Genomic DNA, 72,089 nt, shown 5'->3' on the forward strand with positions numbered 1-72,089 from the left:
TGATAACGGGGGTCAAAGCCTCGCTCGAACATAAGATGGACTCCATGGCTATTGATATCATGCTGATCCGTGCGGAGAAGCTAAATGAGAAGGTGAAGCAGGTGGAGCTCACTACTTCCAGCCTTGTGGAGGATGTCTCCCAGCTGCAGACGGAGGTAAAAGAATTGTGAGACTCCCGGGCGGAAATCTGCCTTAAACTAGATGACTATGAAGGCCGTCTCTGCTGCAACAACTTACACATCTTAGGAGTGCCCCTCTCAAATACGAGAACGCCATCATCTCTTTTTTCCCGGACTTCACACAACGAGTTCAGAAGCAAAGGAAAACCTTTTTGTCCGTGAAGCGAAATCTACGTGAGAGGGGCAAAAAGTACTCAATGCTGTTCCCCACCAATCTCAGGGTTGAGGCGGAGGGCCGAGCATGGTTCTTTGAGTAGCCGAAGGCGGTGCTTGAGTGGCTTGAGTACCGGAGCTCTCGGGCCCAAACAGATGGAGGAGAAGGCGGTGGAGCAGACTCTCAGCCTTCCTGAACAAGCGGCTAGTGGGGTGTACGGGGGGCTCCTGGAGGGTGGTGGGTGGGAGATGGGGGTGCGGGGGAGGAACATGTCACTGATATGATTGATGGTTGCCGTGGATTATATTCCTATACGAGTGGACATAATTCCTGTCTTGTTTTGGTATTGGATAGGGCCCTGACCGGGGCTCAAGGACTTTTACCCCCTAAGTAACTTTTTATTGTTCTTTCTTTTGAAAGTTCAGGGGTCGAAAGGCACTCTGCAGGTTTCAATGGGCAGGTCTAGGCTTAATGGGCAGGGCAGCGGGGTGGGGGGATTTGGGAGGGACGTCTTGTCTCATTTGTTGGGTTGTTTGTTAATTTAGTCAGCACATCGTATCTGAGTGTAACGCAGTTTACAGAGGATTGTCGAAGGTTTTACCAGGATGATGGGGGGTAGAGAAATCAAGCTTTTGAGTTGGAACGTGAATGGGTTGGGGGACAAGATTAAGCGAGGTGTTGTCCTTTAATATCTTAAGAGGCACTTGCCAGAAGTGGCGTTACTCCAGGAGACGCATTTAGTGGGGAACTCATGCAAAGCCCTGCATAGGATGGGGTATGAGCTAATGGCGCATTCAGGTTTCACTTCGGGCTCCAGAGGCGTGGGCATCATGATTCGTAGAACTTTCCCCTTGGCAATTACTTCCGTATGGGAGGATGACAGGGTAGATATGGAGGAATCACGGGCAAGTGGGAAGGACAGGACATCACCCTCCTGTCAATCTATGTTCCGCCAGGGCTCCAGGGCGCCACATTTGCAGATCTGGGGAGGCTCTTGCTCACACTCCCGGAGGGATTACTGATATGGGGGGCAACTTAAACGCGGTCGTCTCTGGAATGCTTGATAGGCATCCTCCTCAGGACATGGGGGGATCTATGCGGTGGTTGCCTGATTTTATGGAAGCACTAGGCCTGGTCGATGGTTGGAGACTACTTCATCCCAATCAACAGAAACACACTTTTCACTCAGGGGCACACAATAGCCTTTCCAGACTTGATTACTGTTTGGTTCCTGCTTCACAAGCTTTCTATCTAACTGCTGTCACACACTTGGCTAGGGGGATTTCGGATCACTCGCCGCTGTGGGTCCACATGACAATCACTCGGGCACAGCTGGTGAGGTTGCCCCCATTAATCCTTGGTATTTGCGCAACCCCATAATACGTAAGGACCTCATTAAAGCCGTAGATGATTATTTCCCCCTTAATGTAGGGTCGGTATCCTCCTTGTTGTCCCTTTGAGAGGCCTTCAAAATAGTTATTAGGGGTCAGGCCCTTTCGCTTATAGCGGGCTCAAAGAAAGAAAGGAACATGGAGTTGGTGGGTCTTGAGACTGAGATTGGTTTGCTTGAAGGGGAGTTGGAAGTGGGAGTCACACAGGCCACACTACATCTTTTGAGGCTTAAACAGCATGACTATAAGGCATTGGCAACCGACAGGGCTAAGACGCTAGGCAGGGAACAGCAGGGGAGGCTTTACGACCTGGGTGATAAAGCGGGGAAACTAAACGCCTGGTTGGACAGAAAGAACTGGGCTAGTCACATGGTCCCTGAGCGGATCATGGAGGAGGGAATGTCGCTTACAGACCCACAGGATATAGTTGACAGGTTTGCGGTCCATTTTCAGACTGTTTATACAGCTGTCTCGGCCCACTCAGAGAATGATTCGCATCTGCTGCTTCGGGATATTCAGCTCCCGTGTCTCTCCTCGGAGGATCAGGACTTCATGGATAGTGCCCTGTCCTCTGATGAGATTACGCAAGCTATTTGTTCCCTAAATTCCGGAAAGGCGCAGGGTCCAAACGGACTTCCAATTGAACTCTACAAGCTTAAGCCAGATAAACTAACTCCCTATCTGAAAGATATGTATGTGGAGTCGCGGGATAAGGGAATTTTGCCTAGGGACCAAAGGGTGGCATAGGTGGTGGTCACCCATAAGGAGGGTAAAGTCAAAACAAGTTGTGCCTCACATAGGCCTATCTCCTTACTTAATGCCGAACCGAAGATTTTGGCTAAGCTTTTGTCTAACAGGCTGGTAAAAGTGGTGACTGGCCTAATTCACCCGGATCAGTCGGGCTTCATGCCTCACAGAAACACAGCTCTTAATTTGCGCAGGCTACATGGGGTGCTGGCTAGAGCCCATACTCTGAGTGAGCCAGCCGTGATTGCATCACTCGATGCAACCAATGTCTTCGATATTATCGAATGGCCTTACCTATGGGCGGTTTTGACTAAATTTGGGTTTGGCCCCGAGTTCATCAGTTGGGTGCGGCTGCTGTACACTAAACCGATGGCACAAATAGTTGTGAACAACAGGGTTTCGGCACCATTTCTATTGGGTCGGAGCACCTGGCAGGGCTGCCCCCTGTCCCCCCTCCTCTTTGCTCTTGCCTTGGAGCCGCTCGCGGCCTAGATGCGTTGGGAACCATCTATTCGGGGGGTGCAATGGTCCTCGGAGTAGAAGGATCGTATATCCTTATATGCGGATGATATTCTGCTTTACCTGACCTCGCCTTGGAAGTCCCTGATTGTCGTCTTTGATGTCTAGGCCTCTTTTGGCAAAAACTCGGGGCTCTCCAGTAGTTGGGAGAAGTCCCTACTGTCCCTACTGTTCCTACTGAAAGGTAGTCCTCCGATTCCTCCCCGTAACTGTCCTATAATTATTAATGTGGAGGGATTTAAATATTTGGGCATCTATATTTCCATGGACCCCGTGGTGCGGTGTGCCCAAAATCTTCTTCCCCCTTTGCAGAGGCTGCGGAGGGATATTGCTAACTGGAGGAAACTTCCACTCTCTCTGCTGGATCAGGCGGCCCTTTTCAAAATGATGGCCCTGCCTCGCTTCCTATATGCCCTTCAGAATACCTTATATGTTGTGCCGGCAAGTTACTTTCGAGAAGTTGAGGGGCTGCAGCGTAGCTTATTATGGGAGGGTAGACCACGAATTGCGTTGACTAGACTGAATATTCCCTGGTACGATGGCAGCATAGTCCTCCCTGACATCAAATGGTATTATTGGGCCTCCCAACTGGCAGCAATCAACCACTGTACGTACGGTCCGGTGGACGATCCGGCCTACGCTATGGATAAATGGCTTCTTCCTGGTGGGGGATTTAGCAGGGCTTTGTACTCTAGAAAGGCGAAACCTGGTCTGTCGGGGCCAACCAATCATGCTGTTCGGATCTGGGCGGATGCTAATGGTTCCTTGGGCTGGAAGGGTAGACTGACTCTGGCCACCCCACTTTTTGACTCGGAGAGTCTGGGTAGCCTCTGGAGGACAAAGGGGTTCGATAAATGGGATTTAATTGGGATTTCCATCATTGGAGATGTCTTAGGGAAGGGTAAGACCAAATCGTTCGTAGACATGCAGAAGGAATATAGACTGACAAACTCTGAGTATTTTCGCTATGCACAAGTCCGGCACTCGCTCCAGGCTGCACTCCCTAGGGACGTGGAGCCCCCTGAGGCCTCACCTCTCTAGGACAGAATCCTTGATGGTCACCTCCCCGAAAAAATATTATCCTTAATTTATAAAAAATTCATTAACCAGAGAGCTGACCCCCTCGAAGTGCTGAGATCTAAATGGATACAAGATTGTTTAGAATTAGATGATGAGGATTGGCAGATGGCAGTGTCCTCCCCGAGAGTGGTTGCTATTCCGGCTCGGCTGAGACTGGTTGAGTTAAAGGTATTGCATACGGTCTATATCACGGGACCCCGGCTGGTACATATGGGTTTGTCAGATTCTGATCAGTGCAAACGTCATTGTGGCCTGACTGGCTCCTTTCTTCATAATATTTGGAAATGTACACATGTCTCCGAATACTGGCGCAAAATTCATGATATTTTGTATAAGGTGTTGGGGATCTCTTTGACTCCGGAAGCAAGGAGGTGTCTCCTGAATATATGGTAGCCCACTGACCTAAACTCAGCGCAGACACAGTGGGCCACTTTGGGGTTCATGATCGCGAAAAGAAACACTGTCCAATTATGAGGAGCTGCGCAGCCCCCCACCGTAGAAGTCTGGGAGAACAATTTGGACTGGTGTATGTTTCGATAGAAAACTGTTTATCTAGCGAGGGGACGCCCTCGGAAATGGTCATTGGTATGGGGTCCTTGGAATCATTACAGAGAAGAGATTTGTGTGCCACCTAGAACTGTTGATATTGATGTGCCCTCCTCCCCATAATGTCCCTAAACATGTGTTCACGTAATCTTCTTTTGCCCCCTGATGCTCTATTGATATTATTGTATCACCTCTGTACCGTGATTTTTGCTGACTGTTTTGGTTTATTAAAAAGAATTATGAAAAAAAAGAAAATGTACTTGAACTCTTCATTCTATCCTTCTTTTTTTTATCACCTAGAAGTGCTGCCACAAAAAATCATTTGATTTACAAGACTGCCAAATTGCAATGTATTGTTTGCATCAAAGAGGAGATACTATTGTTTACATAACACCTTGCTTGGATTGTAACAGGTAACTATTGCACCAATGAATGATATATTATTGAGTGATTGTGAGTGATGAATCATGTGGTGGCAGACAGTGTAGGAAGGGCGTTCAACTAATTTGTAAACTTGAATTAGCTGATTTGCTATATTTGGGGCCTGAGGGGTGATACTTTTTCCTGATAATGATTGACCCTTTCACATTTAACGAGATTTAGTTGCAGGGTCCAATCCTTTTTTCTGGTTCTTCAGACTCCAGACCAGTCACTTTAGTTAACAGACACGAACTTATAAAAAAACTGCCATTCTGTTTCTCTACTTGTTCTTTAACAGCAGTGCACTACACGTCTATCTTGCTCGGGTCCCGACTGTGATGGAGTTACTCAGAGTCAAGAGAAGAAGGAAGTTATCAACTTCAAAAGGAAACCATGACTCAGAGGCCTAGTACTCAGCTATGTGGAATGGAGAGCGGTGCGTTGATTTGGAAAATTATACTGAGTGTGTGTGCTGCACTGGTAATTAAAGTGAAACTCTGAGTTCTCTTGTTTTTTACTCTGCTTCTGAGTCTTCTTCGTACACTCCTCATGAAGCTTACCTTCCTTCTATCTTTCCCCTTGACTTTACAAAACAGTTTCTGTTTTACAATATACAGGCCTTCTCATCTCCTGCATCAATTAAAGGCAAAAGCTGAGCTCAACACTCTTGCTTACCTACATGACGGTTCAAGAGAGGCACCCAAGAGTGATGGCCATTCCAGAAGAGAATGCAGATACACCAGCCAATTTGGTAACACAGGATGATTTCTCTTTTAAAACAATCATATTTTTAGAACTGGGTGGGTTCACTCATCCATAACTTGATTTTCTCAACCCTAGAAGAGAAAACATTTAGATATCTGATAACTTGGGTCTCTGAGGCTGTAGGACTGTTTGCAATGCACTTAACTGCACAGTGTAATACTGATTACTTTGTTTCCTTTCACAACAGATTGATGATGATGATGAAGTGCTGCTCATTGCGCAGATGAATATTGTCCTTGTGTAGTGTTTGGCTTTGTCACACCTTTCCCCAAATCCCCTTTCCCATCCATTCAGCAAACCCATAACCCTCTTACCCTAGGCTTTGTGATGTATTGAGGTTTGAATTAATTTATACCATAAATGGATCACACACTTGGTGGGGCGGATGTGGAAAAAGTGACAGCAACTCACTGCAGGATCTTCTATTACCTAGCAATAGCCCACAGCAGCAACTTAAGGAAACGCTTTCATGAGGAAAATCCCTAACCGCGATAAACTTTAAGGTCACGGCAACATTGTTTCTCTGTTCGGCGCTTGAAGGAGAGGAGGAGGCGGGGGGTCGTTTCTCCGGCCGGAGCACGTTAGGGCGGCGTCTCAGCTGTTCGCTGCCTAAAACTATCAGCTAGCACTCGACTGGAAGGGAGGACGAGAAGGTGCTTGGCTGCCGGTCGGCATACTGAGGGGGGTGTGAGGCTGCTGGAAGGACCACAGTGTGATCGGCATGACTCTCCACTGGGAGAAAGGACGGAGACACTGCCGGTAAGCACAAGGACTGCCTGCTTGCCTGCTTTGCGGGGGAACATGTCATCTGGATAAAACGCTGTGACTGGAATAATATATGGACTGTCAAAAGGAGAAATTAGAAATACGCTGGCATTTGTTTAAATTTAGGAATTATACAAAGCGCGGAGAACTATGTGACATTGGGAGATATCGGGAGACAAATTATATCTTTCTTTTGGGTGCCGCTCGAGGTTTAAAGGCTTATCTTGGGATTTGCTGCTTTTGTGGCATGCCAACCAAACCCGGAAATCTGATAACTTTGGGCACTTCGTGAAATCCGCTGCAGGACTGCGAGGACCAGGTTGCACAGCGCCATAGACACCGGCCGCACCTGGGTCCTCTTCCCGCCCCGCCCCCCCAGCATCTCCTATTTAGTCTGATAAATACACGCGCACGCGAGATGCGCACGGGCGGGCGACAGGCCTAGGGCAGGTCCGTTGTAGCCCGTCTGAGCCCGGTGGAGACAGGACCGGGCCACCCCTCTTCGCTCTTCGGTCCTTGCTAGAACTTTGCAGCCTGCTACCTGCTACCTGCAAGTTCTCCGTGGAGGGAACGAGTACTACTTTTCCCAAAGTGCATTGTGTAACATGGCTGCACGGGAGCCCAATAGCAAAGGGCAAAACAAGAAACTTACAGGAACACTGGATGATTTCATAACGAGAACCAATCTAGCGATTGACCAGGGCATTTAGCAATTGGAACGAAGGGTGTCGCAGGACTTACTGATGGCAAAAAGATCCTCGCTGGGGCCCTTTGCGAATGCACGAACACCAGAGGTTCCTAGGGATATAAATGTGGATAACGCACGCATGGACAATGTTCTAACCACTGCCCAAATTCACTCACCCAGACAGGATTTGGCTCAAACTCCCCCTCCCACCCAAATAACACAACGCGATATTTCTGTGCGACTGGACACATCTAATCTGGGAAACACTCCGGAGAGACCGAACACATGTCAGTTCCACAGTAAGCGCACGGGTGCAATCCCTAAGAAAAAGCAGCCCATCGAAAGAAAGACCGGAGCAAAATCTGCTAAAAACCGCAGAAAACAGGTAATCCCATCAAGCCCAGAGGATGCGGAGACGCAAAGTCCAGCTCCTGCACCCGATTTATCTTTGCCGTTGGGAAATCACGGCGGTAACAATGTGCTAGGCTTGGGCTCTTCCAGTATCGATCTATCGGCATGGGAGGCCAGCCTATGCAAGACAATGACTGCACGTCTGAGTGCCTTATTACGTCCATTGGAAGAGAGACTTGCTAATATTGAAATCCAACTATTTAAGTTTGAACAAGTAACTGTTGCTACTTTAAATAGTCTGGTCAACAATGCATTAGTCCGGGGCAACCAGCATATGCCAACTGAAGTGGAAGGGGCTGCGAGGCACGAAAATTCCCCAATCTCTGTGTCACAACAAACTGCTGTCCAATCTATAGATCCCATGGGGGGAGTAAAAGCTTTGCCAAATAAACCGGGTTGAGGGTCCAGGGCTGAACAGCAGACAGTGCCCATTAGTGCAGGTGGAGCACAGTCTGATACTACTTCCCAAAATGTGCGGGGTAATGTGGATGCAGGCATAAGTAGGAGAACTCGAACAGAACCCAGAGTGGACTACCACCGGAAGTCAGTCCCTATCTAATCGTTCTTACAGGGGTCCCAGAAATTAGCACGTCGAATGTTGAATCATTTTCAACCTTAAAAAACAAAGTTATCTGTTGGCTTAATGCGCATAGACCCCTTCCTCCATACATGAGCACTGAAATATCTATGGTCAGAAGGGTGGGATGGGTGGGGCGCACTCCCAAAACTACAACCGGTGATTGTGTACTGGACAATTTTAGGAATCCACACATCACAGACTACATATGCAACTGGAACCTAGCTAACGTTGACACAAAGATAGTGGTCAGACCCCTCTCCCATTTTGACCCCAGTAATCAATTGAGAAACCCAGACGAGGGCTGGTCCCTCATCCCCCACCACCGAGCGGCGAGTGGTGGGAGGAGCTGGGATGGCCACCAACTATCTGCCCATAATCAGATCCCATGCTATAATAGGTTCAGTGGCTTGGACCAGGTCGACTGACTCATCAGGGTCGACCAGGTCACACAGGATGATGCCCAGTCGCTCTCAGTGGATGTTGAAGTTGGCCGAATTATGGTGGAGAGAGACAAGGCATACGAGCTGCCTGGAGCACATAACCCCCCAATAGAGAACTCTAGGAATGGTATTATGTATGATTTGGATAGGGCAGTTCAAGTCCACTCATCTGTTTCACCCCTACCCACTACCAGGGTTAAAAATTTAACGGGGAGAGCCGATACCACGTCGCATTACATACTGTCCAGCAGAGAGAAAACAAACTCTATGTCAGTTCTATCATGGAATGTCGCAGGTCTACCAAATAAGTTGGCCTGCCCAGAGTGGGGTACCTTTGTGGACAGTAGTGATATTTGTGTATTCCAAGAAACCTGGGCCAGGGAGGACCAACACAGAGTCGGGTTTGCAGCATATAATATTGCTGCATGATGGGGAGGCAAGGGTCGTCCATCAGGGGGCCTCACAATCTGGGTCGGTCTAAACTTGGGGTGCTCGGGCAAGTCTATCCCGACGTACTCTGATGATATCCAGTGTGTTCTCCTGTCCTGGCCCAACCACTACAAACTTGCTATTGTAAATGTTTACTCACGGCCGACAAGTGTGGCAAATGAGTCCAAAACCATAGAAGATCTATCTACTTTTCTTGGCTCTCTTAGCAGGGATATCCATTGCTTGGTCGCGGGGGACCTGAACTGCCACTATGAGCCACTCAATGGCTTAAACGAGGGAGTACTGACAGGTGAGGACGAATACTGGGGAGTCCCGTTTTGCCAGTCCTCACACCCAAAGTCATGGTCCCCTCTGGCCATTCAGATCACGACCCTAACCCTGAATAATTCCATCAGGGCCTGCAATGGTCGCATGCCTTCTGACATTCCGTCCAAGTGTACATTCAATAAAAGGGGACAGGAATCAAGATTGGACTATATCTTGGTGGAGGTATGGCTATGGCCAAAGGTCATTGATTTTGAGGTACTGTCTAGGGTGGACAGTGACCACAATGCACTGAGTATGAGGATAGAGTGCCCATGGGCCAGGGCAAATGAAAAGGAAACTGACCTGGAAGCAGTAGATGGGTTGGTTATAACTAACAATAGGCGCAGAGTCAAGTGGGATGAGATGCACTGCCGAAATTATACAGTGCTGCTATACCCATTCTTGAGGAAGTAGGCTCCTTAATTTCGCAGCCCTTGGTACCAGATTTTAATGATAATATGCAGCGCGTCCAACAGGATCTAGTTGCCTGCCTAGCAGAATTTCTCAACCCGCCGGGCCACAAAAGGAGGCGGAGGGTGCCTGTATCTACATGGTACAACGCCTCATGCAGGAAGGCAAAAACAGAGCTTATTGGGGCCCTTAAAGATGGAAAAGATGGGAGAGACAAAACTAATATCCGAACCCTAAGATCTCAATATAAAGATATAATGCATCATGCCAAGAAGGAGTGGGATATCGAAAAATGGTCTAATCTTTCCTCCTCACTAGATTCCAGAGACGCACGCAGATTATGGGCAATAGTTAACTCAGGGTCAGGAGAGCCTAGATCGGCAATCAAACCCAATATTGAGGCGGGGGTCTGGGAGCTTCATTTTAAGACCTTATACGCAGTAGTCGCAGGTGTAGAACATTCCCTGGTAAATACATCTAGACCAGGGGAAGGTGCCGAGCTAGACTTCTCGGTTGAAGAAGTTTATACTGCCATAAGTAAGTTGGCCATGGGCAAGGCCCCTGGCCTTGATAGGCTTCCCGGTGATCTATATGGAGATCGACGGTTGATTTGGGCCCCCTACCTTTGTGCCCTTTTCAACGTGATTGTGGGGGGCATGGAGATACCGGGTACTTGGTTGGGAACAGAGATTGTTCCAATCTTCAAGAAGGGTTCCCCTCTGCTCCCAACCAATTACAGGCCCATCAGCCTCGTAGATGTCCCTCAAAAAATGTTTTCCCGACTAATCCTGGATCGCTTACAAGAATGGATTAACTAGCACGACATCCTCAGCCCCTACCAGGCGGGATTTAGAAAAAAAACATCTACCGTGGATCAGATTTTCCGTCTCCTAATGTTATTTTGGAAGACGGCAACGTTGGGGGGTAGTAGCCTCTATATGGTCTTCGTGGACCTCCGGTCCGCGTTTGACCTAGTACCTAGGGGCAAATTGTGGGCGGTGCTCCAGGACATGGGAGTCCCAAATACAATTTTGGCCGTCCTGATGAGGCTACACACACAAAATTATGCTCAGGTTAGATGTGGTAGGGAAGGGGTGCTGTCGTCCCGGTTTCCGGTCGCCAGGGGGGTCAGGGAGGGGTGCGTCCTGGCACCAACCCTATTTTGTCTGTATGCGAACGGTGTTGTAGCGCACCTGGATGCGGTTCCCAACAATGACGCACCGAGATTGGCAGGCAGGAGGGTTTGCCGATTACACCCTCCTGCTTTCCAAGTCCCCTATGGGGATTCAGCGAGTTCTGGATGGCTTTATCGACTTCTGTCGTTGCCGGGGACTGGAAATCAATGCTGATAAGACCAAATATATGATTTTCAGTCCCCCGGCACACACTCGCCCAACACCGCTTCTTGGTGGTGTCAGACTGGAGAGGGTACAGACGTTTCAATACCTGGGGGTGACGATCAATGAAAATCTTTCTTGGGGTCTCCAACAGGTGAAAGCCCAACTCAGACTCTCCCAGTTAGCGGGTGGTATCCTTAAAATGACAAATACATCCACTTTTAAACCAGTGAGCCCCACTTTGGAGATCTACAAAGTTAAGGCAAGGGCATCTGCACTCCATGGTGGGGAACTCTGGGGGCACTCCTGCAACTCTGATATCGGTAAAGTGGACAACAAGTTTATGAGGCAGTTACTTGCACTCCCTCTAAGCACTCCTCTCCTTCCATTGAGATTGGACTTAGGACTGATTTTTATCCAGGATGAGCAAGCTCTGAAACCTTTAAGGTTTTGGCGCAGGCTATGGATAACACCGGAACTGTCCAATTATAGACATGAATTGAAGGATGTGCTGAGCCATGCTAGCTCAGCTAAAATCCCCTGGCTTGTATTCGTGAAAAACGAACTAGGAAAAATGGGACTACTGGACCTCTGGTACGACCCAGAACAGGCATGCAGGGGGGTTTCCGGCAAAATGCTTGCGAAATCTTTTTTGGACTATAAACAGAATATATGGTTGCAAGATTCTAAAGCTGGCTCCCTGACAGTAACTTTTCTAACAGTCAAACATTATTTTGCTTTTGAGGAGTTTTTGAATGTTATCTACCCAGTAGGAGAAAGGAAGCTATACATTCAATGGAGGCATGGATCACTACCGTTAGGGGTATTTGTAGGCAAGTGGTCGTCTTCCATGAGCAAATCCTGCCCTGGGTGTGGTGCGTCCAAGGAGGATGAAATGCATATGCTCTTCTTCTGCCCTGCCTATAGAAAAGCTAGAAAGTACTGGCTTGTACCCCTATGCAAGAACCTGGGTTTTGATAAATGCTCCATTGCATTGAGAGTTCTCAAGACAGATACATCACCACATATAGTTTTTTCACTTTCAAAATTCTTTTTAGCAATGTGGTCCAAAAGATCCTCTTTTATTACAGTGGCGGCCAAGGGTGATTGTATACAGTGACTGTGTACATTTCATGACAATTCATTTTTATCTAATTAATTTTATGCTTTTTATGTATACTGTTTTTACTGTAATCTTTTATGACTGAAAAATGTCGAAATAAAGATTTAGTGAATGAATGAATGAATGAATAGCCCACACTGCCCCCCTTTACCCACCCATGCATAAAAGTGATACATATTTTAGAAATAGAACATAATTCACCATCAACATCATTCAGGCTTTGTGTTGAGTAAGCACTTAACCTTGTCCACTCTAGAATTTGAGTCTGCATTTTCATGACTAGCTCTCCATTGCTCAGATTCACTATTGCTATTTTTTGTTATATTATCTCCATCAAATAATCCTTGTTTTGTCATGTAGTAGTCTGGTCTCAATTATTTTCAAAGCTATGATATAATATATAACCCACCAACTAATTGTTTTCATTTCAATTTCATTTCCTGTGATGGATTATCCTTCTGAATACTCCTATAATTGGAGCTCACCTGGAGGGGAGTGGGACCTTGCTTGCGAATTTGTCATGCCGTTCCTGTTATTGCTTCATCTATATTCAGATAAGAGAACTATGGAGTTAAGGTAACTATTTAAGTTAGTAAGTAGACAACTAACTTCTACTGCAGATAAGTAATCGTTTACCTAGGTCATTGTAGGCAATATATGTCACGGCAGCATTCCCCCCAATGGTCAAGATAGTTACAGAGGGCAGTAAGGCACGGGTATATAACTAACTATAACTAACTGGTATACACTTTTATAAACAGTTTTAAAAAACAGGCTGCACAAAAAACAGCAATGCAAATTAAAAATAAACCGCAAATAAACGACTTTAGGCATAAAGAGTGGTAAAATAATATTACCCTATAATGATTTATTAAAAACACCCTCGCCCTCATAATAGGCCCATTTCAGTACAGAGTATCCCATACGCCAAACTTGAAATCGAATCAGGCACTTGGTCCCACTTTACTGAATGGGCGCACCCACTGCCACAAATGATTTCCAACAAATTCATTTGAAGGGCAGTAAGGAAAGGATCTTCACTGATCATCAATTTGTCATGTGCCTAACTCTTATTCAATCACTGTAGTTGTAGAAAAGGAAAAATCTGAACAGGCGTAAAATAAATCTGTTATGGTAAACCATGAAATATATTTTGAAATCACTTCAGTTGGCTATTAAAATGTGGCACATGCCGAGAATAGAGTTTTCAATTTTTTGGAAGGCGGGTACTGAAGAACGTAGGAAAGAATAAAGGAGTGAAGTACAAAGAAGTGATTGAGTGGGTGAAGGGGAACACACCTTGTTTGTTTGGTTTTGCAATGCATTAAAACTTTTAAATGCTGCATTAACTGAAACAGACAAACATTGCACAGCCAACACTGCAGTCACAAATTGAACCATACTGCACTTTGGTCATGAGTGGCAAAATGCCATGGGCAGGGAGCGGGGTGTTGAATGATGATGGGTGGGAAACATATCTGCCTCGCTTAACAAATGCAGTGAGTCACGTGATTAAAATGAAAACTATAGTACCTCTCACTTTGAACCATAGCTTTCATAACCATAAAAAGTAGACAAAAGTAGGTGAGCAGCATGCCCTCCCTTGTTTATTCATTCAAGCAATTATTAATTTATCCTTTCATTCTTCTATATTCACCCATAGTCACCATGATTTAAGCTTTTCTTTTGTTCATCCAGTGCAGAAAAGCCAACCAAAAATGTTTCATAGTGAAAGGGCAGAGCTATAGCCTGATGATAATGACTGAGTCATTGAAACTCAATGAAGGGGTAGAATAATAATGGTCAATGAAAGGCATACGGTATTAGTTGGCAAATGCAATTGGAAATCATACTTTCCAGCCATGCAGCACAGTCATGGAAACTGCTGGCATGCTGTATGAACAAATTGTACAACACTGGGGCGGGGGGGGGGTGGTCCATGACTATGGCCACTCTCTCAATAACTGTCAGAGCATGAGCAAGAAAAAGAAAGCCTTCTCAACAAACATACATGGTGAATATTATTTATACTACTAGCGTACTTTGGGCTGCAATCTTCACAGTAGACAGTAGAGTACCAAAAATATGTTCTCTGTCTTCCAGTACCACATGATAAATAGAGGAGAGGGAAAGACTGCCCACAAAAAGAGGAGAAAACTACAGACTAAAACAGACTGGAATAAGTCAGCTGCAAAATAAATAATAGGACTTACTGGGATTTAGCAGAGCCCTCAGCAGTTGTGCTGGTGGTCAGGACCTCCTCCCCAGCTCTTCCCGGGCCCGCTGCTGCACTGTGCCTCTTCTTGCTCTTAGGTACTGATGTAAGAAATAAAGAAGATTAAAAATAAACATAACAGGCAAACGCAGTAACATGGTACTTATCTAAATCAGATTGCCTATAGTACTAGTATGGACTATGGTTAAATTGGCCATTCTAATCCTAAAATCCCTAGTCCAGATTTCCCTAAAAACTACATTTGATTCTATTCTCATACAACTCAGTCTCCCTTTTTTACAATGCATTGGTGCATACTAGTATTGCACGTCACTGTGAAATTGCTTGGGACTGCACACACTACAGAAAGAAAGTCACAGAGAACAATAACTCACTGATATCACTAAAACACTGTGGTGACAAGAGGACAGAGGAGTCTGCAATGTCTTATTAAATAATCAGGCACAGCAAGCACAGACAAGTGTGATTAGGTAGAGCCAAGCATCTGTCTAGCTCAAACTGGATCACGTAAACTAAGCGTAACTTACCTCTGAGTGGGAGCAGCATGCTATTCAGAATTTATTTTTAGCTTTTAGCCTTGTAGAACACAAACACAACAAATAATTAATACTCACTGGGGCCTGCAAGCTAAATACCTAGCAGGTTGTGTAGGTCCTGCTCCCAGTCCAGAATATCTGTCCAGCGGTGCATCAGCTGGTAGGCGGTGCACTGAACTTGGAAGGTGCTCCGCACACACCTATGCACCTTCCCCCAATGCAGACGATGCACCAGCAGATGGTACCCACTACCATGCCATTCACCTGCTGCCAGCATGGAGGGGAAGTTGTGCTGCGTGATAAAAGCTAGTGCTGCCTCACAAAAGATTGCCTGGGACTCCATCCCTTGGAAGCACCGCCGTCAGCAGGGAAGACGGCTACTCCTGCTTGAAGTTTGGGGGGCCTGGCGCCACCACTCCCCTGTTCGCCCTGCTCTGACATGGTGCTGGGTAAGGGGAAAAAAGAAAAACAGAGAAAGGAAGAAAATGAAATACAAATAATAGGTAAGGAAAGAAAAGTTTTAAAAAGTACAAAAACAAAAAAAACACAAAAAATGAAAAAAGTAAACTACACATACACAAACACACACACTAGTACAAAAAATAAAAATGAGGGGAAGACTAATTAGGAAAGCAGAGGATTAAAGAAATTGAGAAGGGATTCAAAGCAGGCCCAACACCATGAACAAAACTGAGAAAACAAGATGGCTACATCCAAGTGAACCGCATGGGGTTGTTCATGCGCAGTTTCCAACATAAGAACTTACTCCACACTGCGTATGACATAAAAACAAAATGCAAACAGGCGTTTTGGGATACTCCGCCTGCATGCGGAACTCTGCATAGCACGGCAGAGTTTTTCAACCACTTCATGAGGTTCCGCGTAGCGCAACTCTGTAAACTTCACCTAGGCCTACTCACATCCTAATTACAACCCTCCTTTTGCTAATGAGGGGTATCTAACTGGTTCTACCACAAATATCAACCTTACCTCTAAGAGTTCAACCTCATCACAGATTACTAAGTTAAACTTATCTCCTGAACAGACCCCATGCTGATAATTTCTTACAAACCACCTACGCCTATACCTCCCCTGCACTCCCTGTTGAGCTTCTTGCTTCTTTGACTCTCCTAACTAAACAAATTGACTTCTTATCACAAGTAGGGGGGTGTGACATTTGCATAATTTGTTTTCATGTAATTATTGGAAATTATGGCACAATTATGTAAAATTACACAACACTTAAATTTGTCATTTCGCCCTACGTTTTAGCATGAAATGCACCATCACATCAAATTTTTGCATGAGGATGTATTTAAGCAAAAACACCAGAAACAACAGCTGCTTGTGTTTGTTGGTCATGTGCATTCACCAAATATTTTTTGTGCGAACTGCAAGTTTACAGTACGGTTTTAGTGCAAAAGGCATGTAACTCTAAAAAGTGTCATAATGGCATAATGTTGGAAATTTCGCCTTAACAAACATATTGTGAAATTATCGAAATTATCAAATTACGCTGGCATAATTTAAATTTTGCTTAGACCTAATCACAAGCAGTGTCTCAACTCTCATCCTTCTTATCTACACTCGACTATTGTTTCCCCTATAATTCCCAACCTAGGGGTCTATTACGATGGCGGGCGGACTTCCTCAATGGCAAAAGGGGCTGCCTGCCATAGGTGCGGAGGTCCCACCATTCAAATTAGGGTGCACCCGCCACACTGGCAGGCGCATCCTGCATTTCTTACATTGCGGCGGGCGGTGCTGTAAGCAGCACCCGCCGCAATGTAAAAAATGCATGTAGTGCATTTGCATGCTCAACGTGACAGGCACAGTGCAGTGCCTGCCACCTAGAGCATGCAAATGCAGGGGGGTACCATAGGTACCCCCAAGTGCACCCCTAACCCCCCAACATCCGGGGGGCCCCCTACGGGCCCCTAACAGCAAAAACTGGCTACTCTCCGGCGGCATCCTGATTTGGTTGGTGGTGTCTTACAGACACCTCCATCATATTGTGACAGTTTTCCGCCCGGTCGACATGTGGACCGTCGGAAAAGCGGCGGACGGTCTCCTATCCGCCACAGACCACCCAGCCATTCTAATGTGGCGGGGGGTCAGTCATGGATGGATGGCAGGCAGATCACCCCGCCGGGCCGGCGGTGAGAACCACTGGGCCGGCAGTGGGTAACGCCGGCCCAGCAGGGGCGATACGTCTGCCATCCTCATCGGCCCCCTAGTGTTCACTCCCCAAGGAACACCTCCTGGGGTATCAATCTACCTTGACGCAACCACAAACCCAGACTTAAGAGGATAATTCTCACAATGGATGATGATGAGCTTAGTAAACTGATCAGAAGCTATGGGAACTTTAACAAAACCAAGAAGCTCACAAATAACCAACCTTAAATCACCTCCTCCACATCAACCATTCAGAATGACAAACCTCCCCGATCATGCCTTCCAAACAGGAATAAGGGTCTCACCAATCTAAGTTAGGTACCACCAAATGCCTAATCTGTCCTGTCTCTGAGACCATTCACTCAACTCTGCAATGCATGCTACATAATTGCTAATTTATAGTGAAACACAACTTGGAGCTTTCAGACACAATTTTGAGCATCAGCCATGATATCCTTGTCCTCACAGAAACCCAGCTTAATAACACCTCAAACAATGTCCTAGATGCTCTTATCCCTCCACACTATTCAATTCTCTGCTATGACCATGAATTCAGACAAGACAGTAGTGTAGCAGTGACTTATGAGTACCCTTAGCTGCAAATTTCTTCCAATAGGGAACCACTCACTATTGCTTGAACTGTATTTTAATGTAATTATATTCTTGATGTAATGTTGTATGTGCTTGTATGCATCTTATTATACTTCCGAATAAAGCTATTTATTGGTTGATTGGTTGATTGAGAACCTCTTATCTTTCCACGCCCATTGCTTGAAACCGGTGCCCACAAGATCTCTAGTCTTACAATAAAGTTAATATAACATCCTCCTGGTGAAAACAATGCATACGTTTGGTAATGCATTAAATTTATATTGTCACAACTGATATGCTCAGAAGCTCTAATCTTCCTTGGAGACTTCCATCTTCACTGGCGTTACGTTGACAACAAATCTGTCAATATTCTCTTCTTTATCTACAAGACAACAACCTCCTCCAGAATTGTCAGAAACCAACTAAATACAAAGGCTCTACTCTTGATGTCATTATCTCTAAGGGCATACTTCTGACGTGCCTGTGAATTGGTCTTACCACCTTTAAACTCCTTTCAAGGCATGTTTTGACCACCCAAAAAGTTTGGGGCAATTAAAGAGAGAGAAAACATAGTTCTGTGACACCAAAACCATCAACTGCAATACCCTATCTACCAATGTCTGGAATATCCAACCCATCCCTGATCAGGAGATTGGCATTAACACAAAAATACACAAATACATGGGCAATCAAATTATTGACAATTCTGTACTGAAATACAAGACTAAACAATGTAAGCCTTCTCTCCGCTGGTTCTGAAAGGATACTTTTATTGAAAGAAGTAAGCGAAAACATCTTGAAAAAATCTGGTAAGAAGCACCATCATCCTCAAATCTTACTAATCTCATGGCTGCCAGTAGAAACTACAAATTGAACCCCTTCAAAACTACAAATAGCCAAAATAAAGCGGTATTTGATACAGCTAAAAATTGCCCAAAGCTACTTTTTGATATCCTCAAACCATTGAAATACCTATCCTTTTCGAGTACAGACTCTACACTAGCATGACAGTAGAATCCACATGTGAAGAATGTGTGTTCTCCTTTGCAGAGAAAGTAAAGTATATTGAGCAATCACTTCTGCCATACCCCACTATACCAGATGAATTCATGCTGAGCCCCAAAGCCCAGTGGATCTGGTGGCATTTTTGCATCTTTTTTGAGTCAGAGTTACTTCAAATTATCACTAAGTTCAGACGTTCTAATCATCTCTACAATGCTTTGCTTAACTCAATGAACAAGAAAACAGCTATGATTCTGCTACCTTACTGGAAAGCCTTGTGAATGGCTCACTGGAGCAAGGTTTTTTTCTCCAACAGTCTGAAAATCTAAAAAAAAACAATGGTGACACCGATGAGCGGAACATCCTTTACCCAGTTTTTATATTTTTCTTATTGAGAAGGTATTAGACTTCTGTGTAGCATCACAGCTATTGCTTCACATCCAGTCTACTAACCTCCTTGATATTTTCCAGTTTGGTTTCAGGCAGGGTTGTAGCACAGAAACAGCCTATCTGCAAATTGTGGATGACTTTCTCTGCCTTCTCGACTCAAATAACCCCTGTCTACTTGTGCTTTTGACCCCTTCAGCTGCTTTTGATACAGTCACCCACTTTGCTCTGACCAGCATCCTGAAGGAAGGTTTGGGTATCAATGGGGCAGTCATACAGTGGTTTGATTATTGTCTAACCTTTCACAAATAGAGAAAAATGGGTGCTCTGATTCGGGTTAAACCAATTTAAACAAGGGGTTCCACAGGGCAGTATACTCTACCCAACCTTGTTTAATCTGCATCTTAAACCTATTGGTGAAATGTTGAGGAAATCTGTACGTCTCCTTCATCAATATGCAGATGACCCCCACATCGACCTGAAGATTTATTCCCCTGAAGACATCCATCTTATCGATTCCACCCTTGGCAAGGTCATAACATGGATGCCTATCCACCACTTAAATGTAATAGAACAGAAACTGAATTTCTTTTCATCTCTCTGAAAAATTCTAACTTCCCTATCCAAATGTCTCTGTAAACTTTCTCTCCCCTGAACTGCAATTTAGCCATTGTATAGAATGTCACATTGTTGGGCTTCATCCTTCACAACCGTCTAAGCTTCCAGGCTCCAGAATATCAGCCATTGCCAATAGAGCACTCCACCAGTTAAGACTTCCCTGGAACCTCAGGTGGTTAATTCCAGTGCAGGACCTCAAATCTGTAGTCAAGCACTGGTTCTTTCCAGACTAGATAATGGTAATTCCTTTTTCTCTGGTCTCCTTAAAGTGCACCTGTCTTGTTTGAGATCAGTGCCTCTCCTATTTTCTGCTCCCGGCAATGACTACTCATCAAAGCAAGAGCCCAATTTAAAACTGTATTTGTTTGATACAAGAGATGGAGGTTATCAAGAAATAGATATCCCTAGGGCAGCGCATCTGGTAATGCTGGGCTTTAAGAGTGGTGTAGATTGCCCTAGAATGCAATTGTTGTTTTTCATGTAGGGATTTATCCTCACAAAAAGGGATGTGGATGAAATGTGGGACAGAAACAAGGTCCAACAAAGGCCATGTGACAATAGGGTATGCACCTGTGTATGGAGGCAGAAAGGGTGGTATAGGAGGGCAGGAATGCCCAAAGAAATTAATCAAGCTCTGGGTGAAATGGAGAACCTATTATGGACTCCATGAAGAGCTATATGATTTGTCAAGCAGTGATGTCTCTGTTTGGGCCCCTCAAGGGTGGACAATGAAGAAAACAGTTCTGGGAGGGAGATACAGAAGCGTCACTCTGCCATCTAGGAAGAAAAGTCAATCATTATGGGGATGGTTGAAGTGTCTTGCACGGGTGAAACTGATTCCTTATTTGACCATACTGTGTGCTGTGTTTGTGACGTTATAAAAATAGAAACAGTTTGAAAAAAACTGCATTCATTGCTTATAAAGTCCTTCCTGAACCCACTTTCTGCTACATGATTGGAAAATAAAAAGTCTCCACAGCTCAACTAGGATCAAGAAATGCTGGGTCCTTTCTTCCCGAACCTCTGACTTATTTGGCAAGAATGTTGCAAGGCTGAGCTAAAACAGAAACAGGGCTCATGCCCCCCCCCAAAAAAGTGGGCTACATTAATGAATTAGAAAGCTAAAAATGTTGCACGTGTTTACAAATTGGGGCACTTTTAAACGTCTAGAGGCATGCTGCAAAAGTATTTTGAAAGAGATGGAAGAATGTGTGGATTTGACCTTGCTGCAGGCAAATCTTTAATATTGGAGACATGAACAGTAAAAACAAACGGACCGCTAGACGATAAAAAGGACCATTAAGAGCCAAAAAGTGGTCCACACACTGACCTGCAGACCAGCCCATTGGGCACTGCCTGATTGTCCTGTAGGTAAGTCCGATCGGTTCCCTGGTAACTGATCAACAGACAGCTGTCAAAATATCTAGAAGATAATAACCTATTAGACCCAACCCAAACAGTGTTCAGAGCTACAAACAGCACCGAAGCTACACTGCTGGCTGTCACGGACAGCATTGGAAATTCCCTGGACCAGGACAAAGCTGTGGCCCTGATCCTATTGGACCTGTCGGCAGCGTTCGACACGGTCTCCCACCACCTCCTATTAGAAAACCTACAAGAAAAAGGGATAAGTGGGAAAGCCCTTAAATGGCTCAGCTCATTTTTACATAACAGAACACAAACAGTACAACTAGGAGCCTTCTTATCCAATCCCAAACAACTGAAATGTGGGGTCCCGCAGGGAGCATCCCAGCCCCGCGCTGTTCAATGCCTATGTGTATCACCTTTGGCACGAATTGGAACAAAATGGGGTCTTGGTGTATGCTCCTATGCGGATGACACGCAACTCACAATTACGTTAGGGAAGGGGCATGAAGACAGCAAAATGAGACTTAACAATTGCATTACTGAAATGGCCACATGGATGGCAGATCTCTGCCTCAAATTAAACGCGGACAAAACCAAGATTCTTCTCTTCGGCGAAGCAAAACACATATTGGACAATTCCTGGTGGCCCTCTACGCTGGGAGACGCCCCTGCACCCAAGCACTTGGCCAAAAACCTTGGCATTACAACTGACGAGTAAGAAACACAAAGGGGTGCTATTGGTCTATATTGGCTAGAAAGTGTCTGTTTTCTATTGGAAGAGTGTATGTATGAACTATAAGTGTGGAAAAGGGGGAAGACACAATCTAGTTTAAAAATCCACTTTTGTTCCTTCACAAACAAATAATGAGAAACATCACTAACATGCTGGGGAATGAAAGGTTTTTCGAGTACTACCCACTTCAAATCTTCAACATTGTGCTTCATGGTGAGGAAATGATTTGTCAAGCGTGTTGCCTGTCGATTTCGCCTAATAGTGCTTTTGTGTTCCAGTATCCTGAGCTTTACTTTTCTCGTGGTCAATTCTATATAGCGAAGGGGACAAGGACACGATATCATGTAAATCACCTTTTTGCTATTACAATTAGTGTGATGTTTCAGAATCCAAGGGCGTGCTGTACCAATGTCCACCGTTAAAGTCTTCTCAGTTTGAGGACACACAGAGCAACCCACACAAGGATAATGGCCCTGAACTGATGTTAGATTCCACAAAGTGGTGATAGAATCCTGTGGGAAGGAGCGAGGCCTGGTATGTACCAGACCATCACGCAGATTTTGGCTCCTCTTGAAGGCAAACAAAGGGCAGGGGATAGTCACTCCAGCAGTGTTCATAATCCGCCAATTTTTGCGGATTATTTTCTGTACTTGTGTGGAAGCTGTACTAAAAGTAGTTACAAAAGTCAGATTCTTCAAAGGAGGTTTCGCAACTGGTGGGGCAAGTAAGGCCTCGCCATGGTTGTTAGAGGCCCTCTTTCTTGCCTTGCGTATAAGAGCATTCGGATAGTTCCGTTTTCTCAGCTTAGTGCTCAGGTCCCTAGATAGATCTTCATAGTCACACATTTCAGAACAATTTCTACGCACCCTAAGAAACTGCCTAAAGGGCAAATTCTCTCGCAAAGAGCGTGGATGGTGGCAATGAAATTTAAGCAAGGAGTTCCTTGACATAGGTTTGCGGTACAGTCTGCTGGCCAGGAGGCCATCTTTCGGAAAGATGAGTAAATCCAAGAAAGGAAGCTCTGTCTCGCTGTACTCAAGGGTGAATTTGAGAAATTGGTTCTGGGCATTGAGCCAGGTCTGGAATACGAGTATAGATGTAATATCCCCACGCCACACTACCAGGACGTTGTCTATATATCTTTTCCACAATATCGTTTGTGTAAAAAACGGATTGTTGCGGTCAAGTACACACTGTGTCTCAAAGTGATGGACGTAAAGATTCGCCAGACTGAGGGCGAAGACGCTCCCCATTGAGGTACCCGATGTTTGAAGGTATAGTGAGTCCTCGAATTGAAAAAAGTTTTCGGTCATGGCTATCCTGGCTAGCTCCATAATAAAGCTAACAGGGGTAATACTTTCAAGATTTTGGGTTTCCAGTAGATCTCTAACTGTCAGCAGAGTCTCCTCCTGAGGGATACACGTATAGAGCGATTCAACATCGAAACTGACCATTATGTCAGTATCGGTGTTGAAATCAACTTCAGGCACCATGCTAGTCAATTTTAAATCACCACTTTCTATTTAGCACACACTTTCTTTGAGCACTGCAACTTTTTCATCTCCCACGGCTCATGATACACTGCTGTCTGGCTTTCTATCACTGGTGGATCCAATACTAGAGTTCCCTCACACTCTCCCATGGTGAGGTACCTAGTGGATACCAGTTTGTATTCTAAAATCCCAGATGATGATGCTCCGCCAATGGGTGGGCTGATGGGTTTACTTTTCCTATTTCTTGTTCTTCCCCTTTTTCCACACTTATAGTTCATACATACACTCTTCAAATAGAAAACAGACACTTTCTAGCCAATATAGACCGATAGCACCCCTTTGTGTTTATTACTAGTTCAGTTCAGTTCAGTTAGTTTTCATTTCGACAATTAAAAATCATCATAAAAATACATCATATCAATACATTTTGGCAATACACCTAAAATATCATTAAACTCCATTTCTGAACTTTACAATAGTATTTTAAAATACAGTTAGATAATATTAGATAAAATTAACCCCCAGCAGCGGAACACGTGAATCAGAGATAGAGGTGGGCATTAGTTTACATTCACAGTTGGATCAGTTTCTTGTGTTTCTCAGTCTAACCACTACTTTTAGAAAACTTGAAATGGCACACAAGGTGTACATATCACTTGCTTTCTGTAGGAATAGGAGGGCAGCTTTCGCATGACGTAATTTCTGTTTCCTCAGGATGCTAACCAAGAATCGGCGCCTAGGCAATTGATAAAATGGACATAAAAGTACAAAGTGAAGGGTGTCCTGCGGAGACCTATTGTCGCAGCCGCAGGCACCCTTCTGCTCAATCGTTAAGGTAAAACCAGAAGGATAAGCTAAAATGTTGGGTAAAAGATTGAGCCTAAAACGAAACATTAAAAATCACGCATGTTGGTTATGCATCAAGAACAAGTAGGGTTCCATGCCTACCCCATTGGCTACTAGATCATATGCCACTACTGTCGTTTTGGCCTTTGCCGCTTTAGCTCTGGATCTTTCAGACTTTTCTAGAAGCAAATTCTTAATAGTAAATTTACAATTAGTCGTAATTTGCGACACGTCAAAGAACAAGTGAGACTGGTCAATGTCTATCAGAGTGTTTTTAACGTATCTTAGCCAAGGGATTTGCATCGCATTGTCCCTTTGCAGACAGTCTTTGACAATTTCCCTTGTTAATTCAGCCTCAGGGTTAGTCCATATTCTGATCCAGGCTGTGATTGGCTTAAAGTTAACTTGATCCGAAATGTATTGGATCCCCAATTCTGTATGGGCGATATCAGTGGCAGTGGAGGGGGGGGCTTTAAGAATTCTCCGAAGAAACTTATCTTCTTCGATTTGTAGTTTTTTCGCATCCCTGAATCCCCACACCTCTGCACCATATAGTGCCTTTGGCATTGTAACTGATCTGTACAGGGACATTATTTGTTCAGGGCACCACCGACCCAGTCTGTGCGCAAAACTTAGGATGGCTCCATTTGATGACACCAATTTGGAACAATGTTCCTCCAATAGGGGTTTAAAATGCATGTCGCCATCCAACAAGAGGCCCAGATAAGGAAAGGTATTCACTATTTCCAGCTTGTGTGTCCCTATTTTAAACATAGGCTTCTTGGTTGGTTTCTTGCCAGCCATCATCACAAATGATTTTTTTAGATTTACCGACAAATCCAGGTCGGCCATAAACTTCACAAACCCATTCACCAGATGTTGTAGGCTGTTCGGTGTTCGGGCTAGGAGGACCGCGTCGTCAGCATATAACAGTACTGGGATCTGGCGCGGTCCTACTCTCGGGCAGTCCAAGGCAAGGGAAGTAAGATTACTTTCTAAGTCATTGATATATAATGAGAAAAGAAAAGGTGCAAGGATGCATCCTTGCCTTACGCCCTTTGAGCAGGGGAATGGTTCAGTTCGCCCCCCTCAGAGCTGTAACGCACCCTAACCGAGGTGTTCCAATGGAGCTCCTTTAGGATTTTTATGAGCTCCTCCTCGATTCCCATGTTATACATCATAGCCCATAGTTTATTTCTGTTGACATTGTCAAAGGCAGCCGCCAAATCCATAAATCCTATGTATATAGTGCCGCTGCTAGCTTTCGTATATTTAGCCGTTAAGAGATAGAGATTCAAACACTGATCACTAGTGGATCTGCCCATTCTGAAGCCATACTGTGTCTCCACTATGGTTACTAGTTAGATTAGGGGTAGGGTGCATATAGGTCTTTAATCTCTTTTTCCCCTCAGACCCTCTATTCACTGTTGTTTTTTGTAATTACAACTGACAACACACTATCCATGCAGGCCCACATTCGAACACTGTGTGGAAAAAGCTTTGCCACTCTGAAACTTTTGGGAAGGCTCTTCCCATGGATCCCCCTGGAAAGCAAGAAGTCAGTCACACAGGCCCTGCTGGTCAGGAGGCTGGACTACGGCAATGCCCTCTTTGTAGGGAAGCCAGACTACCTATTCAAGCAACAGCAGGTAGTGCAGAATGCTGCAGTTAAGCTAGTATGCAATAAAGGCAAATACAGCTCTGCCAAAGAATGCCTAAAACAACTTCACTGACTGCCCATGCGCCAAAGAGCCTGCTTCAAATTAATCAGTCATGCCCATAGGACACTCAACGGCAGGGACGATGCGGGCTATTACCACGTGTACCGTTACAACGCGTGTCTTACAACGCAAGTCGTTACCACGACTTGCGCTGTAGGGTGCGGACTTAGTAATAGTTTAATTTACTATTCCAAACCCAGTCCCTGTGTATAGTAGGGAAGGTGTTGGAATAGTAAATTAACTACTCCTTGTCCTTGAGCGCCCTCCAGCGCAAGTCGTGGTTACGACTTGCGTTGTAAGAGACGCGTCGTAATGGTAGCGCGGGGTAACATTTGCGTCATAAAGGATGTTCCCCAACACCACAGGTACCACGATTCTTCAGAACAGAATACACTTCTACTCTCCGGCCAGACCGCTAAGATCACAACACCTAGCTCTTGCTAAAACAAAGAAAATTAACAAAACCAAAACGGGAGGACGTACCTTCTCCTATCTGGCTGCACGGCACTGGAATGAACTCCCATTGGAACTCAGGCCAACCAACAACTACAACATCTTTAGAAAGAAACTCAAAACTAACCTCTTCCCTAAAGAATGATTTTTGACACCTGGTCAACCCCACAGACCCCACCTATCACCGTAGTCCTTAGCGCCCTGACATCCCCCGGGATAAATGTTGCGCTCTACAAATAAATAAATAAATAAATAGTACAGTAAGGCATTAGAATTGCCTCCTACCAGCTCTTTCCACAACATCTTGATTATTCTCTTTCAAAAGGGGACTAAAAATCCTCCTAAAGTGTCTTTGGTTAAAAAAGTGGGAATCGTTGACTTGACCTGTCCTTATAAACTATTCTTCTCTCTGCTGTCATGGTCAATTTACTGCTGATATACTATGATGCTTAGCTAGCTACTTCATAGCCCCTAATGTTTTGCATGAAATCTTCTGCTTGTTCCTTGTTTTCCCGGTGCTAATAGGTTCTATCGTCATTGATATTTTCTAACCAGAACATGCTTTCTGCTCTCCCATAAACCACTTTAATGCCTTGGGCCAGTTGCGTGTTATACAAAAACCCCAATCAATAAAAAAAATGTTTTTAAATAAAGTTGTAATGCTACATGCGGGCCATCACGTTTTCCAGTGACCCTACTACTAATAATTGATTTGAATAAGATCATGCTGATCATTCTTGTTCTGTAGTTCGGCTCAACCCGGTTTGTTATCCTGCACAAAAATTATGTAATCCTTAAAAATCAAAATGCCACTGAAAATTAGATGTTTTTGTATCTTCGTTTTTAAACCAGACTTTCACCAGCTGGAATATTGAAGAACGGGGAGGAATCTCTCACTCTAGAGTTGTAATTTATGTGATATTGCATCTCAGGAACTGAAGAGGGTACTTTTGTTTACTCATGTTTAAATCACTGTTCTTAACCAGAAGCACTGCTATGTACCAGATTCATATTGATCAATGTTTTTATATGAATTACTTTTCAATGACGTGTGTATGGCTCGGCATCTGTAGAAGAAGATTATGCCGGGAGCATGGTCTGCAGACCATAAAATGCAGTAATATGAAAGTTATAAATTAATATTCTGGCGAGGAAGACTCAGCCGTCAGACTGAAACAAGTTAAAGTTATGAATAACTAAATTGAAAATGTTATACATTATTAAAGAGTTTATATAAAACTAAATAAAATATGAAACATAGGTCAATAACTGCCGCTGAAAATTGTCGGGATCGAATTGTTGTAGGCCTTTAAGTCATGCCCACGAAATAGAAAAACTGCTTTTCTGAATGGATATACTCAGATTTGGGGTGATTAACTGCGGCAAAGTTCTCCAGCAGCAACCTTTTTCTAGGTGACTAACACAACGATAAAGGGACTAATATCAGGATGCTTGTTTTGTTTGTTCACTCAAGGTAGCACAAGGGCACAGGGCTTTCCCTCCTCCAAATATTATTTGTATTTGAATGTGAGATTCCCATAAAATAGTATCAGCGGCACAAGAAATGCAGGTAGGTTAAGGCAACAACTTGAACTTCTTCTATGCACGTTTGTCAGATTGAGATTGGAGAGGGTGTGTGTGTGTGCGTGCGTGCGTGCGTCGTTGTGCGTGTGTGTGTGTGTGTGTGTGTGTGTGTGTGTGTGTGTGTGGGGGGGGTGTGTGTGTGTGTGATATCTTATTTTTTAACTTCCTACCTTCGTATTTGCTTACTTTACACCAGGATGCACACAATGCATTGAAGACAGAACGGAGAGTTATGGGTTGGCCACATTTCCCCAGATTCCTGGTTGAGTTTCCAATACTGGAGGTAGATGGAAGGTTTTACATATTAGGAAGAGATCTGTTTTCATGTAGGTAGATGCACCAATATCCATGCTGTCTGACCCACAATAAGAGGTGAGAACTAGAGGAACCTTTTCATTAAGAGTCAGTTGACAAAATGCTAATACTAAACTTAAAAAGGCATTCTAAACCGTGAAGTTTGCACAGATGACAGATGTTTAACTTATTTTTAGGTCTTGCGAAGGCGGCGCTTGCGCTATCTCTTTTGGACATGCTATATTCAGGTATGAACTGTAAGCTCCACCTACTCTCCGCCCAGCATTTTAATTAGCTAATGTCACTGTCCTTTGTAAACGTTGGCCTTTGATTTGCTAATAGGCTTGTTAGTCCCTCCTTAGTTCCTCCCTGTTTTCAGTTATCTCCCAATAGGACTGGCCCTTTTACTAATGTTGTAACTCAGTATGTTGCTTTACAGTCCGTTGGAACTATTTCCTTAAATGATGTCTCCTGCTCACGTTGCAGGCAGGACATGCTTTCCCACAACTGCTTTCTTTTTTTAATCAACGCAGACAGCAGCTTCAGGTGTGTTTAATTTACTTGATCCTTCTCACTTCACATGAAATATTTGTCCTGCTAATGTAGTATCAGGATGTAAATGCAGGCAGGCAGCTGAACCAGGAGCGGGGGCAGCGACTTAGAGCATAACCGCTCCGGTGGCATTCACAGCAGGCGGATGCATGGCGAGGGGGCACCATGCATAGCACCTCTTGCAAGCAGCCAGCCAGGCTTAAAACGTGGACAAAGGTACTTTTTTCATTCTCCTCACTCCACCCCCTTCTATGCATGTGTGTATGGGATTTCTGCTGTAATCTTCAACATGTTTGTATTATTTTAAACTCTTGCATCTTTCTAATTTCTAGAAATAGCTGCTCTTTCTGGCCTGGAATTCTGGGGCATGGTCTTCCCTCTTCTAATAACCGTTGCCTTCCCTCCTACTGATTTTATTTGTGTAAACTTAGTCAGCTGTAACAAGTTGAAGCCAGCGCTGGGAAGTCGACCACGCCACAACAAAGCCTGCCTGCCATACTTGTAGGAAATGGGACCGCCCACTAAGGGTGCAGCGGTCCCACAGATCCCATTAGGATGTGCCTGCCATACTGGCGGGCGCTTCCCGCATTTCAGACATTGCCGCAATGCCAGAAATGCATGTTGTCCTTTTCAATGCACAACGTGACAGGCACCGCACGGTACCTGCCACGTTGTACATTGAAAAGCAGGGGGGTACCATAGGTACACCCCATGTGCACCCCCCACCCCCCAGAGTAACTGGGGGCCCTCAACGGGCCCCCACAAGAGTTTCCCAAATGCCTTTCATTGCTGCCAGGGAAAGGCATGTTCCCGCCTACATCTTAATATGGCTGACGGTGTCTAACAGACACCGCCACCATATTGAGCCCTTTACCACCAGGTCGACTTGTCAACCGGGCGGACAAGCGTCGGACGGTCTTTCCGTCCGCCACGGACCGCCCAGCCATACTAATATGGCAGGGGGACTTTGCAGCAAGGATGGCAGGCGGATCGCCCCCGCCGGGCCGGTGGTGGCTACCGCCGGCCTGGCGGGGACGAACCGCCCGCCATCCTAATGGGGTCCTAAATGTAGTTTCTGGAAGTTAAAGCAGGCTCATTGACAGCATCTTTTTCTGTTCAACAAACTGAAGCACACAAAAAGTGTGAAAAGGCTGTTGCTCATAGAAGTGAGCAATCATTTTCTTTCTACTAACATTATATGGCAAGAAATTACAATTGCACAGATATTGTGAAGTTTTCACTATTGCCACACGTACAAGAAAAATCACGCTTTTTAGGATGATTTACATCAAACACATCCTTAAGATTAAGCAGACTTTGCATAAAACAGCGAGCGTTCTTTTCCTTTAAAATACTACTTTGAATTGAAGAAACTGCAAAATGTGAAGAACAGTTTATTCGCAGGACAAAATACAAAACCCTCTAGTTACTGTGCTCTGGGACTGCTTCTTAACTCCCACAGCAGTGTCATACCTTTACCCCAACGTGTCTCCCTCCTGCAGCAAATATTTCAATATAGCACTGTATTTCCTCATCCCAGGATGTAAGACACAGGATGGCGTATCAATATTAATGTTGAAATGTTTTAGTTTCTGTCTTTACCAGTGTTAGCCTTTATTTGTCTGTTTTGCTGTGTTCACCATTTTTCGCAATGTTTTTACCCCTTGCATACATTTCAGTTTACTAGTTACAAATGTTTTCTTCAGATTTATCTTGTAGAACCCATTGGAAAAGAATCATATGATATTTTGCCACTGTTTTAAGTTAAGAGATCACCAGTTTTATTGAATTAACGCAGCAGGCTGTGGAAAAACAAACACAAGGGTCATTGAGAGGGTGGGGGTGAGTGGTAAAACGGCTGGGGCAGGGGGTCGAGTCTGTGATAATGCTAGCACTGGGCACCTACACTTGCATGCAACCACAGCTTCCACCATGCTATGCACATATCAAGCATAGGGTGTTTTGGATTCAAGTAGAGGTGGCCGAGCCAACAAATTAACAGGAAGAGCCGAGCTGAGGGACTGGCTTGGCTGCAATACTTTGTCCACAAGCTGAGCCATGACAATGTTTGCACATAAACTGTGCAGCCAAAACCATATAAAAATATAATGAAGCATCTAATTTTAAAAAGTGAGCGTTTTAACTTAGTACATCAGATCATATCACTGCATTGGGACTCGGGAGGCAATTATTAAAAGTTTTTAAGCATGAACCTAACAATATTCATGCCCCCCGCATACTTCACCATGACCACAATGCCATTAGTGAGTTAAGAGACAAGTCAGTTGTCATTCTGATCCCTGTACGTGGCCTAGATTCTTACATGGAGCAATGTTATAGTCTAAGTCAGACACAAGAAATGTGCTTGTATGGCACACACCGGACCCCACATATTTCAAAGTGATATTTGCGAGACCTATTGCATTGCAAATGCTTGTTTGAAATTACTAAACGCTTTAAGTGGTTGCTCATGTTGAAACAGAATGTTGCAATGTGTTGGAGATGCTACAGCTACAGGTTAGCTTTCCTTTGTTGGAGCACATTTTATTTGCTGACAAACTGCTTTTATTCAAATAATGTGCAATGCTTATGTTAAAGTAAACATATGCTAAATGCAAATGTTGTGGTAGGCAACAATACTTAAATGTTCTCGGCCTTCAAAATGAAAAGAAATATTGACTTAAGTTAGCCTGTCGGTGCCATGCTAACTGAAAATAATGCATTATCACTGACAGACCAGTTATTCACATTGATTAGTAGTTTGTGGAAGATGTTTTAATTCTCTTACCTGCAGATGTTGTCATTTCAAGAGCCTACTGTTAACTAGTGGCAACTGGGGATGGTCACACCATCCAGAGAAGACAATTACTGCCTATTATTTACTCACAGATTGCATGTGGTGTCCAGCCTTACCCTTCCTTTTCAGTCATATTTCTCAGAGGATCCATTGTGAACATTTCTTGTCTGTTCATTGCTCTAAGACCCAGCATGTTCTCTAACTTTACCCTTTCTGCCTCAAGTACAGGGCTCTCAGACAGTGGTATTATCTTTTTTGTCTGAAAGGCCAGCCGGAAATAGGGTCATATAAGAAAACACATTTGAGAGAATTCATGCTAAATGGCATCCATATAGCAATGAGTTTACAAGCTGGTTTATGTAACTATATACTCATTTGAAACAGTCTCATGTTTATGTCTTTAAGTCACCCTTTAGGCACATCTGGGGCTTCACTAACCAGAGTCTTGAAACCAAGATACCTGCCCAATGGGAGCTGGGTGCATAGGTCTGAAGTGGAGTCGGAAGCCACAGTCAAACCCATTGGAGGGCTTCAGGAAGATGCAGCCTCTAGAGAAGGTGAAAGTGTCCGGTGGAACCCAAGGGTGGATTCAAGTCGAGAAGTACCTGAAAGCAGAAGTGACAGAGTCTATACCACTTGGAAGTGACCAGGGGGCACTGAAGACGAATGCCTACCAATGTCGGGTTCTGTAGAAGAGTTGACATGGCCAGGAGCTGTTCACGAGTTGTCCCACATTGGTTGTCGAGAAATGAGTGGTCGGTGTCAGTTGGGCGCACCAACAAGCCTTGGCAACTTCATCCAATGTGGAAAGTGAAGAAGGTACAGTGTCGGGACCAGCAAGGACCAGGAGACTCACCACAAGTAAGAGAGTCAGGGCAGGCCCTGAGCAATTAGGGAGCCCAAAGAATTCAAAGGTGACCCTCAATAGGACTCACAGACTGGAGGCACTGGCATCACAAGAGGACCTCGAGCAGCTCACCAGAAGAAGTAGGCCCACAGTACAATGGATGCGGTGTGGTCAAAGATTCTGGTCACTGGAGATACTTTAGGTTGGGGCTACCTGGAGCTCGAAGATCTTGGTGGAAGGAAGCCAACAAGCTTTTGCAACTGCAAGTCAACACGGTGCACAGGGGTTCAGTTCCTGCAGCTCCGATGAGGGGTACTGGCGTCAAACTTGATGAGAGGACAGGGGAGGCCTCACGGTAGGAGATGAACTACCACCTGTGTTGCTGAACCTCTAGGAGTCTGTAGGAGCTCAGGATCAGAAGACCAGTCAGCTTAGTTGTTGGGCCTGCAGATACAGGGAAGTGAATGCTTCAATTCAAGGAAGATTTCTTCAGGTGTCTTCGATGCCCACAGGCCTTGGAAGGTTTCCTGTATGGAGCACAGACATGGATGTTGTAGCAGACGAGCAGGGCTAAGAGATCGGGAGCAGCAGGAGCATCCATGGCCGCTGCAGGTAAGAGCGGTGGGGTGGATTTTGATGTATTAAGATGAGGGAAAATTAATTATTTATTTAATTTCCCCTCTTCATCGTCTGTCAAAATCCCCCCCAACGGGCTGCACCGCCATACCGATCTTACGTGCAGCTGCCGAGCATGAGTCTTCCCGATTGCAGCGTTGATGCCCATAGAGAAGTCCAGCAAAGGCCAGAGTGCCCAGACAGTCGATGTTTAAGTGGTATCTTAATTGTATTTTGTCCTATGACAAATCTAGGGACCCGCCATCGGGGAAGCCCTTAAGTACCCTAAGGAAAGGGTTGAGACAAATCAGTGTTCCCTCCCAGGGGAGAGGTTGGACAGTGGGGAAGATACTCCCATGTCCTTTGTTCAGTTTATTGCCAGACTTGGAGCCAATAGCTCCCTGAGCTGGTTTGAACTGGTCTATGCAAGGTGGGCATCAAATGTGCCCTTCAAGCAGACTGAGTGGCGCTGGCAAGTGCTCCCACCAGGCCCCAATACACTAAACTCTCCTAGGAGGTGGTACCTCCTCATGTGACGGGATACCTATTGTTCTAGGTATTGGGCCTCAAAGAATCACCGCCACAAGAAGGTTCGCGTGCGTGCTACTCCTGGTCAGCTCCTGTTTTATCTGAATAATCGCGTGAATGCAGACCGCTAATCTCACATTCGGAGGAGTGTCTTCATCACGACTTGTTTTATAATTTTAACACAGAGCGCATCACCTTACTTCTTTGTGACCAGGAGTTTTAACCTTTACGAATCATTCTAAGCGTGAATACAGAACGCTAATCTCACATTCGGAGGAGTGTTTTTATCAATACGTGTCTAATACTTTTGACACAGAGTGCATCACCTTACTTATTCTTTGTGACCAGGAGTTTTAACCTTTATGAATCAGTTTAAGATTCCACCTCGAAGATAGGATCCTTCATTGAAAAGGGTTCCCTTATGAGAAGCCTTCCGGCTACTATTTAGATCGAATTGAAGCATACTTATAACATCCAGAACTTTAAACCGTCTATCCTTTACATCTAGCATATACCACCTCCATCTTTGAATAACTGCTAAAGCAACATTTCGTGGCTACTCCAGAAGAAGGCGCTGGTCGCCGAAACGCGCATCGAGAAAAACCTTATGCCACTTATCTTTTCTCCTTATATCTTTTTTTCTATTTTTTTTTAAATTGTTATTTTTAATTGTATTGTGATATCATGTAATGTTGGTCTGATTAATAATTTCCACAGTTGACTTATGATATTCGAGAATCAACTTTTTAATAGTGTTTTTTATCTTCCATGTTAATAAAACCAAAGTAATTAATTTTATGTTTTTTAGTAATTCTCTCTCCTTTTGTCACTTCTCCTAGGTTGTTACATTTCATGACCCACCAGGCCCCAATACACTAAACTCTCCTAGGAGGAGGTACCTCCTCATGTGACGGGATACCTATTGTTCTGCCATCCCCTGCTCGAGTTTGGCTCAGCAGCAAAAGAGCAGAATCGTTTCTCTGTCCGGCTCTTAAAGACTGGTACCGGGAGCAATGAGTGCCGAACTGAGAGCCTTTACAGTTCTAGGAATCATACCTCCCGCACCATTTATAGTATGAGGGTATGATTACAACATGTTTGATACCAAACATGACAGGGTTCATTACAGCCAGTTTCAAGATGGTCATTGCATAATGACGCAGTGCCCCTCTATATGTTATAAGGCTGTCTCACTTACATCCTGGGAGAATGGACTCCGAAGGCTGTAGGGGTAACCTGCTCATGCAGGGGCACCCTCAGACTGAGAACAGAGCACCCTGTCTTCAGGATTGAAAAAGCCTCCAGTAGGGGTGACTTATAGGTTTTTAGTGTAGTGACCCCAGATATAGGGAACCTATATCTGTTGATAGGTACTTCATCATAGATGATGTCCCTCATAAATATTTCTTCTCAGACCCTCTGGAAAATATTCTCTGGCAAAGACTGAAAGTCACTTTCCTTGCATTAACCTTCGTCTCCCCTTCCAGATGCCATCTTCTAGTGCCCCAAAAATAAAGTATACACCCAAAAAAAACTAGGATTGTCAGGGACAATAGAAAAGGTGTGACACCAAAGAGACATACCAAAAAGATGGAGGAAAAGGGCTGGGGTCTTCCTCGAATAAAGATAGAATGGTGTTCAACTAATCCAATCCATTTGTTCCTATGTCACATGGGAGTCAAAAGGACATTGTGCTCACATCGCAGTGATGTTGCCACTCCTTAAAATGTGCTTAAACTACATTTAAAATTGTTTTGGTAAATAAATACACTACTCTTATTAACTTTTTAGCAAACCTCTTACTATGAAAAAAACCTATCAAGGGTGTGGGTACATCTTTACTGCTCTTAAAACGATGCCGAAGTTGAGTCCCCTCTGAAGTATAATCCAGGATGGATGCACAACAGTGTTGCGAATCCCTACAAATTATTTAAGCACCCTTTAAATTATTTTCCCTTTAAATTAATAAGTTTTAACACCTTATTGCTAAACCACTAACCCTAAACAAAACCTTTAGAGTCTGTTCATATCTCTTTCAGTGTTGTCAAAACCACGCTGAATTCTCGACCCCACCACAATAGGTCTTGACGGGTGCAAAACTAGCAAATAAAAAAAAATATATATATATATTAATATAAGCATTATATTACTATACACACTCACAACCACACTAGAAAGCACACATTCAATGGTCTTCCAACCTTATGCCAGGATATTGAGCAGCTTACCAAAAAGCCCCCAACACTTTTCCCACCAATTTTCATGGTGTATTCCTGATGCCGATGAATAAGAGAACATCCCCACCAAACAAACAATCAGTTACTTAATATACCTGAGAGGAAGTTTCCTTATTTAGTGGGAATTTTCCTCTTTCTACTCTCGGTGTCCTCTCTGTATGAGAACTCATATTGTCAGATTTCTGCAGAAAAAGACATCAGGCAGAATCACATTTCCAAACGCACACAACGTCCCTGGACACATTTCCTCATGTCCTATTATGGAGCTACAGAATACATTGCACTAAGTAGTAGAAGTTACTTGAGCTGGGTAGACATTTTATACAAAAGTGTAGATTATTGTCAATAAACAGCAAGGTGAGCTTCTATTCTGGCCCTAATGAACATTTCACAGAAAGAATAAGCTAATAGGATGCACTTAGGAATGTAAACCTAGCAGCTGTCCCAGTTGAAGTGCTACTTTTATAAAGGACAAATGATTGTGACAACTGGCCTTGCCAAAAACAAAGCAAATGTGTTTTCTTAGGAGCTTCAAATTTAAAAACAATCAGAAATCCTTCATGAAGGTGAATGCATTGGAGATCTATTGAAGCGTAATCTTCAATGATATTGACGACTGAGATCTTTCTTGCTGTTCCCATTTAGCCCTTAGCCATCCATCTTAGATAAATGGAAAGGGCTTCTGGCCTTTTACGGGGAAGATGGGTAGCTTACTAAAGGGTCCCCCAGTGCTTTTCCCATTGGTATTGGTGATGTGTTGTGATGCTGACCGATTCCACCAAACAAAGATGTACTTTCTTCTTATAGTTAGGAAACAAAACCCTGTTTGGTGGAGATGTAACTCTTAGTACTCTCATCAACTTTCTATAGGAAGATTCATGTTATTACAAATTTCTGGATATAGACACATGAGAAACAATCACATTGTATCGCACCTGCTTGCACTACCACTTATACATTCACTCACAAACCTTCTCAGACACTCTATTATGCATTCAAAGACCCACTCATACTCTCATACATACACTCACAGACCCAGCCAGACACTCCTATAACAACTGACAAACCCACTCAGGCACTCGTGTACCCATTGACAGAACCTTTCTCTGAAAAAACATTTGTTACAGGGTTTGTTATAGTTAAGTAATAACATTCAAAACCATAGAAATTCACTGAAAAAAACAAAAGAGAAAGAGACATTATAGTTAGTTTCAAATAGTTTCAGCTGTTACATATGAGTTGAAATTTTTAATTTGGTCGCAAAAATAAGTGCCAGAGTTTATCGGGAAAATGTTATCTCCAATGAAAAATATGCCCCTAGAGTCTATGTGAATCAAGATAAATTTACAAAGCATGTACTGGCATGCAATTCAAAGGGTGTACCTGGCATAAATTACATAAATCTCCTTAATTTCGTAGTCAAAATACTCTGTATATCAGTAGCAGTTTAATTAGTTTAAGATATGTAGTATGCACCTCATGCACTTATTTTGTGAATTAAAAAATTGGTATATGTACTTTGAGTCTCATTGGCCCGATTTACAAAGGTAAACTTTCACTGTTGTATAAGTTTTCTCTTTTTTAATCCTGAAGTCCCCAAAGTTTTCCAAAATAGTGCATGGGTGTTTGGCATTGGCGGATTAGACTGCAGGAATGCAGTGTGCCCGGGTGATTGTTAAATGTGTGCCTTGCATTACCTTTTCTGGGCACACATTCTTGTTGATGAGATCTGAAATTAGCTTGGTGACTGTCTTCCCTGCTTCAAGGCCCTCAGGAATTCCCACTAATCTTAGTTTCGAGCGGCGAGATATGTTTTCCCATGTAGACCTGCTGCAGTTAGAGATCCTCAATTTCTGCTTGGATTTTGAAGGTGACAGTGTCATGTTAATGCCTTGAATCCTTGGGTCAACAACCCTTTGTTCCACCTGGGACATGCGAGTAATAAGCAATTGAATGCTAGCTTCGATCTCCCCAATTGACTGTTGGTCTTTCTTTGTGCATGCTCTTGTGAGATTTTCATCTAAGTTCCCCTAAAATCTTATTTAGTATTGATTCAATTAATGGGATCTGCATTCGGGGTGTTGACAATGATACACCCCCCAGAGCCTGGATGTGCGCTGGTACATTTGGGGAGTCCCCTGCCAAGTTCAATATTTTCAAACACTGTCAGAGGGATTAAGATATTACAAGGATTGAGAGTATTTCAGTAAACTTTGGTGATTTCAGTGGAAAAAAAACAGATGTTGTTGCATTCCATAAAGAGTAAATCATATTCTGCTCCGATAAATTTTCTTTCAGAATATTTTCAGACATGCCAATATTGGCCGCATGGCGTCTGAGAGAATTCGTAAGACTGATTGATGAATTTAAGAGACAAGGGTCACCTACTGGCATTATTCAGCAGTCAAAATTAAAAGTTGTTTTTAAGGGACAAGTGCACATTTTTCACTCTGTTGATCAGGCTAAAGGGCTTTTTACATTCAATAAGGTTGGAGGGCGGGGGAGAAAGAAGTAACACCTTCTAAGGTATACTCTCTTTTTGAACTGATTGATTTGATTGAAATCACTAAAATAACGCAAGAGATCAATAGGCCGTATATTGTTTTGCTTGGGATTAGACTAGGCCGAAGTAATTTGTGATGAAGTGGCTTGCCCTCTGTTACCCTCGATTTCAGGTTAAGGTAGTGCCATGTCAGGGCACTCATCCAGGGGGGAAAGGTGTGAGAGGAGTGGGAGGTGTTGGGACATAAGGGTGGGTGAGCTACTGCCTTGGAGGGAGTCTAGGACAGGTTGGGCTTCAGGGTCGGCAATAGAGGAGTGGGAGATTTGGGCCCCTTTGGAGTTGAAGCATACAGGTAGAAAGGGCAGGGTTTTTAAATTTTTGGTGTTAAATGTATGACTGGAACACGCTGAAGCCACAAAAGACTCTAAGTGGCTCCGATATAGGCAGTCAGGCAGGGAGAAACAGAGGTGCAGGGCTAAGTTGCTGGTATATTCAATACCCTACCAAGTTAAGTTTAGGTCCATACTTCAGTGGCTTAAGGCATCTTAAGCTCAGATGATTCTGCTTCAAGAAGCCCACCGTAAAGCAGAATTCAAATTTCCCAAAATGCCAAACTTTATTTTGCAAGCATTCTATTGATCAGCCAATGCAGCTGTTCGAGTTGTGACAATTCTGAATTTGCAGAATTTTACTGGCAAAGTGCAGGAGGTTGTTAGAGATCCAAAACCGAGGTGGATTTTAGTTAACCTGAATGTAGACTACCGACTTTTCCACTGGTCAGCTTCTACGGCCCAATAGAGGGCAATGTAACTGCCTTTAGTAAAATATACACTCATTTGCTCCCATTTTGTTTTTTTTGTGATGGGGGACTTTAACATTATTCAAAACATTAGGTTAGACCCGTCTCAAAGGAAGAAATTATAAAACAAACCTGAACCCACTAGTTTTTTAGATAAAGTAATTAGTGATCTAGCCGTAATAGACCATTGGTGTCAAGAATACCCACCGGCATAAGAATTTACCTGTTTTTCTAAATGGTTAAATATAGTCTCTAGCATCAACTGTTTTAAACATGTTGTATCCATGGACCAGGAGAAATTCCTGCACATAATCCAATCCATTTTCGGATCATTTAGTTCTCTCGGTTGATGTACTGGTAAGCACTTATCTGGTTGATTGACCACGATGGTCGCTTGATAAATCACTTCTCTAACAGATAGCATTTGTCTAACAATAGTTCAGCCTGCCCTTGATGATTTCCTTTCCAGGAACATAGGCTCAGCCTTTATATTCGCAGATTGGGTGGCATGCAAAGCCTTTATTAGGGGTAAAGTAATTTGTTATAAAGCTCAAATATGCATTGTTAGAAAGGAAAACCATTAGTTTTGTAGCAGGAATGAGACTAAGCAATGTTAGCCCATTCTGTACTCTATTACCAAGCCTCTGGGGCAGGAATTCCAAAAGCAAGTTGATGCTTGAGGGAGCATTGTATGTCCCAGGAAATTATAAATCAGAACACAATATTAAGGAGAAAGCTAATACGATGGGAGATTTCTGGCCTGGTCCATTAAGAAGAGACGTAATAATGCATTTATTAAAGCAACCTATGGCAAGGCTAGGTGCCAAAAGTCAATCAACCCGAAGATATTAAACGGTAATTACTAGAGCACTACACCGACTTGTATACCACTACATCCATAACCACCACAGAACAAATAGATGAGTATCTCGGGGCAATTGAACTGCCAATAGTTAAAAGCGAACTGCAGACTTCCGCAACGCTGCCAATTACACTTGCTGAAGTGAAAGTCATCATCAAAACTTCTCCTAATGGTAAAGCTTGTTGGAAGAATGGATTACCATCTGAAATGTATAAAATGTTTACGGCTCAGATCGCTGAATTACTAGTTATATTATTTAACCAAATATTTGATGGCTGTGTGGTGCCTAGTTCTATTACTGAATCAGCAATTGTTAGTTCCTAAAGAAGGATAAACAGTCGGACAGGCCTCATGGCATCTAGGTTAACTCCATGAGCACACGCTGTGGTCCACAGGGATCAATGTGGGGTTCTACCAGTAAGAACTATGTCAAATAATACCAACTCATTGTTGCATGCTATAGACTGTTTCTCAAACATTAAGAATAAGGCTGCTATTCTCATGTTTGATGCTGAAAAAGCCTTTTAATTTCCCCCTGAAACTAGTACATGTGTTGGAAAATCTATACTGTGAATTAGAAGCTTAAGTCACAGTTAAAACGCTGTTAATTAGCCGAGGTACACATAAAGGATGTCCTACATCAGAGCATTCGCAAAATTAAAATATTTACTGATATAAGGGGATACAGAGCAAATCATACAAAATTAGAAGCCCTCCTTTTATAAAAGCTCCAAATTAGTCCTACCTATTGATAGGCGTCCACACTTCCTTTCGGACTTATATTAACTCAACTACATTGCAACTCTAACCAAAGTGTGGAGCTTACGGCAGCAGTGGCAGTCTTTCCCCCTAACAAATTTTTGACGTATAACTCTAATTAAAATTATGATTCTCCTGTTGTTTCTTTACAAGTTCCTCAAAAATATTTTAATTAAATAAATCAGATGTTGCGTCAATTCATGTGGCAAGGGAAGAAAGCTTGCCATAACAAATATTATCAAGCTGCTTTTCTAGATTGAATTATTTGGGCAGTAGTGTCATGTAAATTACTTAACAACTTTTCTTTCGAGCAAATGCTCCTAGAAGATGCTATTCGGCTTTCCTATTTTTTCAAAAGTCTAAAACTTCGGAAATGCAGCAGATACTATTCTCCCCATATGTTGTTTTTCAGATACACTCCACTCAAAGTAGAATTTCATTTTCCTCAATTCCCTCCTTCCATGCCAATAAGGGAATGTGGCCTACTGGTCCTTACAGGTGGAGATCGACGACATTAAAGTCAGAATTACCTGACTGGGGTTTCCGCCGCAAGCACCATCACCGCCCAGGAGGTCTCCAGAGTCCGCGACCAGCGCTGCCTGCCCCCGCCGCCGCAATACAACCGCGGCCTACGAGAGGGGTGGACGGAGAGCGAAACAGAGAGCAAACTGCGGACTACAGTCCCCGGCGTCCCCTGGGTGACAGGGACCCCCCCTGGCAGCACACACTTCCGCCCGGAGGCGAATAAACATCGGAACGCCCTCCGGTGGAGCGGGGGTCAGAATTACCTGACTGGGGTTTCCGCCGCAAGCACCATCACCGCCCAGGAGGTCTCCAGAGTCCGCGACCAGCGCTGCCTGCCCCCGCCGCCGCAATACAACCGCGACCCCGAGAGGGGTGGACAGAGAGCAAACTGCGGACTACAGTCCCCATCGTCCCCTGGGTGACAGGGACCTCACCTGGCAACACACACCTCCGCCCGGAGGCGTATAAACATCGGAACGCCCTCCCGCGTCGCGGGACGCGCGCAGGCGGCGCTGGGCTGAGCCCGGGCAGAGGGCGGGCCGTCTGTGGCCGTCCGGGGACGACCAGGGGCGACCAGGGCCGGGCCATATCCCTAAATACTCCCTAAAAAGGACCATAGTCATCTACTGAAACACCGTAAGAGGAGCTCTACTACTATTTGAGACTGTTTGACTCTGGGGTGGCATATTATATTCCTTGTATAGTCAATAGTAGCACACATATAGGCCACATGGGGAAACGAAAAGCGATGGAAGGGGGGAGCATGTCAGGCAATGCCTCAAAGCTTCGTAAGGGGAAGAGACCAACTAAAAAGTTACCTGAAGCTGCTGCCACTGATATAATGGATCGTATTGATACCCTTGTGGACGAATGTAGGGAAATCCTTGTTGTTAATCAAATAGAGCCTGCTGTGCTTGATAAAGGTGGGGACACCTTGGTTTCATCTAATGCTTCGACTGAACATCTCAAAATACCAGTTATGTTTAAAGCAAAAAGGAAACGTAAATGCAAGGAAAGTATGGATATGCCAACTGAGGTCTGTTTAACCGCATCTAACGAATCTGCTAGTTTAGTGGATAGGGATATCCCCGCTGATTCTGAGCATGAGATTGAACAACAGGCGCAAGCCTCCCAGGTTCTTTTGGGTAACAGGTTTGCAGTACTGGCTGAGGTCCATAACGAGCCTCCTCCAAGTATCAACAACTATAGCAGTAGGGATAAGTCACTGCCAATGGATGTTGATACTCTGTCCAATCTTGTCATTTTATTAAGAGATGAAATAGAGGCATTGAGGTCATTGATTGTTAATCTAACCTCTATGATTATCGACAAAGGCGAAGTTGTACCAAATCTAATAAATAATTTGGCTCAGCCTGTATGTAATCTATCCCTAATAAGCACTGGCGATGCAAGAAAGGCACCCCTAGCAAAAATTTTGAACCAACCTAGCATTCAGAGACAGGGGAAAGCAGCAGGTCTAAACACCGGTTGGCTACCCCTGAAAGATAGGGACATAGGCTTGTCTACCCAAGGCCTAAGAGGAGAGAAGAGTGGCCAAACAACTAGACAAAATACCAATGGCCCAGTTGGACCCCAATTATACTCGGCTAAAGTGGCTGGGGGACCATCAACTCTAGGGCCAAACAAAATGGGACTTAAACCGAGCGGCCTTTATGAAAGAGAACCCTATACTAAAATAAAATATACATGACTAATGTCCCAAAACTATTAAAAGGAACATATGGCAATAGTGAGCACCCGGACTCTCTGACCAACAAAGCCATTCACTGGCTGCGCCATGTCAGAGGCTGCCGTTCGGTGATTAGGGAGGACATCGTTGAGGTGAAAAGATTGAGCTCTCTAAATTTTGCTTATGACTCTATAGAGTTAACCTTGAAATCACCATTCCTTGCAGAAAATCTTTTTGCCCTAGAGTTTAGAAGCCTTGCCCCACGCCAATCTCAGATTTAGTTAAGGAAAACATGCCCTCACATTATAGTGTCCACTTTTGTAGTTCCTGAAAGATTGGGTGGAAAGACTAGCTCTGGTCTAAACAACATCGACTGACAATCATTGGCCCCACAGACAGTAGGAAGTGGGAATTGGATGGCACATGATGAAAGTGAGGATATGTGCCCATTGTTAAGAAATGAGATGATTGGGTCTGAAATGTGTGTTGTTGCTTCTATAGTAAGCCCAAACTCTGAGAATGTCGCTGAGAGAGTGGATGAGACTGAGGCTAATCGTTACGAGGGTCTGTTAAACGAAACTGAACAAGAATTGTCTGAGGATAACTATGTCAACCCTCTACTGAAGGCCCCCGTTGGCATCGTGGACAATGTGGGGAAACTATTTTCATGGAACATTCCAGGGTTGTGCTCTAAGCTGGACTCTGGAGAATGGCTTTGTTTTGTTAATTCTTTTGATCTATGTATATTTCAGGAGACTTGGTTATGTGAACCATCCTTTGCGCAGGGATACTTGAACTACTCTGTGTCTGCACTAAAAGGTTCAAAGGGGAGACCAATGGGTGGTCTAACCATTTGGGTCCGTCAGTCCCTAAAATTAGCTGTTAAGGTAATAGACACCAGCCACAGAGATATTCAACTCATCAGAATGAATTCAGACATTTTGGGATCGCTCGACATCTACAATGTCTATGTGAGGAGTAACAAGGGTGGGAGGTCAGAGGCTTTGGCCGCCTTGGGTTCCCTCCTTGACACCCACTCACAAGATAAAAACATTGTCATTGCAGGTGACTTTAATCGAACATTTGAACCCTTAGCCATAGATGATGATTTCCCTGGGGACGAAGAGGATTGGCATTGGCGAGTCCCAAAATTAGAGCTGAAACCAGTTGTACGCTGGACCGAGGATGTGATTAGTATGAATACCTTATGCTTCGAAAAAGGTTTAAGAGCACTAAATGGAAGGACATTAAGTGACAAAAATGGGTCTATGACATTTGATAATGGGCGGCATAAAAGCAGAATAGTTTATGTACTCTGTAGTTTGAAACTATGGCCGCTGGTATGTGACATGGAGGTTGTGTGGAGGAATGAGAGTGATCACAACCCTCTGTGTACAGAGCATAAATGGTGGTCACCTATCAACGGGCCCATAGGACCTAATGCCCTTGTACCACCCTTAACTGTCCCCGCAAATGACATGCGCAGGCTAAGATGGATAAATGTAGCGACCAACCAGCAGGCCATTGCTAACATCAACACTGAAGCTGATAAAGCGATACTAGCCATGGAACACATTAATTCCTCTAGTTTTGGGTTGAGTAGCGTGCTTGAAATTCATGATACTCTCTTTTGCGCAATTAAAAACCACTTCTTGAAGCCTGCAAAGGGCAATGGAGAGAGAGTCCCTAAGCATGCAAATGGTACAATGCCCACTGCAGGGACGCACGAATTGCCCTAGGTATTGCTATAAAAGGGAGGGAGGCCATGGCTATCCAATCTGCTAGAAAGGAATATAAAGCTAGTATAGGGAAGGCAAAGAAAGCCCAGGACGAGCACCACTGGTCCGAATTAAAAAGAGCTAGTGATAGGAAAGACTCTAGACTGTTTTGGAGCATTGTTAAGTGGGGTGGTGAGGGGACACCTGATCCCCCAAACAACAATGTACCGGAAGAAGAGTGGGTAAAATTCTTTAGAATACAGTATGCCGAGGCAAAACAGGTCACCACTGCAGCGGACATAAGTCCAACCCACTTCAAAGATAACTCCTTCAGTCTCAAAGAAATCTTGGTGGCCTTGAGCTCTGTGAACAGTGGGCGCGCCCCTGGCCTAGACGGTGTTCCTGCCGACTTCTTTATTAACGACAAGGAACGTTGGTGCAAGTACATCTACCTTCTTATTAACACTATTGCTAAGGGTGCAGAGGTACCGACATCCTGGCAGGGAGCAGTAATTATACCAGTGTTTAAGAAAGGTGACCGATCCCAGCCCGACAACTACAGGCCGATAAGCCTTATCGATACAATCCAAAAGATAGTGGGCCTGTGATTGTGAACAGGCTCCTTGACTGGGCTGAGGATAATAACGCTTTGTCACCGTTTCAAGCGGGATTCCGTAGGTCCACAAGTACAGTGGATCAGGTATTCCGTTTCAACTTGTTGCAATGGAGGACCGTGGTGCTGGGCGGGGGCAGCCTATATGCGGCTTTTGTCGACTTACGGGCTGCCTTTGATCTGGATCACTGAAATATTATCGACGGACACATTATCGACTTACCAAAATATCGTTGACAAATTATCGACAACAAAAATATCGACTTACTATACTTATTACACAAACTACAAAAATATCGAGTAAAAAATATCGAGTACTAACTATATCGAATACATAAATATCGCTTAAAAAAATATCGACTACAATTATATCGTTGGACATGAAATTAGCCCTAACACTACAAAAATATCGACTACAAAAATATAGACTACCACAATATCGTTAAAAAAATAATATCGAGTTCATGTTTGCACACTTTTCTTTCTAAAATACCATCTTTATCATCAATAAAAGTCATTTCTCAGTAAAAAAAACTTTTCACATATAATACCTGTTTCTTACATAAAATTACTATTAATCCACATTTACTATACATTCTATTACATGCATTTTATCATTTTCTATTATTCTTTGCATTTAACTAACATTTTCATTACTTATTTTCACATATAAATATATTTCATTTAAACACGAACCTGCTTTAATGCGGGAACAACCACATACCACCATTCTCACATCAACAAACACTCCAATTAACTTAAAAAAATTCAAACTAGCCTATACTATGCTTCCTTACATCCTAAAACCAATCAAATCAAAGCACACATAACACATATACTATAAAAGGGCTACATGCATTCTACCATTTGTTGCTGCTACCTATCTGGAAAGTAGATGCCAACACTTTGAAGATTTTGTTGCAGAATAAACATCTTTAAAGATCCAGCTTACTAGCTAATTAATCAAGTAAGTAACACAGCATTTTAGTAGAAAACTACATTAGAAGTGCACTATTTTCCTTACATCTCCTAACTCTTAGACTTATTTTATTTTCATGTCTTCCTACTTTTCTGATAGAAACTACTCCAACACAATTCCTATTACATGGTCATATTTCTTCATGTGCAAAATCAGATAGTAAGTATATAATAATTCTCTGTTACACACCAACTGCTTTGTTTAAACACTAATTTACAAGAGTATTTATTTTTCATTGACATTATATTTACAGATATACAGAAATGGTGCTATTTCTACAGCAAAAACGATAAAACTAACCTAATTACACATGTAAGTATAGATGTGTTTGTTATAAAACGGCCAATTTCATTAATGCACATTTTTAAACAACATATCTTGCTTTTTACATCTTCCCTATAGATCATTTGAAAAATCCAAGATCAACTATAGCAAAACACAAAAATACCCTTCAGAAAAATGTAAGTATAATTGTTATTTGCTAAAATGTTGGCACAAAAAACGCTAACTATATTCTTAACACCATGTTATTTATTTTAAATTGCCTCTACAGATATTCAGAAAACATCATACATCTATTCTACATATCATATGAAAACATCCTACACAAAATATACCAATATAGAAGAATCGCCTTGTAAAAAATGTAAGTATATTTATCATTTCTCTAAAACTGCCGAAAATAACACAGTCTATGTTCTTAACAACATCTTATCTATTTTATATTTCCTCTACAGATATTCTGAATACATCATACAGCTATTCTACCTACAACAAAGAAAACGACATATTTAGAAGTTAGTATACGTTTAAATCTGTTACATTTCCAAACGGTTCAGTATTAAAATTATAATATTTTGCTTTTATTTCTTCTATCTACTCTACAGATCATACCTGTACTAAATTGATGAACTCCAGCAATTACTACTATTCTACTATTTAAACAAGTAAGTATATGTAATGTTTACATCAAATGCACTAGTAGACAAAAATGACAACTGCTTTTGAGTAGGAAATACATTTGTTATATATAAACATTAACGTTGTTTTTCTATATTTTCATACCAACAGCAAATAAAGACATACATACAAGAACATCATTCAAAAGACATTTCTGCTTCTGTGACTACTACTTTGATTAACTGTAAGTATAAATGCATCACTAATGATGTTAGCACCACATAAGTAAAAAAATGTGTACTGATTTTGTTTCTTTCTACTCTTTCCTAGAACAAGTAAATCAAAATGACTGAAGGTGCAGAATTTGTCATGTCTCAGAAAAATAAATTGCTATTATGCTACATGGGTTATGTGTATAATCAGGAGAGACAAAGTGGTAGAAAGGTTTTTTGGAAGTGTACACAATATTACTCCAACAAATGTTATGGGAGGGCCACTACCAAGGAAACTAATGTGCTATTTACTAGAGAACATAATCATCCCCCAAATGTCACCGAAATTGAAATTAGAGATGCCTTAGAAAGTATTAAAAGTGCTAGCACACAAAGTGACAAACCCACCACCCAAATACTTAAAGAAGAACTGGTAAAAATCCCTAACCATGCTTCAGGGCAACTACCCTCTATTGATTCCCTGAAACGCACAATTGCACGCACCAAACGACTCACTAGCACAACCCAACCCAACCCAACTTGTTTTGAAGAAATTATTATTTCACCCGAAATGGCCATCACACACAATAAAGATAAATTTATTCTTTTTGATAATGAAAGCAGTACAAACAGAATAATTATGTTTGCAACTGCAAGTAATTTACGAAAAATCCAACAGTGTCCCCAATGGATGATGGATGGAACATTTAAACCCTGCCCAAAACCTTTTTACCAACTGTATTCCATCCACGGTTTATACCATCATTCTAACATACCTTTCATTTACTGTTTGCTACCCAACAAACAGCAAACAACCTACACCGAAATTTTAAATGTTCTCAAAACGGAAATCAATAATTATTTTCCCGAAAAAATAATTATTGATTTCGAATTAGCTATGATAAATAGCATTTTGAGAACATTTCCCCACACAGCAATCCAGGGTTGCTATTATCATTTTAATCAGAGTATATGGAGGCATCTCCAAAAATCTACTTTAAGTGTACTATACTCTACAGATAGCACCTTTGCCTATCAAGTTAAAAAGTTAATAGCCCTGGCCTACGTCCCTGTTACAGATGTTGCTGAACATTACAATTTATTAATTGACAGCGCATATTATAAGAGGAATGCGGATAAGCTAACACCATTGCTAGACTATTTTGAAGACACTTGGGTGGGAAGGTTGCACAGATCAGGACATCGACGCCAGCCCAAATTCCAAATCCCTTGGTGGAATGTCTATCTCAGTACTTTAAACCAAGAGGCGAAAACCAACAACAGTGTTGAAGGGTGGCATAATGCTTTCCAAGCAACTACAAACAGAGGCAAACCCACATTCCACAACCTTCTTGAAGCTTTGAAAAAAGAACAAAGCTATCAGGAACTAAGAATGGAACAATCAGTGTCACAAATAGGGCCCAAACTCACTAAACAAACCCAACAAATGTTCCGACTACTTCAAAGTCAAGTCACATTATACCCTACAACTAGAGGTTTAGAATACCTGGCAATAATAGCAAAAAGTCTTCTATAAAAATGTCAAGTAAATATACGAATGTCTTCTTACAATACTAATAAAAATCACATGTCATAAACATATATAATGAATTATAAATAAAACATATTTGTTTGACAAACTTTTAAAAAATATGTAAAAAAATTCGTAACAAATATGCAATGTTTATAATTTTTTATAACATACACATAACATTAGAAATCGACATTTCCCACCCAATCAAAATTGTAAAATAAATACTTAAAATTTTTGGAATTGAGAGACGCAATCAAGGAAAAATCAATCCATACAATCCAATCCAATATCTTACTATTCCAATATGGGAAACCCTCAAAAACCCGAAAATAAATTGTAAAACGTAAAAAAACGCTCCAGGAAATCCCGAAAACAGTAGTGTGTACACGTTAGGATTTAAAGTTATATACACACAATTTTAAAAAAACGGTCACGCATATCAAAGTATCAATCCGATTCGAAACCCTCCAAAAAACCCGAAAAAGGTTTAAAAAGTGAAAAAACCGCTCCAGGCAAACACGAAAAATAGGAGATAAAAGTCAAAATATAAGCATAATAACTTAAACATTTGTTTCTCCGTTAAAAAACACGCTTCCTTCCATGTAGTTTTCATGCGAGGAACCGAAACCTGTAAAATAACATACATAACAAAAGCCACCCACAAATACCCCCTTCACATTTGTAAATATACTAACAATTAACATTAACCATGTAAGAAGACATTTCCGAACACTTAAAATTAGACTTGAAGGAAAAAAAGCACGACACATCTATAACGCTGACTTTTCACCCAAACGCTACTTAAACTAATAATACATACACCAAAAAACACTACAGAGTTTGATTACACCCTCAAACATGACCACTTACTTATAATTTGTATTAAAAAATAACCTTACCTCTCTCCACGCGAAGCAACTCCCAACCGCGAGCTTCTCCAGTCCTGAATGGAGCGCAATAACCTTACGCGGTAAAAAAGTAGTCCCCTTAACCCATTTGTGTAAAAGGATAATAGAATAAACAATGTGAAATAAAAAATATATAATACATACACATGTATAATGTAACAAATTAATACACTATACTCATGACACTTTTCCTTTATTAACAAAAAATAATATATTTAATATAAATTAATATATAATATGTATTATATATTAATAATATAAAATAAATATGTAAAACTTTGAATAAAAGATGTAAATATTTAGTTATTCTGTATATTTATATGAATAATTTTGTGTATAATTTTTATAAAACATTATAAATGTTTATGGGAATAATTAATAATGATAAATAATATAACTTATTTATTGTTATTAATATAACAAGTAGAACCATTTAGTATATAAAGAATGCCCTGAAAAAAGTCTCTATTTTATCTGTGAATATATATATTTTTGTTAATAATCAATGAATGTTTATGTTTATTAATTAATAATAATAATAATTATTAAAATAATTATTATTTTTATTAATTAGTAAAAAAAGATTATATAATTATTTCTAATTATAACAAAATTATATAATTGCTTTACTAATATTTGATAAATACCAGATATTATAATTAAACATATTGTTTCCCTATACAATTATAAACTTTACAACCAAAGCGATTTATATGTTTTATGTAAAAACAACATTGTGTGAAATATACACCAAGAAAATTTATTTTGGTTTTTCAATTTATCCTAAGAAATGTAATAATAGTCATGTTACTTGTTAAAAAGAAATATGTATTATATATTTTATTATATTAATATTTAATATTAACATTATTAAATATTAATGTAAGAAATATATAACAAATCATTGTTTAATGTATTTCTATATAAATACTTTAAATTGTAAATGACTGATGGGAATATGTAAAATTTACTGAAAGAATCTAGTAATCCAAATTATTGTTTACATTGACCACATGTATATAAATGTAAAGATGTTATTGTGTGAATAATAAAAGTTAAAAAAAATGTGATGTTATATTTGTTTTTGATTTTATTGTAGTACACAATAAAAAAATTAAAAATTGTTTAATAAACTAATTTGAAAACATCTATGTTGCATAATTTTTTATTATTAAAATACAGTAATGAACAAATGTATACAAATGTGCTGCACACTGACCAATTTTATATGTATTGTTACTACTCCAGTCAATCTAAAATCATAGAAGCTGCAGGACACTAGCAAAAATTATTTTACTATTCCTACTACACTCAAGGTAATACCATAAAATGTGGTGGAGACTAACCAATGTATTTTTATTAATCCAACTCCAGTGTTGGTAATATTACTGATGGTGCTGGACACCAACCAATTAATAATTAGAATTCCAACTCCACTCTAGCTACTGTCTGGAAACATGCTAATACATAAATAGTTTTTATCTAAATAAAGTGTACTAATGTAAAGTTATAATAATATCTATTTTCGTGTAATAAATTTAATGTATCACTGTTAAGTTAAACTATACATCAGCACTCTAAAATACCCAAAACTGTCCCAAAACACTAAAAAGACCCCTTGACCCTAAAGGCCAAAACTGACCCAGAACACTACAAATACCCCTTTATCAACAAACTGAAAACTGACCCTGAACCCTACAAATACCCCTTTACCCACAAACTGAAAACTGACCCTGAACCCTACAAATACCCCTTTACCCACAAACTGAAAACTGACCCTGAACCCTACAAATACCCCTTTACCCACAAACTAAAAACTGACCCAGAACCCTACAAATACTCCTTTACCCACAAACTGAAAACTGACCCTGAACCCTACAAATACCCCTTTACCCACAAACTAAAAACTGACCCTGAACCCTACAAATACTCCTTTCCCAACAAACTGAAAACTGACCCTGAACCCTACAAATACTCCTTTCCCAACAAACTGAAAACTGACCCTGAACTCTACAAATACCCCTTTACCCACAAACTGAAAACTGACCCTGAACCCTACAAATACCCCTACAACCACAAACTGAAAACTGACCCTGAACCCTACAAATACTCCTTTCCCAACAAACTGAAAACTGACCCTGAACCCTACAAATACCCCTACACCCACAAACTGAAAACTGACCCTGAACCCTACAAATACTCCTTTCCCAACAAACTGAAAACTGACCCAGAACCCTACAAATACCCCTTTACCCACAAACTGAAAACTAACCCTGAACACTACAAATACCCCTTTACCCACAAACTGAAAACTGACCCTGAACCCTACAAATAGCCCTTCACCCACAAACTGAAAACTGACCCTGAACCCTACAAATACTCCTTTTCCCACAAACTGAAAACTGACCCTGAACCCTACAAATACCCCTTTACCCACAAACTGAAAACTGACCCTGAACCCTACAAATACCCCTACACCCACAAACTGAAAACTGACCCTGAACCCTACAAATACTCCTTTCCCAACAAACTGAAAACTGACCCTGACCCCTACAAATACCCCTACACCCACAAACTGAAAACTGACCCTGAACCCTACAAATACTCCTTTCCCAACAAACTGAAAACTGACCCTGAACCCTACAAATACCCCTTTACCCACAAACTGAAAACTGACCCTGAACACTACAAATACCCCTTTACCCACAAACTGAAAACTGACCCTGAACCCTACAAATAGCCCTTCACCCACAAACTGAAAACTGACCCTGAACCCTACAAATACTCCTTTTCCCACAAACTGAAAACTGACCCTGAACCCTACAAATACCCCTTTACCCACAAACTGAAAACTGACCCTGAACCCTACAAATACCCCTACACCCACAACCTGAAAACTAACCCTGAACCTCCAAAAAACTCCTTTACCCACAAACTGAAAACTGACCCTGACCCCTACAAATACCCCTTTACCCACAAACTGAAAACTGACCCTGAACTCTACAAATAGCCCTTTACACAAGAACAGAAAACTGACCCTCAACCTCAAAAATACCCATTTACCCACAAACTTAAAAATTTCCCAAATCCCACTAAATACACCTTCACTCACGACTACCAAAATTACCCAGAACCCTAAACAATTAACCTATAACAAAAACTATGAAACTAAGCCAGAACACTATAAATAATAATGAACACAACATTAAACATAAATATATAAAAAAACAAATATTTTTCAAAAAACTATTATAAAATATATTATCACATTAGCTATAATAATAATTTAGATTAATTAATATTGTTTAATTCCAATTAATTAATTAACATCAACATTAATTAACACATTACATTTAAATGTATACAATTAATGTAATTAAGTCATTATTATAAATTAATTACCAATTAATTTATTTAAATGATATGCAATATATTAATTACATCATTAACTAATTATAATTAATGTGTTAGCAATTAATAAATGTAAATAATATACTAATTCTTAATACAATAAATCACTAATTATTATTAATTAATAACCAATGTATCAATGAAAATCATATACAATTTTTTTTTAAAAATATTAATTATTAATAATCAATTAATCAATTAATCAATTAAATTATATGCTAATTAATCAATTAAACAATTAACTAATTAATATTAATTAATTACCAATTAAAATCTAATTAAAACAATTACCACACATATATTAACTAATTAATTATTATTAAATTACTTCCCACCCTATTCCCCTATAAACCCACAACCCGCTCCTAAACATTTGGTACTATTTATTTATATATTATATATATATTATTTTATAAAATCAATATTTTCTAACATTTTCTCGATATTTTTTACTTTCACTATATTTCGATATTTTGTCTAGTCGATATTTTTAAGTCGATATTTTTGTATTCGATATTTTTGGGTCATTTTTGCAGTCGATATTTTTTTCAACGATATTCCTATAGTCGATATTTTGTTAATGTCGATATTTTTCCGTCGATATTTTGTCCATTCGATATTATGTAGTCGATATTATGTCCAGTTACCCTTTGATCTAGTACCACGGTCAAAGCTGTGGTCCGTTCTCAAGAACCTGGGTGTACCAGATGATCTATTGACACTGACAATGCGGCTCCATGAATCAACCTTTGCTAAAATCCAGTGGGGGGGAGGGCATGGTGACAGCGGATTTCCCGGTCGAGCGGGGCGTCCGGCAAGGTTGTTCAATGGCTCCCACTCTCTTCACACTGTATATTAACGGTGTTGTATCCCGTATGTTATCTGCGAAGGTGGACGCTCCCTCATTAGCTGGCATAAAAATGTCTATTTTAATGTTCGCAGAAGACATGCTTATCCTATCAAAGACCCCAAGTGGTTTACAGCGTGCACTGTCTATCTTTGACCTATTCTGTGGGGAGCACGGCCTAGAGGTCAATGTGACCAAAACAAAACTTATGATTTTTAATCCCCACCGTAGTTTTAAATCTAAAATTATCATGAATGGTCGTCCTCTAGAGGTGGTGAACACTTTCACGTATCTGGGTATTCACATCTCAAATAAGAACAGATGGTGCCAACACATAGATATCGCTACATTGAGGCACAGGCAACTATCAGGGGCTATTAGCTCCAAGCATAGAAAATGCCTGACGAAACCTGTAAAGCCTGCCCTTCAGGTATATGAAGCAAAGGCTCTTGGCTCCGCACTTTACGGTGCTGAGCTATGGGGTTTTGAGAAGGTGGCTGCACTACAAACTTCGGAAAATAAGTTCTTCCGGGCAATAACTGGTGTCCCTAAAAGTACTCCCTTGCTGCCCCTTAGGTACGACCTGGGCAGAAAAGCGGTTACAGATTTGGCCAGGCTTCGACCGATTCTGTACTGGAGAAGGCTTTGGACTACGCCTGAGCTTTCCCATTATGCTGAGGGGTTTTTAGACATCATCAAAGTGGATATATTCCATAAAATCGGGTGGCTCAAATCGCTGAAAGCAACTCTGATTGAGCTTGGAATGAGTTCACTTTGGGTAGACCCAGCTGGAGCTAAATTTCCTACTAAAAGTGCTCTAAAAGAAATTTATTGGGAAAAGGTAGCCTCCCGGGGTTGGAGTAGCTCTAGTCCAGGATCTATGACCGAAGGATTCCTAGAGGCTAAGTTGTATCCTTCTTTGGAACCCTACTGGGATATCATAACTAGACCTGGTGATAGAAAACTTTTTTTCCAACTGAGAGCAGGTGCACTCCCCCTTAGTTTTTTGACAGCTAAATGGGTAGGTGGGTTGAGTGATAGTTGCCCTGCTTGTGGTTCCACCAAAGAAACAACTGGCCATTTCTTATTTTCTTGTACAGCCTATTCGGACCCAAGACGCGTATGGTTAAGACCGATGTGCAAAAACTTGGGGACTACCAGTAGTACAGTTGCCTTGCGCATCATATGCACTAGCACTGCGACATGGATATCAATAGCCACTGCCAAGTATCTTGGATGGGCATGGTCGATTAGACAGAGATTGCTAGTCATTTGACTATTCTCTGTCTGGATAATCTGTCTGCGTGTTATATCTATGTTTTATCACAAAACTGTTTTTATCCAGGTGTTTTTAACTTTTGTATTATTTTTAAATAATTGCTAATTTTGCACTGTACGAAAACTTTCAAAAATTGTAACTGTACATCGAGTCATAAACCGTAAATATTATGCTTTAGTTCTCAATATAATTGATTGTAAATTTAATTGTACTTTTAAATTTTAGAATGTTCTTGCTTTTATGAGTGAAACCTCGAATAAAGCATACTTTGACTTGACTTGACTTGACATTAAAGTCTGGTAAAGGGTTGACTATATTGATTTAGTGATTTTATGCGGGCTGGGACTATGAAATCCTGGGATCAGTTGGTAAAAGGCAATCCTACGATCCCCTCTGCACTGTTTTTTCCCACCTTCTATTCTATCAATTTATGCAAAGTGCTCAGCCATCAATGAATTCATTAGCAATCAATATTAGCCAAGCATACTTTATTGGTGGGTTAACAGGAGTGGGCAACTTCTGCAACCACTTTATGCAACAGTAGTTCCTGTCGCTTTAACTAAGATTGAAGCCTCCAGAAGATTGACTCGCACACTTGGAATCAGTACAATCAAATGGTGCACAAAGCCATTAGAGGGACATATTTTAAAAGAATGTTTTTTTTCCGAAATGGATGCTTTATTATACACATCTTGCCTGCACAAAATGTTCCCTCCTACTTCAGGGGAGTGCTTCAGATGCAGGCGTAATATAGGAGTTTGGCTACATGCATGCTTTACCTGCTCCGATAGCACCAGACCTCTCTGTAGGGCAACAACAGCTTTTTTTAATAGCATTGCTAGTGGCTAAAATGGCTAAATATTACAAATATGAAAAACTGCAGAAGTTCCTGATGCTTTCTGGGTAAATAAAATGAAACAAGTTAAATTGAAAGAAAAACGTTATGCACACAGATTGGGGGTCACAAAAGAAATGTCAGGCTATCTGAGATTGTGAACCTAGTCAATGCCTAGATGGTTCAGTTAAATTGCCGGCTAATTAAATTCCTTGATATAACTGCAAAAAGATTAAAAGACTGGACTGAGTGGCAAAAAGACTAATTACCACACGAACCAATTGGAATGTAACAGGAACAGCCATAGTTAAAACAATATTGGTATCGAACATGGCTAATGTATAGAATGTTTTAATTATTTGTGCTATTTTAATATGATGTAAAACCATTTATTATATTTTTAATACCAACTATGAGAAATGTTATCTTTTGTATGCAATGGTTTTAATTAATTAAGCAAATAAATAAACTTCAAACTTCAAACTTCAAACTTCAATGCCTAGATGATGCGAATGACACACAGCTTTAGAAAGCCATAATTTCATTGACATTTCTTAGAATTGTGTACATGAATTTTGGGCAAAGGAGAAGTCTATCTTCTATATGTAATATTTCTTTTTTTATTCTAATGAATGAACTGCTATTCAGCATTTTTCAATGATTGCTTCTTTATTTGTATTGTTATCGATCTTGTCTACCTGATCAACTAAATAAAATATATATATATTTTAATTTTTTTCTTTATGAATCTCCCCATATTTTATTGGAAACTGGTACATGGGCCACTTCTGAGCCTATGTGCAGGATCAGAATTGGATTATGATACTGCCGCTTATGGACATCAGATAAAAAACGTATAAAGCACAGCTATTACATTGGGATTTGAATTTAAGAATGAGACTCTCAAAAGTGTTTGATGTGTTGCAATTTTTCTGGTACCCAAAAGATACTCAACCCGTTTTTAAGCTCACAACGAGAAAGGAAGCAACGCAGAATGACAGATGAAAGGAATTACATCTAGCTTCTGTAAAACCGTTATTGATGGGCACAAGGGAATTATTACCAGCAGTACACACAAGTTAATTGTGATCTTTAGTCTTCACAAGAAGCAAGTGGAAACTAAGAGTAGGATAGGCCCCAGCTAGAGCAGTTGAATGAAAATCTGACTTGTGTTCTTGCAGGCCTTGTTGTAAAGTTGTAGAAGATTTGAACACGAAGGTGTAGATTCACAAAAAAGTAGGTCCAGCACACATGTTTTGTGTGAAAATATCAGAGAAATTAAAACAATGTTCCTGCCATTTAGCTGCTGCAAGGCTTTGGCGCAAAGCTCTGTCTATAAAGTTTATTAGCTAGGGTTTTGTGTCAAAAAGCATGGGAGGTAACGCTTTCAGGCAAAACATTGGGCAGTACCATAGGAACCCCCATATACCACACATGAAATGCCCCCTTGACTAAACATTGTGCAAAGCACTGTTAAGCAGTACAAAGAGCTTATTTGCATTAGATTTAGGGCTACATTTAACACAAAAAAGTATTGAATTGGAAAGTTAAAACTACATTAACACTTTGCCCCGCTTTGCATCACTTTGCATCACTTTGCATCACTTTGCAAGGTGATGATAAATCTGCCCCATAATAATGAACTGTCGTGAAGTGACTAATTAAAAGAAAATAATTACTTTTTGACAGAAATGAATTTATGTCATGATGACTTATGAGTCAGATGCATTAAAACTGGTTTTAATGCCTTCTTTTTGGCTCCACTTGGCACTCTTGTTTTGCTGAAACAAACGCCCGAAGTGAGATTTTGTTTCAGAAAAACAAAAATGCAGTAGCCCTGACAGGCAGCAGTGTTCTCCCTGATTTCACTGGTTGTTTTTTCTGCCCTGTCCACCTTTGTTGGACGTAGTGCAGGAAGTTTGGGTAGGGGTCCAATATTGGTCGCTGGCCATGAAGTTGATTGATGCCCCTGTGTCAATCAGAAGGGTGACTATCCGGTCCTGCAGGTTGATCTGACACTTAGGGGTAGTCTGATTGGTGTTTTTTTTCAGCTCCATAGCTTGGATGATGTGAATGGATTCCTGGGTGTCATCATCATCCATATCACTCTCCTTTTAGGCCTCCTGTGAGTTTTCGGTGGCATATACACTCTTCTTTTGGTGTTGTGTTTGTTTTAGGTTCAAGCGAAATACTTTTGAGAAATAGTACAGCTTTCCACAGTCTGAGCATTTCTTTTCTGGTGCATTACCCTCTCCTGAGTGGGGATACTGTCCTCCACAGCTACAGCATTGTGACAGGCGCCGCTCTCCACAGCTCTGGCTTTGTGGCTAAATGGCCCAGAGCCCTGTCGGGCTGGCATTCACCATGATTTCAGATTTATTCTGGGGGTCAAAGTAGATGAGTGTAGATGCTGCAGAGGGCAACTCTTTCATGCTGGGAAATGCTTGACCTTGTTCACTCCCCACATCCAGGGAGAAGAGACTTTGGTGAGTTTTCAGAGGGGGGCAGTGAAATCGGCCTGGTTCTGTATGAAGTTTACAGGCTTCTTGTCTTCCTTTTCAGGGTTCTTTGTAGATCAGCTTGATGGATTATGTTGTAGTGGTCTGCCATAGGACAGTCTCCGTATGGGAGGCTCTGGACTTCAACAGTTCTTTTGAGTGTGCGAGGGCAAGTATGGAATGCATTGGCATGTTGCGAACTTGCAAGATTTGCTCTCTGAGTTTAGCTGATGCACAGCCTTGAATGAATAGCGCCCTAAATTCGTCTTCCTCATCAGGCAAGGTGCAGGCGCGGGCATAAAATACATCCATCAAATCATCTTGATTCTGGCGCGCCTGCTGGAGATGGAAAGATTAATAATCTGGATTTGTAAAAGGCTAGAAGTATGCTGTAATTACGTTCTTGAGTATTTCTTACGTGCATGGTGGTCCTGCTTATATACCGTTCTTGGGGATTTTGTGACTGTCTGCCCCTGCTAGGTACAGATGTAGTGGCTACTTTCTGCCATTTCCACAGTCTAGTGCAATAACGTAGGTTTCCAGGCATTTGAATTATGCCTTCCATCTGGCAGGTTGCGTGGGGAGGGGCCCAGTGATCAAGACATGTTCTAGGCCCTGGATGGACGCAATGGGTTGGGTGTCTTCCTTTGCCTGCTGCAGTTCAGTGGGGATGTGTGGCTATGATAGATGCAGAACTGTGGTGCTGTGTGATACCTGAGAGGCATAGGCTTAACATCTGTTGGTCATTGTAAGAGCTGCTTTTGAAGCTGGGCTGCTGGAGAATCCCCACAGGGTTACAACCTGTGTAGTTGAACCTGCTGGTTCATGCAGGGATGGGCAATGGATTGTGCTGAGTATTGCGTCATGTTGCAGGGCCATGTGGCATTGTCACACTCCTTATTGCTTGCAGGTGCCATCTATTCGATGGTAGGAGCCACCGAGCAAGCAGCGCGGTCATTGGTGAGATTAGGATTGCTGTGGAACAGATAGGCCATAGGATGTGAGGTGGGCCTAAACACGCCCTCCTTGTCGCCAGTGCAGTGTCGCTAGGTAGGTTGCACTGGGGAAAAAAATTCACCCAAACTGTGCTCCAGTTTTGGGCTAGCCCATCCTACACAGGGAGCCTAATTAGTGATAAACTCCGTCAAAGCATCAGACCGAACCATGGTCTGGAGGCTGCAAGCTGAAACTCGTGTAACCCTCCTCTGCAACTATTAACTAATACGGTCTCCCATCACCGACGATACTACAGACATCAGACATGTTGTGAGGACACATAAAAAAAAAGTGTCAAATCATAAAAGAAATTACAGATATCAAATAGGGTTTCGTTTGATAATAAAAGTCTATGTTCCTATCATTCTTAACTGACTTACAATTAATGGAATTGTTTTTTGTATTTGTTTTTCATAAATCAAGCAACTCTTTCCCTATGTTTGTATGCAATTCCTGTTCATACCCTAAAGTGGAGTGTAAAGTGTTTAAGTTGGAGAGTCTATAATCTACATGCTTATGTTACATTCATTCACATTAAACTTTTCTTTTCTCTTGTTTAACGTACACCTTTGCAAAGTGCGCTGACAGCCAATTGGTCTAGAAAACTAATAATAATGTTAATATGCATATAAAAATAATAATAAGACAAATAAAAGGAGAGATCAATGGTGTACCATTTGGTGTGATAACATTGCTGTAATATTGGGAAGGATGGTATCAGATGTCGTTCTCCTTTGTAGTGCTATCTTGTAATTTCATTGTAATGAGGGAATATTAGCGATAGGGACCAGGAAAAACTAAACTGTTTATGATTATTGGTTTTGCATTGTAGTTGATATTTTATGCCAATAAAGTTGAGTTTATATGATTTGAAAAACATAAATAAATGTATCATAAATAATAAAAAGTAAATAAAAGTATCACATGTCAATACTGAAAAGGAGGGTAGCACATCTGCACCTATTTGACCCACCTCTACCACATCCACTCGCTGTCATCGGACAGGCCCTTCAAACCTGTAGCCTGGGAATGGACCTCACAAATGGTACCTCTCTTGTTATTGACCCACTCAAGTCATAACGTTGACCCTGGTCAGTTTGACCTCTTTGACTGTCGCTATCTATAATGACCATAATTGGCTCATAGATGGTGCTCCCTTGTATATATTCTATCTCTCCCCAGCAGCACTACCATCAACATTCCTTACTTGGTAGGTGTCTCGTCCTCATGCAACAGCTTCTGTTTTTGTCAATCTTGTTCTCAATTGTAATCTATAAAGTGTGCTTAGTGGCCCCTTTACTGCTTTTGATATGATGAATTTGAGTGATTAGTCAGGGCCTTATCATACGTAGAGATGGGCAGAACTGCGTGGAATTCCGCAGAGTTACATGAAAACTTTGAGAGATTCCGTGGAGTTTCTCTTGAATGGGTGAAAATTGGCACTTCGCACTGCTCGGGCTGATTTTTAGCACCGTGAGCATGTTTCATGCTGCGAAATGAAAGTGAATGGCACGCAGTGTGCCAAAGGGTGCTGCTTCTTCGCTACCGCGCGTTTAGATTTTCTACTTGTGCGGCAGCTTTCTCACCTCGAAAGGTTGCATCTGCACGTGACTGTGCACATTGAGAGTATCCTGCCTGGTGCCCTCCTAGTACACAAAAATCATGCTAAGAGATGTCAATTCTCGCTAGTCAACTTACCACTGGCAAACCTTGCGTAAGAACTTCAGTGCTGCGAGGCCTCAGGGTAGTCTATGCGCTATACAAATATAATTTTCATTTCATTTCATTCATTTCAAGAAAAACTCCACCTTGTGGTATTGGTGGAGTTTGGCTGGAACTCTACATTACAAGTGTAATGCGGAGTAGCCAAAACTCTGCAAACTCAACCGGTGGAGCTGAATTTATAAACAACCCCTAACTATAATTGTCCCTTGATTTTCCATGGAACAACCTGTTTTCACATAGATTCCAATTATAAATTGTGTAATGTTTATCACACTTAGTAATTACTTGTACCTCCCTTTAAAACTGAGCTAGTTAATAAATATTGTGTGAATTTAACAGGGGGGACAAGGGCCTGGGACTTACTCTGACATGTAGATTTTGGTCCATTAAACGCCAAAATATACATGGTTTTTCCCATCAAATCAGAAAAGCTGCAAGTTATCGCACTGCCCTAGGTGTTGAATTTAATCAGGCATGATGAATTGCAATATTCTTTCAGGACACTCGTCAGACTTTAGGTGGGATGCACATAAAAGAGGCATCATCCACTAAGGAAGAAGGGAACAACTGTGAAAGAGGCTATCTCTACGATCAGACAATGTCCCAATAAAAATCCTGCAGCTGTAAAATACTAATTGGGTTGGAAAACTAGCACCCAGGGTAAAATGATTAGGAATAAAATCACGTGAAGTTGAAAAAACTTGCAACCCATGGAGAGAAAAAGAGCACTACAGTCAGTGTCACCATTTCAGAGAGTGTTAAAAAGCCCTGATGTGTTCAAAGGATTGACTGAAATTATATGCTCCATTATTACAATGAACGGCACTGTAAAATAAGAGGAAATAGATCAGTACCTATGAAACGAAGGCATAGTATGTAAAGTGGTATGATCTGCATGGGCCTGTCAGGTTCATAGCAGCGTTTCCAATACCCTAAGGTTCAGAAAATAAAGAGATACAATGAGCATGATTTGAGTCTCCAATACATCATGTCGGTTTTTTAGTTCACAGTATAATTTGATAAGGGCATCTCTTATACTTATGTAAGTGCTCAAAATAGATGAGTCTAATAACCTGTGTCATAAAATGTCATGAAAGAAACCATTTAAATTTTAATACAAGAATTAAGCTGCTCTGAAGTTATATATATATATGATACTCGGCTTTTCATTCAGGCACAAGCTAGGATGGTAGGACAATCAGAGTCTATAATTTAATTTGCTATTGTGATAAAAAAATGTATTAGATATCATTGTCAACAGTTTGCTTTTTATTCATGAATTTGTGAATAAAGAAATACAAATAATTGTATACAATTTGGAGTTTAATCCTCCACCTGCAGTTCACTTGAAGTGCAGATAAGATGACCTTTTTATAAGTCCAATTCCATCATTTTGTTGTGCTTTTCCTCAATTGAAATATCATTGTAAACTTTTCTCTTGGAGCTCTAGGTCTGTCAGTAATGACAAGGAAGTATTTATTGTTGGCACTGTTGTGTAACCCATGTCTTCCTAGGTCTATAATACCATAGCATTTCAATTTGATAACCATTTTACTTCCATGGGACACTTGACCCATCAGGTGTGTCAGCAATGATCTGTTAAATGCTTACTTTAAGGTGCGATTGATGTCTGAAATCCAAATACAACAAAACACAGTAAAAATTGTGATTCAGGAAGTAACCAAGGTGCTAACACCTTCTGGATCTGATTAGAATCCAGACATGTGTATAGCTTTTACCTATTATGACCTAGATTTTCTAAACACGTGCCGGCCTATAACAAATATCATCCACTGCAGTATTGACTTTAAGCTCTTGGTTATCTTTCAAACTCATTGGATGAACTTTAGTTTTTGTAAGAATAATTTCGACCAATCCAGTAAAGGGTCTGAGAAACAGGCTTTAAATGTAGCACAAGTGTCAAGATAGCTCTGGCCATCTGTTTCACTGCTTTCTAGTTCTGGGTAACAGTCAGATGTGATGCCAAGAGACATACAGACTTTCCACTCAATCAGCAATAGAATTGCTTATGTTAAGACAAGCGTTGATTAACCCCTTGCGTGCTGATGATGGCCCCCAGCCGGGGGCCGTCATAAACCCGCCCACTTCGAAAAACACCACACAGGCGCAGAATCGCGGCCGCACGCAAGGGGTTAAAGGTTGTAAGAGCCAAGTGGTTCCTGTTTCAAGTTATAACAAGAGTCTGATTGTAGTGTAGTTCCTATTATCCCAATAGGCTCTGCGCATTGGAATAATACCTTCAATAGTATAGACCTAGGACGGAGGTTAACTAGGTCTTCTACTGACGATATTAGACTTAAAGTTTTGGGTTTGCCAGCTAGCTCAGAGTTCACTAGAAACTTTCTCGAATAGGCAAGGAGGAGTTTAACCTCCCTGGATAGACAAGAAGGAATTTAGTTTCTGACAGCCATAGAACATGACAACTTTGCTCTCCCCTAATCAAGAGTGTATCTCTAGAGTCGTGTGAAAACAAAAGACAACCTATTTTACTCAGTCAGTTCAGTGCATTCTTAGTTTCACCATAGTGTAGAGAAAAGGAAGAGACGGGCGTATTCAATAAAAGATGTTATTTATTGATCAGTCTCTTTTCTCGTACAAGAGAAATGAATCGATATTATTGCAATACTTATGGTTAAGTAAAGTGCATACAATAAGAGCAGAATTGTAAAATAATACTGTAAAAGCATTGATATGGTTTCTAAGCCATAAGATATTTAAAATGGATAAAATAGATACATACATATATACATTTGACTAATCGTACTCAACTGGTGCTTCTAACTACGCCTACCCCGGTGTACCTGACCTAAGCCTAATACGTGGGCGGGAGTAGATAAGTAGCAGTTTAAGTTAAGTTTGTTTTGCCAAGTGACTGACTCAAGAATTCTCTGTAAAGGGTTATTCAGTTCTGTACCTAAGATCTAGAATGGTTGAGGGTTGGTATCTCTCGTCTTTGGTCTTGATATTCCAGCTGCCTGCAAGGGCTGCTTGGAAGCGCCGGAGCTGGATTTCTCGGCAGGAGAAAGCAGCGTCTCGTTCTCAGCGCGTCAGGAAGGCGGGGCAGCGCCAGCGGGGTCCGCTCTGTGCTGGCCTCTTCGGCAAGTCTCGCTGCTCCGATCTCGTCACCACCGCGTGTGTTTGCTTAAGGCAATGTCGGTAATATTTATACCTGTAAGGTGCCGAGATTGACGTAAGGATGGACATAGATACGTCAATAAGGATGTCATACGAACTGGTCGTTAGCACATTCTTTACTGAAGTTCTTGGTGAAATCAAAACAATGGCCGCAGGGATTTTCCCAGGTTGTCATAGGTTTGATTTGTTTTGAGAACTCCGTATGCCTTATCAGGGGCTGAAGGAATAGTGCTTGCCTAATTAGATATTTACAACAAGGGGTGGTGAGGGACAGAGTCTCTGAATTAAGCAGAATACTCTCACCCAGTCAAAAGATCAGGGCTAGATCCAACACCGTTTTTTAGCTCATTGCACCATCCCAGTTTCAGAACCTGGCTGTATGCAAATTAGTCTGTTCCTGTCCCAGTGCATGATGGGAACAGGGCAAACCAAACTACAAAAGCCAATTCTTACACTGGGAAGGAAACAAGCTTCCGGGGACCGGTTTCTGGCATTACAGCCGTCTTCAGCCCGGCTTGCTTGAATCCTGATGGTGCAATGAGCAAGGGACTCATGTCTGAGTATACCCTTCCACGCTTAGGGTGGACAAAAATATTTACAACAAGGGGTGGTGAGGGACAGAGTCTCTGAATTAAGCAGAATACTCTCACCCAGTCAAAAGATCAGGGCTAGATCCAACACCGTTTTTTAGCTCATTGCACCATCCCAGTTTCAGAACCTGGCTGTATGCAAATTAGTCTGTTCCTGTCCCAGTGCATGATGGGAACAGGGCAAACCAAACTACAAAAGCCAATTCTTACACTGGGAAGGAAACAAGCTTCCGGGGACCGGTTTCTGGCATTACAGCCGTCTTCGGCCCGGCTTGCTTGAATCCTGATGGTGCAATGAGCAAGGGTTATGACCTAATCAGATAACGCGTTCCTGTGCCGTGGTGTGGCTTAATCAGATAACGTTTTTTTGCACCGTGGGATGGCTGCTAGTTAATTATTAACCAGAACAGGGTCAGGAATAGGGGGATCGATACAGAACCTATAGGAATACATCACACCCACTCCACGCAGACTATGTCCATATTTACAAATCTAGGCATAGTAAATATACAGTAGAGTATGTGTATACCGTACCACCCCAAAATACATCCATATGCATTTCGAAATTATGTAATACACGAGAAAAATATAACCATATGCACTATATGCACATAAGCAGTAGAGGAATGCTAAATTAATCACGCATATTTATACATCATTATTAATAAGATATGAAAATAACACATGAAATGGCTCTTAATACAGAAGAAAAAAATGCGAGGCCATTTCATCACAAATTAAAATATCCATGAACATGTCAGAAGACAGCTAATGTCTCTAAAGTTCCTAAAATAGAAATTTAGTTCTCTAAGAATAGTTTCTACTTTAAGCAGAAGATAAGTGTCCCGAAAAACCATAAAAATATTTTGGGGGTTGTGAAAAAATCTGCTGTCCGTAGACTGGAGAAAGAATTGTTCATGTTACTTTATCATTAAAGTTGAAGGCCAAATTCATGGTGGTTGGAACGCCGCGTGCTAGCTTGCTCAAAAGTCATTATTTCTGCTCTGGTGAGAACATCATATCATTTAGACTGTCGAAAAAGCTGTCAACAGCTTCCTGTGAAAGTTCCACTGGCTCTGAAAAAGTGGTCACCATGCATTCATGAGCATGATTGCCTCCATTGATGTTTTGATCAGCATAGCTGACAGAAGGTGGTACCTGATCGATGCTGCTTTCATCTTGAACCTCACTACCCCTCAATCGTAGTGGTGAAGTTTCCACGAATGCCGTCATCAGGATTGGTAGCCGCTGGGGACAGCACAATGCATGAGCCGTGACCGGACCCAACAAAAGTTTCTGCATCCATTGGCGCATCCGATTGTAGCGTAAGACAGGTGTCCAACACGCATTATTCTCCGCATAGCAAGCACCTTAATACAGGTAAAACACATCTTTGCCACATTGGTCTAAATGAAAGAAACCAAGTCATGTTCAGGTCTCTAAGCCGGGATAGTCCAAGGATTTTAGATATCCGGTCCCGGTATCCAATGGCTAGGCTTGTTTCTTCCCTTGTCGCAGGTGTTTTGTCTGTGACACGGTCTGCCATAGCGAAATAACAGGATCAAAAATAGGATTCCTGCCACTAGTCCCAAAAGGAGAGGAAGTCCACCAAAGATGGAATGGACGAAGTCCGGAAAAATACCCAGAATGGCTTTAAATGGTGTTAAAGCCCCCGAAAACACTGTCTTAAATACATTTGAGACTCCACTGGTATCAGAAATATTTAAGATTTCGTTCAGGATTTCTGCGAAATGTATGGGGGAATTAGTTGATAACAATGAATGAATCTCTGCCGTTGTCCTTGCAACTTGGAGATCATACGTTTCTTTTGATGACGTGAGCCTGGTCGGCGTCTGAAGGAGCACTGTTTTCATTCTGCTTAAAGTATCAATTCAAATAGAAGCAATTTTCAAATTCGGCCATAACCTTGCATCCCTGTCTGGCATTGCGCTGGGGAACAATACTCGTTCACAGCACATGACCTTCGCAGTCGTAGTTATGAGATAAGGTATTCCGGGCACCAAACTACAACATCTGCGGTCTACAATTACAATGTAACTCCCGTTCGATAGTCTCCTAAAGAATGGTTCTATTTGTGTTGCAGGTGTGCCTAGCTGGTGGTATGAAAGGTTATTTGAGGACCCTTCACAGGCTCCTTGTAAACGAATACCATTACACAGAAGTGTACCGCTTAGTGACATCGCACAATTATTGCCACTAAGAAACACTTTCCGGCCTTTATTACTGACACATGCATGTGAATAGGGCAAGTTCCATGTTGACTTAATGTACCCTTTACCCAATTTTTCGTACATGCTAGCCTGTATATATTTTTGGCAGTATTGAAACCTGAAAGTAGATATTGGAATATTAATTATCCCATGTATTATCCATTCACTGACAGGTCGTTCTGACATTGTCAATGGTAATATCTCGAGTTTCTCAATGCTCAGGATTGTATAATCAGCACCCTTCTGTGCCATACTGATTTGTTTATCAGTAAGGTTATAGATATCGAATAGTGACGTTGTGTTGATTAAACGCCAAGGCACATAGCCTGAACGCAGATTTTGTAACGTCCAGCCAAGCTGTACAATAGAACGCAATTGGGACTGACCGTGTTGTAACAACAGTAAGTCTTGCGATATTATGTCGATTGCTGAAGACACAATGCTGTCCAAAGAGTATATTCTGGAGGACAGAGTCATTAACCCATTGTCCACTACAGAAAGTGATTTTTCCAAATTAATACGGTCAATTTCCCGTATTCTCTCTGACGTTTCAATTTGAGTTATTTTCCAGGCTTCGTTATAAGCTGCATATACAGAGGCTGCTATGAAGCGTTTTTGACGCTGTTTGCGCGATCCCATAATGAAATCACGCAAGTCAGCACCATCAGTAAGTAAAGTTAGGTGTTGCTTAATTTCTGCCAGTGTGGATGTTTGTAGCCATTGAAGGCAGAGCTTGCCCACACTGTACGTGGTAACTATCCCTGGGTGTTGTCTTTGGGAATATCTAGGGTCTGGCCTGGTCAATGTGAACCCCTGTATTTTGTTCAGGAATCTGTCTTGACAGTTATTAGTATCTGTTGGCCAGATCAACCATTGTTTCCAATCAGGATGTGTTCTGTTTTGGCTTAATATATGGTTTACGTCTATCTCCTCATCTATAGATATATTACTGTTCATTGTTGGCTTTGGAATGGCGGTTTGTTTTAAGTCTTTGATTTTGGCTAGGCCAAGACAGGTAGTTTGTTGAACAGTGTCATTCAAAAATATAATTTGTTCTGGGATCATGCAGGCTCTAAACAATGATTCTATACCTTGTACTTGCCATTCTTTTGTACCCCAAACACTTTTTACTTCAACATTTTTGTCCCAGTAATCAAAACCAAATGTACTCATTTGCTCAAAAAATGAGTCTGAATATATCAATTTAGTGTTTGTAAGCATGGTCTTTGTACCTGTCTTATTCGATAGTTTGAAATAAAATGTTTCTGCATTACTTGTGTTGAACCCTGAAAAATATGAATATTTGTCATAAAAAGTTCTTGAGCTTCCTTTTGGAGGGGTTGCACAGTGTTCCCATTGATTATAATTTAAAACATTTCTAGGTTGGGCAGATTTATGCAGATAATGGTTACTAAAGTGATTATAGCAGAACATCTTATCATAATTAGACGAACCCTGCAAATAATCATGTTTTGTAAATTTAGCAGACATCACTAGGTCAGACATCATATCATTAATACTTTCAAAGTCCCCATCATCAGCAACTGAGCTTGGTTTTACAAAGTCACTCAATGAGATCTTGATTTGATGTGGATACTTCAGGATTTCAACCGGACCATAGATTTCATAATCAGTATTGTCCCATGCTACCCCACCGGGTATAGGATTGGCTGTGAAGTTGACTGAAGAAAGTTCTCTTTTCTCGACATGTGAAGACGTGTGTGGTTTGAGGACCAAGTTGATTTTCTGGCTTGCTGTGTCCATTTTAGCATATTTTCCCTCAATGAAATGTCCCAAACATAGTACCATGATGAGCCAAAGTATGAGGATAAGTGCACCTAAGGCCACCCAGAATTCAATCCATTGAGAAATCAGATAGGTTTCTTTCAGATGTTGAAAAAGTTCCTTAGCTTTATCTTCAAAGGTTTTTGTTGATATCTGTTCCTTTGATTCACTCAGATCTTCAGATGAATCTTTGAAGTTGATGAAGTAGCCGGATGCCGTTCTATCTATTGTTCCAATTGCTTCAGGATTACTGTTTGCTTTATTAGTGTGTTTTGTTGCAGCAGCATAGTCATTTGTTACTTCATTGTAGATTGGTGTGTCTCTGCTAAATGTTTTTATTTGGTTTTTTAGAGGTTTAAGTTCCATAGCATTGTTGCATAGTCCTTGTTGCTGTTCTGTAGGCATTTCAAATGTGAGTAGCCTCTTAGATTGAACCTCTGTGTTTGTAGCAAACCTTGGTGTTCTACTACTTATCGGGAGTCCACTTGGCCTACTGTTTGTTATCGGCCACATGATTGTGGTTTTACCAGGTCGATTGATACAACTCTGTTCTCCTTTTTACCAGCAAGGGGCGGTAGTACTACTGATCTTGTCCCGTTGATAGACAAGACAGGAACTGCTTTTCTGTAAGAAGGCCCAAATTCCTTCTTCACCGCGATTTTTTCTCTGACTAGATCCCCGACTTTTGGAATCCAGACAGGTCTTGCTGGGACAGGTGGTTTTCCTTCAGTGGTTGTTGGCTGTTGTTTCAACTTTATGTTGCTCAGGTCTTTACTTGTTTCGTTTAAGTCCTGTAAAATAGCCAAACGATCTTTGATATCAAAGCTTTTTTCTTTAACCACTGAAGTCTGACTGTCAAGATCTAAGACCATCATTCTAGTCCCAAACAATAATTCGTACGGACTGAATCCCCTCAGAGAATTTCTTGGCAGGATGTTTAGACTACGTTGGACACTTATTAGATGTTTGACCCACCCAGCTCCCGAACCTAATACCTTCGCTGTTATAGATTACTTTATGCCTTTGGTTTTTTCTTTACACCATCCCGTTCCCTCAGGTAGGAAGTGAGAAGAGTCCCGCTATGCTATGCTCATTTGGCCATGTTTTTCCACACGCTTTAGGGCAAGAGGAAAAAACATTTAGCCAAACGTAGCATGCTTCTAGCGTATATGCCATTATAGACTCGCAAATCTTTTTATAACAGTCCAGACGTCAGCCGAGTGCTGGGGTCTACATTACAAGTGGAAAATAGTCTTTATATGTTAATTTGGACGCATTAATTTTTATTGTTGATCCATTCTGGAGTGAAACGCCATGGTAATATACCGTTTCTCTCGCCACTGCGTTCTCTGTTGCAGTCAGGGCATTTTTTTACAAAAATGTGATGCTGCAGGCTCATGCCTGGCCACCAGTACGTTGATTGTAATTCTTCCAGAGAATCTTTTAGTTTGAGGTGTCTGAGACCCTCACCCATATGTGCGTCTGCTATTAACAAGCCTCTCCTGTCCGTGTTTGGAATTACTCTGTCCCCCACTCCAGGGATTCGAGCAAAAGGAACGGAGTTTGCATCGATCATGTATGTATAATTGAGTGGATAGTTGATCGGTAGTGCTGAGCAGTCGCCTTTTGATGACGTTTTCACCGCCAGCACTGTTTCACCGTCAATGTATTTTACTGCACGCTTTTTTCTAACTACGGAAGCCGATTCAGTTGCTGCCGTTGTGGCTTTCTCAGCCAATGAATTCCCTGCAACGTGAACGCCATCACGCTGATGACTCAGTGAGTGTATCACGTGAGTTTTTGGTAGTTCTTTCTGCAAAAGAACTATTTGTTTCCAAAGCACTTTTTGCTTTATTGTTGCACCTGTGTCATCTTTGTAACCGTTTTGAATCCATTTCTGCAAATCGTTGTTATATGATTTGACGCAGTAATATGAATCGGACACTATAAGTGTCGGGAATTCACGATCTGCATTATCTAGCGCCATTTTCAATGCTATTATTTCAGTTTGTTCTTCTGAATTAGTTTCTACTGAGTGTGTTTTTATTAGCAGAGGTCTCAGTTTCCCTCCGTGCCACACTTCTTTTGTGATTTCACATGTGGGGTCATATGCTTGTTCTCCCCACCCTGGTGGTTGGGCATGCCCGTCTGTATAGATTACACAGGCCTACTGTCGTAAGGGCAGAATGTCGATTGGCAGAGGGTATGTCATTTCATATTCTAGATATTTTAATTCCTTTAATTCTGGATCAAAGTAGTATTTTACTCTGTCCGTTGTAATTGAATTCACCCATTGTATCCATTCTGGATTCAACGCTGTTGTTGGTAAATTACATGGGGTTGTTAATGCCTCAAAGGCTGATTCTGCTGTTCTGACTGTGATACGTCTACCGTCAGCTTTGTCTTTTTCTCTTGCTATAGCCGTTTGAACTGCATGAACAATGTTTTCTTTAATACTGAACTTCTTTTCAGCTTCTGTGTACAAGTGTGATTTGTATGCAATTGGTACCTTTTCTCCCTCATTAGAGGTCAGGTATGTGAATCCGCATCTTCCTGGGATGACTCGAATCACAAGATTGCGTGTATTGTCACGTGTTTCTAATTTTGTTTTAATTAACATGTCTGTTTGTAAAGATCTCAAAATTTCTGTGTGTTTTTGAGTCCAATTGATTCTTTTAAAATCTGGTTTTATTAGATCATAAAGGGGTTTTACCCTTTCTGCGTAATTTGCAATGTATGTTCTTCCGAAATTTAGGAAGCCTAGAATTGATTGTAGGTTTTTTAGTGTTCTAGGTGCTTGGAGTAC

This window comes from Lissotriton helveticus, chromosome 12 (genome assembly GCF_964261635.1).
Source record: "Lissotriton helveticus chromosome 12, aLisHel1.1, whole genome shotgun sequence".
In the NCBI taxonomy this organism is placed as follows: domain Eukaryota; kingdom Metazoa; phylum Chordata; class Amphibia; order Caudata; family Salamandridae; genus Lissotriton; species Lissotriton helveticus.